At 44.8% G+C, this 62,771-nt stretch overlaps 3 protein-coding genes across 6 annotated transcripts; 1 reads left to right on the top strand and 2 right to left on the bottom strand.

The window, feature by feature from the left end:
• CD3G (CD3g molecule) lies at positions 3,962-15,498 on the bottom strand. 4 transcript variants are annotated; one of them, XM_005653705.3, is made up of 7 exons: positions 15,323-15,498; positions 10,792-10,815; positions 10,087-10,314; positions 8,423-8,554; positions 7,054-7,097; positions 6,570-6,653; positions 3,962-4,375 (listed from the first exon to the last, which is right to left on the bottom strand). In XM_005653705.3, exons 1-6 carry the CDS (start codon positions 15,375-15,377, stop codon positions 6,588-6,590), a joined length of 549 nt encoding a protein of 182 aa, XP_005653762.1. In that variant the 5' UTR covers positions 15,378-15,498; the 3' UTR covers positions 3,962-4,375; positions 6,570-6,587.
• On the top strand, positions 16,588-20,266 carry CD3D (CD3d molecule). The gene is given in 5 exon segments (NM_213775.2): positions 16,588-16,645; positions 18,628-18,846; positions 19,290-19,421; positions 19,696-19,739; positions 19,961-20,266. Coding segments are annotated over 5 exon segments (516 nt in total). The 5' UTR covers positions 16,588-16,590; the 3' UTR covers positions 20,027-20,266.
• CD3E (CD3e molecule) lies at positions 26,769-41,011 on the bottom strand. The gene is given in 9 exon segments (NM_214227.1): positions 26,769-27,385; positions 28,196-28,242; positions 28,999-29,166; positions 30,186-30,401; positions 31,078-31,095; positions 35,853-35,867; positions 37,864-37,884; positions 40,768-40,872; positions 40,987-41,011. Coding segments are annotated over 8 exon segments (591 nt in total). The 5' UTR covers positions 40,817-40,872; positions 40,987-41,011; the 3' UTR covers positions 26,769-27,328.

Raw genomic sequence — 62,771 nt, 5'->3', positions numbered from 1 at the left:
TTTTTTGAAGCAGCTTCTGTACTTTTTATAAATTATTATCTGTGAAGCAGTTAACAGTAGTAATAACAGTAACTGAAAGTTGTGAATTCTTTTTAGGTGCCAGGCAATGTGTTCTTGTAAAGTGGAGACGATATACATCCTCAAGGTTGCCTCGAGGTACACAAAGGCAAAGGAAGCGGCATATTTTTTAAGAGTGCAAATGAAAAGACAATTCAGGAGTTCCCGTCGTGGCGCAGTGGTTAACGAATCCGACTAGGAACCATGAGGTTGCGGCTTCGGTCCCTGCCCTTGCTCAGTGGGTTAAGGGTCCGGCGTTGCTGTGAGCTGTGGTGTAGGTCGCAGATACGGCGGATCCCGCGTTGCTGTGGCTCTGGTGTAGGCCGGCGGCTACAGCTCCGATTCGACCCCTAGCTTGGGAACCTCCATATGCCGTGAGAGCGGCCCAAGAAATAGCAAAAAAAGACAAAAAAAAAAAAAAAAAAAAGACAATTCATTGAGTGACAGAAATATTTGTAAATTACATATCTGATTAAGAAGTAACATCCAGATATATTTTAAAAAGTCTGTAACTCAACAACAACCAACACAAATGACTGGATTAAAGAATGGACAGTGGACTTGAATAAACATTTCTCTAAAGAAAACGTACAAAAAGGAGTTCCCCTCATGGCGCAGTGGAGACGAATCTGACTAGGAACCATGAGGCTGTGGGTTCGATCCCTGGCCTTGCTCACTGGGTTAAGGATCCTGCATTGCCATGAGCTGTGGGTGGTGTAGGTCACAGACATACTTAGAGCTCCAATCTCGTGTTGCTGTGGTGTTTCTATGGCTGTGGCTCCTATTGGACACCTAGCCTGGGAAACTGTATATGCCTGAGTGAGCCCTCCCCCCCCCCCAAAAAAAAAGAAAAAAGAAAATGTGCAAATGGCCAATAAGCACATGAAAAGATGCTCAATGTCAGTAGTCATTAGGGAAATGCAAATCAAAACCAGGACGAAATGTCACCTTACCCGTTAGGAAAGTGATTATGAAAAAAATGGAAAATAATTGTTGATGGGGCTGTAGAGAGATAGGAACCCTTCTGCATTGCTGATGGGAATATAAAATAGTGGGGCGCTTTGGGAAAACAGTCTGGTGACTCCTCAAAAAGTTAACAGAGGAGTTCTCTTCTGGTGTAGTGGGTTAAAGATCTGACATGTCACTGCAGCAGCTTGGCTTGATGCTTGGCACAGGTTCCATCCCTGGCCTGGGAATTTCAATGGGCCATGGGTGTGACCACCTCCCCCCCAAAAAAAGTTAAACAGATTACCACAACATGCAGCAGCAATTTCTTTTCTGGGTAAATACCCCAAAGAATTCAAAGCAGGGACTCAAACAAATACTTGTGCACCAATGTTCATAGCAACATTTGTAAGAAGCAAAAGGTAGAAACAACCCAAAATACCCATTGACAGATGGACAAAAAAAATGTGGTGTATACATACACATGATTATTATCAAGCCTTTAAAAGGAAGGAAATTCTGGTACATGCTACAACATGGATGAGCCTTGAAAACATTTTGATGAGTGAAATAAATGAGATACAAAAGGACAAAATACTGCATGAAGTGCACTTACATGTGGTATGTAGATAGGCAAATTTATAGAAACAAAACATAAAATAGAGGTTACCAGGGGTTGGGGAGTGGGAGGAATGTGAATTTATTGTTTAATGGGTGGAGAGTTTCTTCAGGATAAAGAAAAAGTTCTGGAAATGATAGTGCTGATGGCTGCACAACATTGTGAATGTACTTAATGCTACTGAACATTACAGTTGAAAATGGTTAAAATGGTAAGTTTTACTTTATGTATATTTTCACACCAACACACACCTATACATACACACATGTTGAGCAATCTTAGGGTGTCTCTTATATTCCAGCATTGTTCTAGTTCCTGAAGCTACAGTAGTGGGCATAAAATACAAGTCTTCCTGGATCTTATGGTCTGGTGAAAGTGGAGTGATAATAATGTGTACAAGATGGATTATTCAATAGATAGTTCTGGGAGTTCCTGCTGTGGTGCAGTGGGATCGACAGTGTCTCTGAAGTGGCAGGGACCCAGGTTTGATCCCTGGCCCTGTGCAGTGGGTTAAGGATCTGGCATTGCTGCAGCTGTGCCACAGGTTGCAGCTCCAGCTCAGGTTTGATCCCTGGCCCGGTGCAGTGGGTTAAGGATCTGGCATTGCTGCAACTGTGCCACAGGTTGCAGCTCCAGCTCAGATTTGATCCCTGGCCCAGGAACTCCATATGCCACAGGGTGGCCAAAAAAAGTTCTGAAATAAGTGGGTAGCTGTGTGGTTTTGATAGAGTTAGAGTAGGATAGTTACATAGGTAGTTGTAGAAGTCCCAATAGGGGACCATAGAGGGGTAAACCTAGTGAATTTTTGGAGACCACTGTAAGTTAATAATGGCTCAAGAAAGCCATCAGAATGAAGCAGGTTTACTTAACTATAAAACCACACATAAAAACTTGAGATGTTCCTCAGTTCATGAAGTGAAAGATAAAATGAGGCCTGCATTCAAGTTCAGAAAGATAATGATTTAGGACCAAGGACAGGAGTTTAAGGGAAAGATTCCAAAGCAGGAGATCATCATTATACAGAAACATGAGATGATTCAACATATTTTAGCATATGTTACCACCCTTCCGCTGATTTGAATAAACACCATGACAGTCCTAGTTTAATCTCATAGGGTCAAATATTCTCTTACCCAATATGAAGGAGCTAGTGATGTAAGCCTGAAATCTGCTCAAAGAATAAGGAAGAAGGTGGCTTTTCCCTCCTCCTCCACTTTCCTTGAAACATAAGAATTTTAGCACATCTAAATCACAGTGCCTCACCTGCCCACTTGCATCCCTCACAAGCATCTTATCAATAAATCTATTTCTTGCCTATCACTTTGTCTCGCTGAATTCTTTCTGTGCTAAGACACAAAGAACCTGAGCCTCAGTAAGTTCAGACACCAGGTGAATATTTCTAACTTTAAAAGCCATGGGTTCAAGTCTCAGTCTGGGTTTTGGCTGGGTTCATGTCAGATATGTCTTGGTTTCAGTTTAAAGTTAGTCAAGGAGTTCCCGCTATGGTGCAGTGGGCTAGGAATTCAACTGCAGTGGCCTAGGTTGCTGTGGAGGTGCAGTTCGATCCCTGGCCTTGGTGCAGTGTGTTAAAGGATCTGGCATTGCCAGATCTTTTTAGGATTATATACATTGGTTCAACCTCTATGAAGTGCAATTTGGCAATATTTAATAAAGTTACAAATGCAAATATATTTCTGCAAATACATGCAAATGCAATTCCATATATTTGTATTTGTTGCAAAGAATCTTAATGTTCAAAATGACATTGTTAGAACTAAAACTTTAAAAAACAAGGCATACATGAAATCTTTGTGACCTTGGGTTTGGCAAGGATTTCTCAGACATGACAGCAAAAGCACAATCCATAAAAGAAAAAAATGGGTCAAACAGATGAACAAAATTAAAAACTTTTGCACTTCAAAAGACAGTATTAAGAAAATGGAGGAGTTCCCGTCGTGGCTCAGTGGTTAACGTATCCGACTAAGAACCACGAGGTTGCAGGTTCGATCCCTGGCCTTGCTCAGTGGGTTAAGGATCCAGCATTGCTGAGAGCTGTGGTGTAGGTTGCAGGCATGGCTCGGATCCCATGTTGCTGTGGTTCTGGTGTGGGCCGGCGGCTACAGCTCTGATTGGACCCCTAGCCTGGGAACCTCCATATGCTGTGGAAGCGGCCCAAGAAATGGCAAAAAGACAAAAAAAAAAAAAAAAAAAAAAAAAAAAGGGAAATGGGAAGACAAGCCACAGACTGGTGGATACGCTTGCAAATCATGTATCTGATAAAGGACTTGTATTCAAAATAAATGAGAAGTCTTGCAATGCAAGAGTAAGAAGAAAACGCAATTTAAAAAAGTTTTGAATACACGCTTTACTAAATATATGATAAGAATGGCTAATAAGCACTTGAAAAGATGTTCAACATCATTAGTCATTAGGGAATGCAAATTAAAGCCACAATAAAATACTATTTTATATCCACTTTAATGACTATACTAAAAAAGATAACAAATATTTGTGAGGATGCAGTGCAGCAAGAACCCTCATTCATCTATCACTCGTGGAAATGTAAAAAGAACAGTTTGGAAAACACTCTGGCAGTTTCTTAAAATATTATGCATAAATTTACCATACAATTCAGCAATTCTTCACTCCTAGATATCAACCCAGGTAAATGAAAACATATGTCCACTCAAAGACTTGAATGAGAATGTCTGCAGCGGCGTATTGCATGACTCCATTTGTCCAAAAAAGGCAACTCTAAAGAGATAGAAAAGAGATTAGCGACTGCCTGGCTGTGAGGGTAGGAACAAGGAAGGAGTGACTGCGAATAGGAATAGCATAGCACGAGAGATGTCAAGAGACCAATGGAAATGTTCTAAATCTGGATTATGGTGATGGTTGTGCAACTGGGTGAATTTGTTAAAAATTACCAAGAACAGATTAAATCACTTAAAATGAGTGAATTTTAGAGCATGTCAATTATATCTCAATACAATTTAAAAAAATGGCACTTAGGCAACATTAGTCATCATGACATTGTAAGACCAAAAGATTGAATGTCCATCAGTAGGGGACTAGTGAAATAAATTACAGGGAATCTGTACAAAGTGGCTGCAATGGACTAGGAAAGGAGCTCCTTTATATATTGGTATGAAATAATATTAAGGTTTTATTAGGTGAGAAGTGCAATATGTGTAGGATGATAACATTTGAAAAATGGAGGGAGAATAATGTGTGCTTAAGAATTTGCTTATAGTATGCCTATAACACCTATGATATATAATGCTTGTAAGGATATATAAGAAACTAGTGTAGGAGTTCCCGTCGTGGCGCAGTGGTTAACGAATCCGACTAGGAACCATAAGGTTGCGGGTTCGGTCCCTGCGCTTGCTCAGTGGGTTAAGGATCTGGCATTGCTGTGAGCTGTGGTGTAGGTTGCAGACGTGGCTCGGATCCCGAGTTGCTGTGGCTCTGGTGTGGGCTGGCGGCTACAGCTCCGATTGGACCCCTAGCCGGGGAAACTCCATATGCCGCGGGAGCGGCCCAAGAAAGCAAAAAGACAAAAAAAAAAAAAAGAAAAAAAAGAAACTAGTGTAATTGGAGTTCCCATTGTGGCACAGCAGTAATGAACCTGACTAGAATCCATGAGGATGTAGGTTCAACTCCTGGCCTTGCTCAGTGGGTTAAGGATCTGGCATTGCCATGAGCTGTGGTGTAGGTTGAAGACTTGGCTCGGATCCCGTGTTGCTGTGGCTGTGGTGTAGGCTGGCAGCTGCAGCTCTGATTTGACCCCTAGCCTAGGAGCTTCCAAATGCCGCAGGTGTGGCCCTAAAAACCAAAAACAAACAAATGACAACAACAACAACAACAATATATATTCAAATAGAGGAAGTTATTTGACCTTTTCATTTATTTTTATTTTTTTATTTTTTTGTCTTTTTCTAAGGCCGCATCCATGACATATTGAGGTTCCCCGGCTAGGGGTCTAATTGGAGCTGAAGCCACCGGCCTACGCCAGAGCCACAGCAACACAGGATCCGAGCCGCATCTGCAACGTACGCCACAGCTCACGGCAATGCTGGATCCTTAACCCACTGAGCAAGGCCAGGGATCAAACCGCAACCTCATGGTACCTAGTCTGATTCGTTAACCACTGAGCCAGAAGGGGAACTCCTCATTTTTCTTTTACAGAAAAATTACTTCCAATAGGTGGCGCTCCTGAAACACCATACACTTTTTACTTTTATTTTGAGAAAAACCCAAATTTGTTCTGATGGCTTTTTTCTCCATTTGTTGTCTTTGAGAAGCTCGAGTCTAGATTTGGGGCTGAAAATCTCTCTGTTAGGGTTGTTCCAAAATGTATTGCTTTCTTTCTGAGAACTGGATAGAAGGGAAAACACCTGGATTGAAAGAAGAAAAATTGCACTTGGTTCAGAAAACCAAATAATGCTTGGGCTCTATTTTCCTGATTGAAATTTCTGGTTGATTAAATCAGAATTTCTTTTTTGGCTGCCCTGCAGCATATGGAGTTCCTGGGTCAGGAATCTGATTTGAGCAGCAGTTGTGACCCACACTGCTATGGCAACACCAGGTCCTTAACCCACTGCGTCCTGGTGCTAAAGAGATGCCGTGGATCCCTTTATGCCACAGCTCAGAACATCTGATTGATTGACTGGAAGATGAATATAGGTCAGTGATTCTTAACTAAGGGTGATTTTGCCCCTGAGGGGACATTTGCAACATCTGGAGATATTTTTATTGTCACGCCTGGAGGGTACTACTGGCATCTGGTGGATAGAGGCCAGGGATGCTGCAAAAAATCCTATAATGCACAGGATTATATCACTCACCCCCACACCCCATCCTTAGAGCTGCTTGTGGAAAGGAGATAGACATGGCAGCAGTTTGGAGGGCAAAGGTACTGTCTTAGAATTAGTGCAGAAAGACACACCTACTCTGAGTCTTGGGCTCAATTCTTCCTTGAATTGTTTCCTTGAAGGTGGCTATATTGGTCATCTTCCCGATCCTTAAGGGGCTAAAAAAATAGGACAGTCATAATTATTTTTTGTCCTTCTCTGTGAATCAATCTGATGTGTGTTTATTGCGTGCTAATTATGTTTAAGGCTTTGGAGGGCTTGCTTCATGGTCCTAGGGGTGGAAGAGGACAAGGAGATGTAGGTTCTGTACCTAGTTTCTTTCTGTGGCTCTCTCAGCATGTTCTTCACCTTTTTCTCACTAGACTCTGACCTCAGTCTCTCTCAACTGTTCTCTTTATTTCATCCATTCTACCCAAAGGGATAATGCTGCCATCATCTGGTATGTCCTAAACAGTTTTGTGTCATTATAATAACTACCAAATAACTGGCCCACCTCTCCCATTCTGAAATTTTACCACTATTATCGAGCAATGTCTCTTTCATTCCACATTCCCTTACCTGATAAAGTTGGTCATTGGATAACAGTGTCTGCTTGTCTGAAGCTGCACAGGAAAAAAAACAACAACAACAATGTACATATATACAAGGTAGAATGAATAATAATTTGGGTTATATTCACACAATGGTGTACTGAATAGCAATAAGAATTAGTAAAATACATCTACATACAACAGTATGGATAGATCTCACAAGCATATTGTTGGGTAAAAGAAGCCACACACAGGAGTACTTACTGTATGGGTCTATTTACATAATGAACAAAACCAGGTAAAATGAATAAATGTTGTTAGAAGTCAGAATAGCAGTCACTTTTGAGACTAGGTGGAAGCTGGAAGTGACCACAAGGGTTAATTCCCCTTCTTAAACTGGGTGATATATATATATATATATATATATATATATATATATTTTTTTTTTTTTTTTTTTGGCTGCATCTGTGGCATGTGGAAGTTCCTGGGCCAGGAACTGAACTGATGCCACAGCTGTGGCCTATGGCAATTCTGGATCCTTAACCTTCTGAGCCACAAGTGAATCTCATGGGTGCTGGATTCATGGGTCTGTTTGCTTTGTTAATTTTTTTTTTTTGAACTGTATGTATGCGATTCATGCACTTTTCTGTATGTAAGTTTTACTTAAGTAAAGAGTTGTGGGAAGTTCCCATTGTGGCTCAGTGGAAACGAATCTGACTAGCATCCATGGAGATGCAGGTTTGACCCCTGGCCTTGCTCAGTGGGTTAAGGATCTGGTGTTGCCATGAGCTGTGGTGTAGATGACAGACATGGCTCTGATCTTGCATTGCTGTTAGTGTGGTGTTGGCCAGCAGCTACAGCTCTGATTCGATCCCTAGCCTGGGAACCTCCATATGCCACAGTTACGGCCCTAAAAAGACAAAAAACAAAAACAAAAATGAAACAAAACAAAACAAAAAAAAGAGTTGTGTTTTTTTGCCACACCCATGGCTTGGGCCAAGGATAGTATCCTGATGGATACTCGTTGAGTTTGTTACTGCTGAGCTACAATAGGAAATCCCTTGGGCCAAGGATTGAACCGGCGCCACAGCCGTGACCCAAGCCACGGATAGTGGTGACAATGCTGGATCCTTAATCTGATGAGTCACCAGGGAACTCCAAAAAAGACTTTTTTAAAAAGAACAGAGGACAAATCGGGGAGAGTTGGACCTTGTGACAGGCAAATATGCTGTGAAAACACTATCTCTCCTTTTCTCCTGCTTACAGAGCCAGAGCCTTGCCTAACTGTGCTCACAGGAACACAAGCCAACCCAGTCTCTTCTCTTGGGTCTATTTTAGTAGGAAGGAGGCTGAGGGTCCCAGGTAGTCTTATTTCTCATTTAAGAACATTCTTTTACCTCTTGACTGGCGAACTCCATCCTGTCCGGCAATGAAGTAGACCCCAACAGCAAGGAAAAAAAGGCTGATGATTTCAGTGAAGATAAAACCAGACACAGTGGCTGAATTCAGCTCAATGCAGTTCTGACACACTGTGGGTGAGGGAGGGACAAGCCTTCTTTAGGATGTGAAAGTTGTTCTATATTTTTTTCTCCTGCCTATCGTTGATAACGCCTCTGTCTAGGGGATCAGGCTCTCTCTGGGGGTGTTATGGCAAAGGAAATTGCCTGAGAAGATGCTTGGACTAAGAATTCAATGCTTTTTTTTTTTTTTTTTTTTTTTTGTCTTTTTTGCTATTTCTTGGGCCGCTCCCGCGGCATTTGGAGGTTCCCAGGCTGGGGGTCTAATTGGAGCTGTAGCCACCGGCCTACGCCAGAGCCACAGCAACGTGGGATCCGAGCCACGTCTGCAACCTACACCACAGCTCACGGCAACGCCGGATCGTTAACCCACTGAGCAAGGGCAGGGACCGAACTTGTAACCTCATGGTTCCTAGTCGGATTCGTTAACCACTGCGCCACGATGGGAACTCCAAGAATTCAATGCTTTAAAAAGATTATTTTTTTAAAAAAATTAAAGCATAGTTGGGAGTTTCCATTGTGGCTCGGTGGAAATGAACCCAACTAATATACATGAGGATGCAGGTTCGATCCCTTCCTTCCCTCTGTGGGTCAGGGATCCGATGTTGCCATGAGCTGTGGTAGAGGTCGCAGATGTGACTCAGATGCCACGTTGCTGTAGCTGTGGTGTAGGCTGGCAGCCATAGCTCCCATTTGACCCCAGCCAGGGAACCTCCATATGCTTCTGGTGTGGCCCTAAAAAACAAAACAAAACAAAGCATAGTAGATTTACAATGTTGTGTCAATTTCTGCTTTACATTTATACTCATATATGCGTTCTTTTTATTTAATTTTTTTGTGTGTGCTTTTTAGGCATTTGGGAGTTCCCAGGCTAGGGGTCAAAACAGAGCTGCAGCTGCTGGCCTACACCACAGCCACAGCAATGCAGGATTGCAGGATCCAAGCTGCACCTATGACCTACACCAGAGCTCAGGGCAACGCTGGATCCTTAACACACTGAGCGAGGCCAGGGATTGAACCAACATCCTCATGGATACCAGTTGGGTTTGTAACCCACTAAGCCTCAATGGGAACTCCCCGTTCTTTTTAATATTGTTTTCCTTCATGGACCATCCCAGGACATTTGATACAAAGAAGTCAATACTTTTTGATGCTCCTCTGTCCCCTAGGAGTCCTGGGGAAGCCCATGTCATTGTCCTACTAGCAACTATCAAAAGGAATTGCCTTCTACATTTCACTGTTGCTCATCTTGTAACCCCCCTGTCTCCCTTACCTAACCTAACTCAGTTTACATAAACTGCTGACTGATCCAATCTGTGGAGCCTACCCATTAGGTGAGCCAGGCTTTATGGGACTGGCTATGCTTTTTCAAGAAGTTGGGGGAATCTGGTTTGTTAAATTAAAAAAAAAGTAAGCTGAGATTAAGAAAACTGGCTCTTACATCACTGTTTATCATCTAATTCCACATTCTCCAAAGACAAGAAGCTCACTAGAACAGCAAGCACTTCTTACTTTCACACAAGCACACCGAAGGGGATACATACTTCTATAATATACTTGGAGTCGTTTTGAATTCTCCTTTGATCCTTCACACCAATAGATCCCTCGAGGGTCCTTGGAACTACTTCCCAGATTACAAGTACTTCTACTGTTATTTAGAGAACATATTTCCTTCCCATCTTTAAACCATCTGATATTTTGGTCAGGCAAACCACAAGTCAGAAGTACTGAACCATCTTCTCGGTTGTCATCCAAGAGCACTGAATGTTTTCCTGAAAAAGGAAATGCCTGTTAAGGATCTTGCCTCTGAAATTCTCCCTGTCCCAGGCATCAGGAGAAGACCAAGACAGCAGTGCTTCTTGAACTTTAACGTGCACGTGAATCACATGGGGATCTATTTAGAATTTCAGATTCTATTCAACTGTTCTGGGGAAGGACCAAGATTCTGCATTTCTAACCTGCTCCCAGGTGATGCCAATGCTGTTGATTTATAGGCCGTGTTTTGGGTGGTGTCTAGGGTCCTGTTTCTCCTTCGAGAACCAGGCAAGTAATTGTTTAGCTATAGGAAAGCTGCTAGGAAGCTCAAGACTGGCCAATGATTTGGCTGACAATGGAGAGGTTTGCTGTCTATCACTCACCATCCCATCCTTTCTAATCGCTTCACTTTCTCCTAGAGGACTACTGCTGTAGGAAACCATATTTCTTTGAATTTTCCCAGTTTGAGGCTAGAAAGAAGCCAGTTCCCTTACCTTCTTTCAACTGGGCCATGGTACCTGTAGAGAGACAGAAGAGAGAGGATCAGCTGGGCATGGAGTCATTCAGGTTCCTTGATCAGGCCCCTTGATTTCCATGGTCATTTGAGGTGAAAACGGAGAGAGAGCCTAACCTCTGTGAGTGACAGTGTCTATACTTATTTCCCTGGATTGTAGCTTAAGGAAAACTGAATTTAGGATGTTGTATAATAATTTATCTGGTCTTTGTCCTGGTTGCTGGGAGGGAATTTCTAAACCCCTGGAATTTCATGAATGATAGGATTGCTACCCTGATTCTTGCTGGGCCCTTGGATCACATATGAGTTTATGCTAATGAGATGGCTCAGGATGGGACTGGTCAAGACCGACCATGTGATTAGAGAATTGGGGCTTTGGGCGCTAAAGAGGAGGACTGGAAACTGAGTTCAATCACATGACCAATGATTCCATCAATCATGCCTATGTAATGACACTCCAATAAAAACTCAGTAATACTTTGTACTTGGTGAACATACGTACCAGGAGGGTGACGTATTTTAATTCCAGAAAGAGCATGGAAGCTCTGTGTTTAGGGACCTCCCAGACCTTATCCTGTGTGTCTCTTTCTTTGGCTAGATTGGATTTCATTCTTCTTCTTCTTTTTTTTTTTTTTTTTTTTTTGGTCTTTTTTGTCATTTCTTGGTCCACTCCTGCAGCATATGGAGGTTCCCAGGCTGGGGGTCTAATTGGAGCTGTAGCTGCCAGCCTACGCCAGAGCCACAGCAACAGCAACGCCGGATCCGAGCCGCGTCTGCGACCTACACCACAGCTCACGGCAATGCCAGATCCTTAACCCACTGAGCAAGGGCAGGGATCGAACCCGCAACCTCATGGTTCCTAGTCAGATTCGTTAACCACTGAGCCACGACGGGAACTCCGGATTTCATTCTTTATAATAAAATTGTAGTAGTAAGCATAGGGCTCTCCTGAGTTCTGTGAGCTGTTCTAGCAAATTATCAAACCTGAGGAGGGTTGTGGAATCCTCCAGATTTGTAGGCAGTTCATCAGAAGTGCGGGTGGTCTGGGACCCCTGAATTTATGCCTAACACTTACAGTGAGGGTAGTCTTATTGGGTACTGTGCCCTTAACCTGTGGGGTCTGACGGGGTGCTTAGCCTCAGAATTGCATTGTGGTACCACAATAAGGGTGTTGCCTGTACAGTGCTCTCTCCTCCTTTAGCCGCTAAAGCCCTGGCAAAGATCGGTGTGCATTAGCTAAAGTCTTTTAGAGCTGAGTTACTTCTAAAACCTTCAGACTTGGTGATCCTTTTTTTTTGTGGAAACCCTGAATGTCCTGAAGAAGTTACCTATTATATAGCCCCCAACTCTCTCAAAACTCAGAGTAGTAGATTTGCATGGTAGACGTAGCACAGAGAACTAGCAATGGAGTTAAAATTCAGTTGGATTTAATTCAAACACTTATCAAGCACTATTAGAAGCCTGACATGTATAAGCAGTGTGAAAGAAAAGGGCGACACAAAGAGCTAGTTGCTGCTTCTGAAGAGTTTACAGTGAAGTGGAAAAAAAAATAAAGACAAATGTAATAAATGTAATAGAACTTATACACTATCATTTAGTACTTTATAAATGCATAGGAAAGGGGGTAGAAGCTACTGATTTTGCTCAAGCGTGAGGGGCAGGGAAAGCTTGACAGAGAAGATGGCATCTGACCCTGTTTTAAAGAATAAGTAGGAATTCACCAGAGAAAGTCATTACAGAAAGAAAGAACAGCTGAACAAAGATGCAGATTTGGAAAAGGACAAGAGAGGTGGTGTGGCTAGAGGTGAGTATGATGGGGCCTAGATCAAAGTATGGTGGAAATAGTTGGAAGGAGTCATAAGTCTTAGGAGTTTCACGCAGTATTGAACTGCTTGTGAAGAGCACCCAGCAAAGTGCCTGGAACAGAGTAGGAGCTGTATATATTTTGAATGACTGTATGAATGAATAAGTGTGTAAATGGAAAAAAAAAAAAGGCAAGGCAAAGAGTCAAGCAGATTTTTAACTAGCCCTTCTCCCCAGCCACCTGTTCACCATGGGAGAAACAAAGAGTCCCCTCATTCTAAACTCAGATTCCATAAGAGAGAGGGTCTAACTGATTACTGACATCTTTGGATTATTTTGAGTTTTATTTCCTTTTAGGACTTGAGAACTCATGTAGCCAAATTCCCCAGGTTGACTGATGAGAGTACTTAGCCTGGAGGGAAGAGGCATTGCCCAAGTTCACACAGGTAGTTCCCGTTGTGGCGCAGGAGAAATGAATCCGACTAGGAACCATGAGGTTGCAGGTTCGATCCCTGGCCTCCCTCAGTGGGTTAAGGATTTGGCGTTGCCGTGAGCTCTGGTGTAGGTCACAGACATGGCTCAGATCCCGTGTGTTGTTGTAGCTATGGTGTAGGCTGGCAGCTGTAGCTCCCTAGCCTGGGAACCTCCATATGCCACGGGTATGGCCCTAAAAAAAAAAAAAAAAGCAAGTTCACACGGCTCATTGGTGGCTGAGCCAGACCCAGAGCTCAAGTTTCCTTTGCTCAGTCCAAGGCTCTTTCTGCTATACAGAAAGAGCTACTGCACAGGCTTTCACTACTACCTCTCAAACTATATTGTCTTTAGCTAGCTTTTCCTCTACCTCCCTCAGAAATAATTCTAAACTCTCATTGTTTCTTCAAATCCCTCACTCGATCATCACTCAGCTCAATTGCAGCAGGTGTCATTGCCGCCATATAGTTCATTGAGAACATGGCTGCTGGAATGGCCCTTTTTCTTCAGCTTCCTTTCTAGTCACTAGCCTATCTATGGCTGAAGCCATCCACACTTCCTTTCTCCTAGTCTCAGAGGATAAGGTTGCTTGCCCCCATGCCCATGATCCCACTCTTTTTTTTTTTTTTTTCCTTTTCCTTCCTTTCCTTCCTTTCCTTTTAGGGCCATAACTGTAGTACATGGAAATTCCCAGTCTAGGGGTCGAATTGGATCTACAGCTGCCAGCCTAAGCCACAGCCACAGCAACGTGGTTACACCACAGCTCAAGGCAACTCTGAGGTCAGGGATTGAACCTGCATCCTCAAGGGTACCAGTCAGGATCGTATCTGCTGAGCCACGACAGAACTCCCCTTGATCCCACTCTTGAAGCCACCCTTTCAACATCAACTTCAGGATCTTGTTCTACTCACCATCTTCTCCTTTAGCCCAGAGATATGCTCAATTTTCTCTTACACAAAAAATGTCTTCTTAGATTCTACTAGATTTCTATATACCACTCAAGTCTCCTCCATTCTCATCTAAACGTCTTTATTGTTTTATTTTTCAATTAAAGTATAGTTGATTTACAGTGTTGTACCTGTCCATTCCACTCCCTCTCCCCTCCCCCTTGGCAACCCCAAGTCTGTTCTCTGTCTGTGAGTCTGTTTCTGTTTTGTATATAGGTTCATTTATGCCATATTTTAGATTCCACATGTAGGTGATATCATATGGTATTTGTCTTTATCTAAATGTCTTTAAAGAATATCCTACACCCGCTGCTTTTCCCCTACCCCCTCATCTGCTCTCCACTTTCTACTCATTTCCATTTGTCTTCTGCTGAAATTGTTCTAAATCAGTCATGATCTTTATTTTGCCAAATCCCAAACTTAAACTTTAAAATATTTTTATCAGTGGACATCTCTTTGGCCTTTCACACTCCTGGTGATACTCTCCTTCTGGAAGTTCTCATTCCCTTGGTGTCTATGGAATTGTATTCTTCTGATTATTTCAGCCCATTGATCATTCCCTTATCTCTTTCCTGATGTGTTTTTTCCTCTAACTTCCCTTTAAACATGGTGTCCTCATAGTTGCATCCTCAGCCCCCTCTTGCTCACATCTTACACAGTATTTGTGTGATTTCAACAATTTCCATGTGTAGAGAGCAATCTCTAGTCCAGATTCCATGCATTGACCCAGGTCACCCACTTTCTGTTGTATTTCCAACTGAATATTCACATAGAAATCCTACATAATGCCTTATACTCAGTCTGGCAACATTGAAACATCTCTCAATGTTGAGCTCATTGTTCTGAGCTCATTCAGGCAGAAGGTTTTTATTCACCTTCATGTCCTGCTAGCCTAATGTGTAGTAGGATCTCGCCCATATTTGTTGACCAGTTGACCAACCAAATGAGTGGATGCTTCATAGTCGACCACTAACCGCAGCTCTGAGTTAAGGAACGCATATATTTTCTTTTCAGGTTCCTACATTCAAACCTAAAATGGCGGCATCCGGGTCCTCTTTCAAGCCGATAAAGTCTTCTGTTTTGATTTCTTAAGAGACAAAGACTCCATCTCTCCAGTGGAACACTGCAGCTCTCTAGCAGAGAGCAGCAAGAAGCTTTGCTTTTGCCCTTCCTTCTCTGAACTTTGGGTGTCAGACTGAGGTTAGGGATCCCAATATTCTTGTCCCCCTGGTGCTGGCTCCTTTTCTTAAGCCCTTCTCCAGGCCGTCAGACCCCATAGTGGGCCCTTACCTTGAAGAAGAGTAATAGCCAGGATGAGGCCAGCCAGATGCTTTCCCTGCTCCATCTTACGCTCTGTTCTTCCCCAGTAGAAGCACTGAACAGTCCCCAGCCGCCAGCCAGCCTGTGCTAGCAGCTAGCCTAGCCCCACCCAGCATCGTTCGAGCTGGGGCCCTTGTGAGAAGGCAAGAACCCAGAGCCTCCACCCTCTGCCTCAAGGGTGGGCAGCGGGTGGGGGCGTGGCTCAGAAGGGCTGCAGGTGCAGAAGTCTCTGGCTTTTCCGTTAAGGAGAGGAGTGTGGGAGGTGGAGGGGAGAGAGCTGGAGAAAGTGCTTGTTTCCCATTTCAGAGACTTGGCTGGCACCGAGAGCCACCGTGGGTGCTGGGCCGGAGGTGACCCAGGCCCCCTTCCTTCAGGAGGAAGATAAATGTCTCCACCACGATTTGTTTCTAGTATCTCAACCAGTTGTTACCCATGCTAGTTGTTGTCTGAACTCTGAATTTAGGTGGGAACTCTTAGGTGTTTGGGGCTGGAGCTCTGAACAGAAAGCCATCACAGTCCAGGGATTTTTAACTACTCTTTTAAGATGAAATCCTCACAGAGGGGTCAGCCTGGGAAAGAATAGGTGGGACAATTCCAATAAGACAGGTCATGCATTTCCAGGGACTAGGGCCTTTGCTGAGTTCCCAGGATCTTAGGCCCTTCAGCCAGTCGGAATCAACAAAAATGCACAGCACTCTTAATCTGGTGCCCGGCACAAGCCAGATGTTGAGGATACCGAAGTGAGCAAGACCAGGAATGGGAGGCACCTAGCTGGTATGGCTTATGGGATGAGGTTCACAGTTTCTCTCAAGGGTTTTTGAGAAATGACTGTTTTCAAGTGGTGAGTAAATGTAGTGATATTGCTGACAGGAAATCTGCATTTCTTTTTTTCCATCAGTGACTGAAGAAAGGGCACCTTAAATATCCCTTTATTTCCTAGAGGTACAGGTCCCTTTTTCCATATTCTCAGCTTCCACATTCCACCCCACCCCCACACTCCATGCTCTGAGAAAGAGCCATTTGTACTCGCTTCCTTCCTACCCCTACCCCGCAGCATACCCCTTCCCCAATCATCTCCCATCACCAGCAGCAGAGAGCAGAGACACAGGCACCTTCCAGTTCCTCCCCCACCCTTTACTTTTTCCGGGTGCCTGTGAGTCGGTTGTGGGAGGGCGGCTTTCACCCAGGCTGCAAGTTCTGTGACCTGGGTCTGTCTACTGGATGAACTCTGCTGGAAGATGGAACATAGCAGGTTTCTGTCTGGCCTGATACTGGCTGCGTTTCTCTCCCGAGGTAAGGTTTCTCCAGGTGGGTGGGGGCATCTTGGAGAAGGGACCTGAGAGGGCCATCACCACCTGGAGTGAGATCCACTTGAAAGTCCTCGGTGCTAGCTTCAACTTCACCAGGCAGGGTTGTTGAGGAGAGCAGTGCTGGGATGTAGCACAGGGCTTGGGAAACAGGTTCTTAGCTTTGACTGACTCCCGCTAGGGTATGTCTTAGCCTTGAATGTCCTTCAGAAGACCTTAGGTCTGAGCTCTGTAGAAAGTGTTGGGGTGTGTGTCACCTGAGGCTAGGGCCCGTAATGGGAGCACTGTTCCTTCTGGGGAAGATGTCTCTGGGATCCAGGAGTCTTGGTCATTTGGCCACCATTTGGCCACCCAGCACTCAGCAGAATGCTTTCTGAGAAAACTTAAGTTGAGGTTGAACAGGAGGGGGAGGAGATTTGGGGTTGAAGAATGATGAACTCATCCCGGTTTGTCTGGCTTTAAAACTGATAGGAGTTTCCTGGTGGTCTAGTGATTAAGGATCTGGTGCTATCACTGCTGTGGCCTGAGTCACTGTTGTAACAGGGATTTTATCCCTGGCCCTGGAACCTCTGCATATTGTGAGTGTAGCCAGAACCTCCCCACCAATCCAAAAAACTGATGGTCCTATGTCCTAGGAGCTCCCTCAATTCTAGGCAAACTGGGATGAATGGTTAACCTAGTAGTCAGCTTCTCTGGCATATCCAGGATTTCCATTCGCAGTGGATCCCCAAGGAAGACATGGTGGTCTGTTGCGTAGCATCTGAAGTACATGTGTCTCCCTGAGAAAACATGCATGGTCTCCTGATGGAGACATGAGAAATGGCTCTTGGGGAGGGGGGTGGCAGTTCTAGAGGATGTTCTTCTACCCAAATTGGTAACTGACTATGAAGCTCAGGGAAAATGCAGATTCCACTTTTCCCTGGAATAGGAGATATAGATTGCAGTGCCTCTTGGCTGTAGAGATGCTCTTAGTCAAAGTAATTTAGTGAATTTAGAAGGTGCTGTGCACAACTCTGCCCTTACACTCTGCGCAAGACTTGTGGGGAGCCCCAAGAATGGATTATGGATTCAATGAAACTTACTTTTTTTTTTTTTGTTTTTACTTTTAGGGCTGCACCAGTGGCATATGAAGGTTCTCAGGCTAGGGGTCAAATCGGAGTTGTAGTAGTTGGCCTATGCCACAGCTCATGGTAATGCCAGATCCTTAACCCACTGAGCAAGGCCAGGGATTTACCCGCATCCTCATGGATCCTAGTGGGGTTTGCTAACTGCTGATCCACAAAGGGAACTCCCAATAGAACATTTTTTTTTCTGGCCCTCTCCCCTTAAGCACAGGATAGGAAAACTAAAAATCTTGACCACTGGATTTGCCCTAGGTCCTCTTCTGGACCACTGGGCTCACTTGTAATTTATACCAGCTTCTTCCTTCCCCCAACCATCACTGGCCCTGGGAAAGGGTTTAGTAGTGAGAGTTCTACAGAGCGGTTGGGACAAGAGCAGAAGGGGAGGGAAGAGGCTGAGAAGTTGAAATGGAAGTGTGGCAGGTGGCTGGGAAGTAGAATTAGAAGTTTTCTTGGAGAAGATGTGGATGTCTCCAACTGAGGACCATTCCTCTGCTTTTCCATACCTCTTGGATGCTTCAGCAACCTGGGCTCCCCTCCTATTTCTAATCAGTGGTCTAAACACACTTCCAGGAAGGTTCTTGGATCAACCATCTCCATGATTTCATCTTTGTTCTATGGTCATCACGGCCTGTCTCTGTTTGGTTTGCATCATCCTGCATTCTTGGCTCCTGTAATTCATGGAGAGCCTACTGAATCCTTTGTCTGTGACTTCTGTCTCTCTCATTATGAACGATAGACTGTTCTAGATTTGGAAAGCAGTCCTTCTTAAGTATGAGGTTCAGCGGAACAAGGAGTTTGGTGTGGATCAGAGAGTTTGTTCCAATCATGGTATTTTTTTCCTTAGTGAGCCCCTATGAGGTAGAAATGGAGGAACTTGAGGACAAAGTGTTTGTGAGTTGCAATACCAGCATCATATGGCTACAAGGAACAGAAGGAGAACTACTTTCAGATAAAAAAATAGACCTGGGAAAACGCATCCTGGATCCAAGAGGATTATATAAGTGCAATGCGCCAAAAGAACAAGACAGCAACAGCAAAATATTTCTGCAAGTATATTATCGAAGTATGTGCCTCCCAGACCTTTTGGGTTAGAATCGATGGGGCCTCTGGACATGAGAACTTTCTAGCTGGTGGGGGCTGTGGTTCTCTCAACAAGCTAGGTTGCTTTTTAATGGTATGAGCCAGATTTTGGAGCCCTCAGAGTGGGAAAGAACTTGATGGTAAAAGAGCAGTAGGGCCTGATGACCCAAGCACTAGAGGCTTGGTTGGCAGTATGGTTTGGCCCACTGCCTCGTTTAAGTTCCTACAAAACTGAGACTACGCCTAGGCTCTTGTCAGGGGTTTCTCAGGGTGAAGGATGGAGATGGATGTAGCGAGGCTCTCAGCAGTCCTTTCTTCAACTTTGGGTCTTGGCATGAGAGAGGTCTTGGGCTTCCCTAAGAGGCAGAGATGGTTCCCTGATCTTGAAGACTCTCCACCTGTCCTCTGGCCTCCCTTCCCCAACAGTGTGCCAGAACTGCGTGGAGCTGGACTCAGCTACCCTGGCAGGCATCATTGTCACCGACATCATCGCCACTCTGCTCCTCGCTTTGGGAGTCTACTGCTTTGCTGGACACGAGATGGGAAGGTTCTCTAGGGGTAAGTGGAAGGGACAGAGTGCGTATGTTTTGGGTGTGAGTGTGTGTCTGCTAAGGAGTGGGTCTGGAGGTGGATCATGTCTCATTTGGGAGTCACTCTTGCAATCGCCTAAGGATTCCTCCAACTGGTCATTGATGGAACTTGGGTGCCCATACAGCTCATGCTGGCATTCAAGGCTGTGCCCAGCTGCCATCCCCCTCCCTGCAGCATTCATGGGGTCTCACTGTCCCATCCTTCTAAGCCCTTGTTGACTTTCTTTCCCTGGTTCTCTTAGCTGCTGACACTCAAGATTTGTTGAGGAATGACCAGCTCTATCAGGTGAGCCTGGAGGGGGAAAAGATGAGAACGGGGGGAGGAGTGAGTGGGAATTTAGAGCCTGACACTAGGTGTCATGGAGGTGTGAAGGTCTTAATGGGGAATTCGTCACTAGTGGGGGAGTTGGGGAAGGCCAGTCATGAGCTCTCATCTCTGGGGCTGGCTGGGGTTCTCCCTTGGAGCATCCTGACCCTGCCTCGCTGTTCTCCCTTCTCATGTCTTAGCCCCTTCGAGATCGGAATGATGGTCAGTACAGTCGTCTTGGTGAGAACTGGGCTCGGAACAAGTAAACCTGTGACTGGTGGCTTCTAGGTGCATCTGTTACCGACTCAACTTCTCTCCTTGCTCAGCTGAGAAAGATGTCCTCCTTCAGTTGGCAGGTGCCTGGATTTTGAAGGATCCTGGGTGAGGCATGGGAGTGGTCCTGACTTGGCTGAGCCTTTGCCCTCCCTGCCCACCTGTGTCCTTCTTTCTTCGCTTCCCTTTCTCTGCCCCACATGGACGGTATGATGGGCAGTGTCTCACCATATCCTGTCCCACTGGTGTTTTTTGGCCTGGCGGACTCTCTGGGTGCAGGATTGCTGCTCCCCACCCCCACTGGCTCTAGTCCCCGATACCAACACTGCTGCTGCTTTGACTTCCGCACCACAGCTGAGGGCGGGCGGGCTGCTGTGTTTAGAGACCTGGCCACACAGAAGTTTCCATGACATCATGAGCGGAGGTGGCAGAGACATCAAGGGCCCCAAGAATCACTTCTTATCAAGGCTCTGAGAGAGTGTATGACAAAGTCTCACTTCTGCTAAGGGGCTGGCCTTGGCTTTATGACTCTGTTAGAGTGGTAGCCACTACCTATGAGGACGTCTCAGCCAAGGCCCCTTCATTACCATAGAAGGGTATTTTCTTTCTATTTTCTTTCTCCAGAACCTGTCTCTGTCCTGCCCCCACCTTCTGCGTAATAAACTGGCATCAGAAACCTTTCATCAGTTAAAATATATTATCCTTCTCCACCCACTTGGAAAACTGGAGTCTGACATTGGGTGGGAGCTTGGGATACTTTCAACAGATGTCATCTTCAGCCAGTGGGTTAGTCTTGTTTCTGAAACTTTGGGATTTGTTAAAAATAGCCTCCAGGTAACCACTCTTTGGCTTTCTGTCATAGATTAGTTTTCATTTTTCTCAAGTTTTATATAAATGAAATAATATAATACGAATCCTTTTTTGGTCTGGCTTCTTACGCTCAGCATAATTATTTTGAGATTCATCCATCTTGTTGCATCTATTAATAGTTCATTCTGGGAGATCCTGTTTTGGCTCAGCAGTTAATAAACCCAACTAGAATCCATGAGGGTTCCATTCCTGGCATTGCTCAGTGGGTTAAGGATCTGGTGTTGCCATGGCTGTGGCATAGGCCAGCAGCTACAACTCCAATTGGACCCTAGCCTGGGAACCTCCATATGCTGTTGGTGTGGCCCTAAAAAGAAAAAAAAAAATTCATTCCTTTTTTGGAGTTCCCGTTGTGGTTCAGCGAGCTATGAACCTGACTAGTATCTGTGGGGATTCGAGTTCAATCCCTGGCTGTGCACAGTGGGTTAAGGATCTGGCATTGCTGTGAGCTTTGGTGTAGGTAACAGACATGGCTCAGATCTGGTATGGCTGTGGCTATGGTGTAAGCCTGTAGTTGCAGCTCCGATTCTACCCCTGGCCTGGGAAATTCCATATGCCACAGGTGTGACCCTAAAAAAGCAAAAAAAAAAAAATCCTTTTTAATATTCAGTAATATCCTATTGTATGAATATACCACAAGTTATTTATCCAGTCAGATTTTTTAAATTTTAAAAATTTTAAATTATTATTATTATTATTTTTAGTGCTGCAGCCTGAGCATGTGGAAGCTCCCAGGCTAATGGTTGAATCAGAGCTACAGCTGCTGGCCTATGCCACAGCCATAGCAACGTGGGACCCGAGCTGCGTCTGTGACCTATACCACAGCTCACTGCAATGCTGGATCCCTGACCCACTGAGCAAGGCCAGGAATTGAACCCGCATCCTCATGGATACTAGACAGATTTGTTTCTGCTGCACAATGGGAACTTATTATCCATTCATTTCTTGATTTTCTTTTGAGTGTTTCCTGGTTTTGGCTATTACAAATTAGGCATCTATGAACATTCATATATAAGTCATCATATAAGTCATACATACAAGGACATATGCTTTTCTCTCTTTTTTTTAGGGCTGCACCCATGGCATAGGGAAGTTCCCAGGCTAGGGGTCAAATCAGAGCTGCAGCTGCTGGCCTACACCACAGCCATGGCAACACCAGATCCAGCTGCATCTGCGACCTATGCCACAGCTTTTGTCAATGCCAGATCCTTAACCTACTGAGCGAGGCCAGGGATCAAACTTGAGTCTTCATGGATACTAGCTGGGTGCATTATGGCTGAGCCACAACAGGAACTCCCCACAAGCTTTTATTTCTATTGGATAAATACTCAGAAGTGGAATGGCTGGGACATACCCTTTAAAAGAAAGCAGTTTGGAGTTCCCATTGTGGCTCAGTGGTTAACAAATCCCACTAGGAACCATGAGGTTGAGGGTTCGATCCCTAGCCTCTCTCAGTGGGTTAAGGGTCCAGTGTTGCCATGAGCTGTGGTGTAGGTCACAGATGCGGCTTGGATCTGGCATTGCTGTGGCTCTGGCATAGGCTGGCAGCTACAGCTCTGATTAGATCCCTAGCCTGGGAACCTCCATATGCCCTGGGAGCGGCCCTAGAAAAGGCAAAAAGACAAAAAAAAAAAGAAAGTTCGGCTATTCTATGTTCTTTGCAGTCTCATAAGAGTTGGCGTCTCAGTTACTACAAAATGCCTGCTGAGATTTTGGTCAGGATTGCATTGAATTATAGATCAATCTGGGGAGAACCAACACCCTAATGATACTGGTTTTTCAATCCATGAACATATCTTTTGCCAGAATCATCCCTAAGTGTCTTACCATATCTTTTGATAATATTGTATATGCTATTTTAAAAATCTCAATTTCCAATTGTTCATTGAAAGTGTGAGGAAATACAATTAACTTTGTAAATTGATCTTCTACCTTGAAAACTTCCTAAACTCATTTATTGATTCTTGTAGGGTTTTTTTTTTTTTTGGTAAATCTCTATAAAAAATAAAATCTCTACAAAAAATAAAAAATATTCTATTTTTTATTAAAAATTTATTTTTTATTATTATTTTTTTGGGCTGCACCTGTGACATGTGGAGGTTCCCAGGCTAGGGGTCAAATCGGAGCTGAAGCTGTTGGCCTATACCACAGCCACAGCAACATGGGATTCAAGCTGTGTCTGTGACCTACACCACAGCTCATGGCAATGGCGGATCCTTAACCCACTGAGCTAGGCCAGGGATCGAACCTGAATCCTCATGGATGCTAGTCAGATTTGTTTCTGCTGAGCCACGACCGGAACTCTTCTTCAGATATTCTATGTAGATGATCATGTTATTTGTGAATAAAGGCAGTTTTTAAATTTCCAACTTTTCCATTTCCAGTCTGGAAGTGTTTCACGGTTCATTGCACATTTAGAACCTCCAGGACAATGTTGAGTAGAAGTGGAGAGAGGATATCCTTGCCTTATTTGTGATCTTAGGGGGAAAGCATTGTTTTTCATCATTGTGATGTTGGCTGTAGGTTTTTCTTAGATGCCCTCTCACAGGTTGAGGTTGTTCCCTTCTCTTTTTAGTTTTCTGAGAAGTTTTTGCAAAAATAGTTGTTGAGGATTGTCAAGTGCTTCTTCTGCACCCATTGAGATGATTATATCATTTTACATTTTTTTGTCTGTTAATATGGTAAATTACGTTGGTGGCATGAACTATTAAAACAAAATAAACCAAAATAAACTGTACTTGGTCATTATGTATGTGTCTTTTTTTTTTTTTTGTCTTTTGTCTTTTTAGGGCCACACCCACAGCACATGGAGGTTCCCAGGCTAGGGGTCTAATCAGAGCTACAGCTGCCAGCCTACACCACAGCCACAGCAATGCCAGATTCACATCTGTGACCTACACCACAGCTCACAGCAACGCCGGATCCTTAACCCACTGAGTGAGGCCAGGGATTGAACCTGCAACCTCATGGTTCCTCGTCAGATTCATTTCTGCTGCGCCACGACGGGAACTCCATGTATGATTCTTTTTCTATATTAGTAGATTAAATTTGCTAAAATTTTGTGAAGACCATTTGCAACTATTAGTAAGGGATATCAGTCTGCAGTTTTCTTTTCTTTATCTGGTTTTGACATTAGGGTGTATTACTCAGGGGTGTCCAGAGCAAAAGAACCAATAAGATGTGTATGTATACACACATACACACACACACACACACACAGAGTGAATGGATGTATACACATACACACATAGGGAGAGAGATTTATTTTACCTGCACCATATGGAAGTTCCTGGGCCAGGGGTCAAACTGGAGTGGCAGCTTCAGGCCGACACCACAGCCATGGCAAAACAGAATCCAAGCTGCAAGTGCAAACTACACTGGAGCCTGCAGCAACACCGATCCTTAACCCACTGAGTGAGGCCAGGGACTGAACCTGCATCCTCATGGATACTATGTCAGGTTCTTAACCCACTGTGCCACAATGGGAACCCCAAGAGGGAGATTTATTTTGAGGAACTGGCTCATGTAATTGTGAAGGGTGGCAAGTTTAAGATTTGCAAGGTTGCCTGGCAGGCTGGAGACCCAAGGAAGAGCTGATGTTGCAGGTTAAGCCCAAAGGCAGTCTAGAGACAGAGAGAAAAGTCCCTCTTCCTCAGAGGACCTCATTCTCTTTTTCCTTAAGGCTTTCACAGATTGCATGGGGTTCACCCACACTGTGGAGAGTAAATCTGCTTATTCAGAGTCTATTAATTTAAATACTAATCTCAAGTAAAAAAAATTCCCTCACAGCACTAACCAGATGTGTTTGACCAAATAGCTGTGGCTCAGCCAAGCTGACATATAAAACAAACCATTCCACAGGATAAGTCTGGTGTCCATAGAATGAGTTGGAAGCATTCTCTTCGATTTCTGAAAGGATTTCCATAGAACTGCTATTATTTCTTCTTTCAATGTTTGGTAGATTTCACCAAGGAAGCCATCTTGGTGTGCAGTTTTCTTTGTGGAAAGGTTTTGAACTCTAAATTCAATTTATTTAACAGCTAAAGGGCTATCTTGGTTATGTATTCTAACTGCAGTGAGTGGAGTGCCTTCTTCTTTGTTTTCAAATTCTATCCATCCTCCCCCTCAAGGCCCAGATCAAGCCTCTCCTTCTCCGTGGAGCTTACCCCAGTCACCTCAGCTGGCCCAGTTCCTCCAGGGAACCCTGACATCACTGCCTGTAGCACTCCTATGCTTAATCACACTTGTTCTGTGGCTGTTTAACTTTCTGTATACTTGGTCACTCATAGAATTGTAAGCTTCTTGAAGACAGGAACTGTTTGTATCCTCTTAGTACTTAGCACAGTACTTAGTATCCTTTTCGAATACTTTGTATCCTCTTAGTACTTAGCACTGTCCTGTGAATGATTAGAAAAGCATTCATGGAAGGAATACCTAAGCAATTAAGTACAGAGTTTTTAAGTCAGGAAAACGGAGGGCATTTTTTAATGACCACAGTCGGAACTGGGAAGCTGTTCAGAGCTTTGGAGGGGGACAACCCTGGCTGCTAATTCCAACTCTGTCCCTCCCTAACACACAATTTGGGGGAATGACTTAACCACTCTGAAGCCCCATATCCTCATCTGTAAAAAAAGGACAACACCAACCTTGTCAGTTGTCATAGGATGAGATGAGATAACACTTGTAAAGTGCGAAGCACAATTTCTAAAGCAGAGTAAATACTTCCTAAATGTTAGCCTGTATCACTTTCCTTACATTGAGCCACACCTCCCTTGCCTGAGCACCATCAAATATACCTGGGACAGAACTGCCGCCCTTGGGCCAGCCTGCTGATTAGCAGCTAGTGATGGTCACTGTCATGGAAATTCTTTTTGAGCGTTAGTGTTGAGTACTTGGAAAGAAGCAGCTTGAATGGGGACCAACAAATAGAAACGGTAGCCGCAGACCAAAACTGCGTATGTACAGTGTGTGTGCGGCCGCTAACCATAAAGGGCTTCCTGAGTCATGGTCACACTCTTAAACAGGCCTGTGGTCAGCAGGGGGGTTTCTGAGTGCAGAGAGGGAGGGACGAAAGCCCGGTGGTTGGAGCTGGGCTGAAAGATCCCCAAGGCTCTGGCGTCTGCTCACTGCAAGCTGAGCGTGAGCCCTGGGAGGCTGAGAAAGGAGCCCTCCCACACCAGCCTCTGCTGCTGTCGCGCCCCTCATCCTCACTCCCAGCGCAGCCCACATCCCGCCGCTAAACCGCAGACCGCTTCTGGGGGCCGAGCTGCTGCCCGTCGCAGAGCAGGGCGTGGTGTCTGCTCCGCGGCACCTCCTCCCGCGACCTCCCCGTCCAGGGATCTGCTGAAGCAGCGCGAAAATGTGTTCCCTTCCCGCCCCCACGCCGCCCGCCTCGTCACCCCTTCTGTTCAACTGCCTTCACCTGGCCTTTAAAGCCTCTGTTTCTGTCTCCCCCATTTTCTGAACTGACTGCTCCATCAGGGACCCATCAGGCAACACTCCACACCCTTAATGCCGCGATGTTTTTCTCCAGAAGACGTTAGTCAAAAGATTATTTCCTTCCTTCCTTCCTTCCCTCCTTCCTTCCTTCTTCCTTCTCTCTCTCTCCCTTCCTTCTTTCTCTCTTTTCCTTCTTTCTTCCTTCTGTCTTTCTTTTCCGTCTTTCCTCCCTTCTTCCCCCACCCTCTGACTTATTCCCGGATGCCCTCTCCAAAGAGAGTTTTGGATAATGCCGGCTTCAGCCGTGAAAACGACTAGTACTTTCATTTGGGGTCATAGCTGGGAATAGAGTCAAAGCAGGGAGAACCTGCGTGGTCTCAGGAAAGGGGCAGCCTCCGAGGGCCTCCCAGAAAAAAGGAACAACGACTCTTTCAGCCAAATACACTTTATTTCTTTTCTCTCTCAGCTGACAAGGAGCCTAGCACATTTATGGAGATGCAAATGTCCAGGGGCCAGGGGTGGAGGGAGGGAGGGAGGGAGCACAGGGCTAGCTCTGGGCCAGGGTTGGTGAGCAGGGCAGGACCTCTGCCAGCATTTACCCAGTCCCTTACCACTGAGGGTCGCCAAAGAGAGAGCTAGAAACAGAAATGTTGATGGAATAGTCAGGGATGGGACAACTTTTACACAGGAAAAGGAGGGAACCAAAGGGAGGAACTAAGAGGTGTGTGAAGAACAGAAATAAATATCCTGACAAGAGGCAGGGCAGGTGTGAGGGGTGAGTAGCCATGCGATGATGTTTCAAAAGATAATGAGGCAGCAATATCCTTGGGCTGGGTGCCAACAGAGAAGGCAGGAAAGAGGTGGTGGAGGACAAAGCTCTAGGGTATGAGTTCCCCACAAGGCAGAGGACATTCTCCAGGGGGGTCCAAGATTTGCCCAGGGAGCAGGGATAGCAGGCCTGGAGAGGAGCCAGTGTCTTCAGGAAGCTGTCACCTGCCTCTCTGATTCAGGCCAGCATACAGGTCCCGCTGGCCTTTCCGGATGGGCTGGGGGTGAAATAGAGAGGGGGTGGTCAGCAGGGTAGGAAGAAGTCATTCCTTAAGATCTAGCTTTAGTGAATGGAAAGAACTGGGGACTAAGGGTCAGGAGGAAGACTTGACTGCTAGGGGATTTAACCTGGTTGCCTCCTGTGAGCCTCAGCTTTCCCAGCTCAAAAAAATGGGAAACTGAAGACCCACCTCTCAGGGCTTTTGTCAGAGTCAAAGTCACTTGTGCGGAAAGTGAATACCACATGCTCGGCTGGTGCTCCATAAATATTCGCTGATTTTGTCCAGGTGTCATATTGAAAATATTTTAACAATTGGTGGTGCACACACACCAACCAATCGGAAGAGTCCTGGTGGATCTCTGCTATGCCGGGCAGTAACTCTTTGCCAAGAGTCAGTCCAGTGGGGAAGACCTTGTGTTGTCTGGCAGCGTGTGTGCTGGGGAAGGGGGGAGCTTGGGGCTACCTACCAGTAAACTATTTTATATTTCAACAACTGGTAGGTGCATGCTGGTGGAACATCAGTTGTGAGTTGGTTGTGTTAAGAGTTTGCGTGTATGGGATTCCCCGGGCTGTCTCGCAGCTGATGAGTAAGCCAGAGAAAGAGGATTGGTGTCCCCACCCCTACTGGTCTGTGGTGGTGGAAGCCCTCCAGCCTTTGAGATGAGCTCCTTCTGCCATGATGGAGGCAGAGGCAGGCATGTGTGGGTTGCCCTGAGGCCCCGAGGGAAGGGCTTTGAAGTGTCTGGGAGGCCAGATGGACACTGCCCTTTTCTCCCCTAGAGAGTCCCCTCCCCCCCATCCCTGTTACCTCATAGTCTGGATTGGGGACAGGTGGTGGCCTCTCCCTGTTTTGTCCTGCAGAGGAGGGAAGAGGAGAGGATTCACTGCCATGAGGAAACACCAATCTTGTAAGAATGAGACCCAGATAAGCGATGGCAAGCTCCTCATGGCTTTTCCCCTTTTCCGTTTTAGCTGCTCTTTCTCTTTGCTTTCTTTCATCCCGTCTAATGACCCCATTACTGTTCTTATCATTTTGTGAACCCAACTCAAGTTTCTTCCATTGCTTCCTTACCCTGCGAGGAAAGGGTCCTAAAGTCTCTCTCCCTGGAGACTGGGGGGTGGAGTCTGATTACTCCAGGACACTGACAGGCCTTTGAGGAAGCCCATCCTGGTAATAAACTTTTTTGCACTCTTCTTTTTCTTTTTGTCTTTTTAGGGCTGCACCTGTGGCATATGGAGGTTCCCAGGCTAGAGGTTGAATTGGAGCTGTAGTCCCTGGCCTACGCCAGCCCACAGCAACGCCAGATCTGAGCCACGTCTGCGATCTACACCACAGCTCATGGCAACGCCAGATCCTTAACCCACTGAGTGAGGCCAGGGATCGACCCTGTGTCCTGATGGATACTGGTCAGATTTGTTTATGCTGAGCCACAATGTGAACTCCTTTTTTGGCACTTTTCTAGGGTGGAAAGGATGGGAGTGGTCTGAGATGGGGCCACACTGTTGAATGTTCTATAGATGCTATCTTGACCTGGCTTGGACTTGCTGCCCATCCTGGCCCGGGCTGGACATCCCCCCCCCACCAGGCTGGAATCTCCTCCGCAGTCTTACCCCTGGGCCTGCCTCCAGCACCCGCTCCTCTCGTCACAGGCATGGCCTTGGCCTTTCTACTCTTGCTGTAGTAATACACCACCATCAGCAAACCCAGAGTGATGCAGATGTCAACTACAATGATTGTGACCACTGCCATCAGATCCACCTCCACGCAGTTCTCACACACTGTGGGGGCAGGGGGTATGGAGAGAAGGAGAAAAATCACCAGAAAGGAAGATACAAGACACTGGAAGTGAGGAAGGAACACATGAAGGCGATAACTTCCTTCAATACTCACATCGCATGTCTGCCATGGCCAGTCACCCCCTGACCACCACCACCACCACCACCACTCTTTCCCATCAATCTGTTTATAACAAGCCAAGTGTGGTGTTTGCAGTAGAGACTTTGGAGTCAGACAGTCCTGGGTTCCAGTCCCAGCTCCAATATTCACTGGCTCTGAGGACTGTGAAATATATGCTCAACTCCCAAAGCCTTATCTATAAGATGGGAATAAAATAGTACTTAACTCATGTGGTTGTCAAGAGGATTGTATGAAGGAAAAAAAAAAAAAAGCCCAGGCAAGTGTTGGGTATAGTGCCTGAAACTTAACAAGCACTCAATGAATGTTAGCTATCATTACTATTTGTTATTGTGCCTTAGTTTATGAGATATTAATATAGTGGATTTGAGTCCTTTTCGCAAATTCTTCTGAAGAATTCACCTCTGGATAAAGCACCAGATAAACTCATATTGATGTGCCATAATTCTGGATGAGATGTACTGCACATGACCCAATCCTGTCTCTTGGGAAGTTGTTTTAGATCTAGTGCTAAGTTTACCCGGATGCCCTCATATTGCTGTTTAATCTGTTTTTTTTGTTTGTTTGTTTGTTTTGTTTTTCTTTTTTTCCTTTTTGGCCGCACTCATGGGATGTGGAAGTTCCCTGGCCAGGGATCAAACCCTTGCCACAGCAGCTACCTGAGCTGCTGCAGTGACAAGGCTGGATCCTTAACTGGCTGCACCACAAGGGAACACCTAATTTGTATTTTAGAAAACACTGACACTGTGTAGCCTTAGACATCCTGGGATTGAGTGTAGGAGAAGCATAAATATGCCAGGGTTAGGGGGAATATTGAGAATGCCCTTTTGAAATGGTCCCCCCTAAAGAGTTTATTAGTGCATGCTCTGAAGACCTATATTACCTCTGGCTTTCAGGTAGAGCCTATGGCTCGTCTTCTCTCCGACTGTGCAGGTATAATAACCACTGTTCTCCACTTCTGAAAAACTCTCTAACAACATGTAGTTGTCATAAGACTCATATATTTGCATATCATTTCGTTTCCAAGTCATTTTTTCAGATTCAGGATCTTCAGGGCATGTCAGCTCTACTTTGTCTCCAGAGATGGAGACTTTAAATGCTGGGGGATGGGAGCAAAGAGAAGGGAAATTAAAGAGAGAAACCAGTAAGATTTAAAGCAAATTAGTAGCAAAAAGAATCACCCAAATGCAGAGTCGTCTGTCGTTCTAGATCTTAGATTTTCTTGTTAAAAAAAGGCTAGAGGGTATGAAAGAGGAGATAGGAGAAGGCCCTAGAGGATCTTTTGAAGGTGACTTTAGAGTTTAGGCTTGGATGTGGGGGACTTGGAAGAAAAACTACACTAGTCCCCCCCACTTTTTTAAGGGGCATAGGTATGGCATATAGAAGTTCCCAGACAAGGGGATCCACATGCTGTCCCTGCAGCTGGAGCCACAGCAGCCAGCCTACACCACAGCCACAGCAACACCAGAGCCAAGCCACGTCTGCAACCAACACCGAAGTTCACGGCAATGCTGGATCCTTAACCCACTGAGCAAAGCCAGGGATCGAACCCTTGTCCTCATGGATATTAGTCAGGATGAGAACTGACTAAGCGCATGCTGAGCTATGATGGGAACTCCACGAGTCCCTACTTGGAATGTTTCCAAAAGGGCAATGGAAAGGTGATGTTGGGAGGACCTCAGTTCTTGAGGTTAATCTCCCTCCATCCATTCCTTCTTCTCAACCACTGACCTGCATCATCAGATGGGGCAGACGTAAAAGACTGAGAAACTTACTTTTCTGTGTATCTTCATCTGACAATGAAAAAAAAAAAAAGGAAACATTGGTAAGAAAACAACCTTCATTTAAATTTAAATTGTAGGTAACAATTGCCAAGTGGGTCTAGACACTATCTCTGAGCATTCCCAAAGAGGATCCATCTTCAGGGGGCCTGAAGCCTTTAAGGTGAGGTATGAACTTGGCCTATGAGATTTACTTGTAGGTACAAGTCTGACACATCAAACTGAGACTATACCAGCATGTGCTTATAGACCTAGATCCCCTAAAGCTCAGAAAGCTGTAAAATCCTGAAGCTGAAAAATTCTAGAAGGCTTCAAGCTTATTCGCTTACATTAGCAAGAACCATGTTCCAGATAGCTGTGAAAGGGGTCTTCTCAGAAATAATGACCTTCACATTTTTGAATCACTGATTCTTGGCCTTACCTGTTCTTCTTTTTTCTTTTTGTCTTTTTTGCCATTTCTTGGGCTGCTCCCGCGGCATATGGAGGTTCCCAGGCTAGGGGTCGAATCGGAGCTGTAGCCACCAGCCTACGCCACAGCCACAGCAACGCGGGATCTGAGCTGCGTCTGCAGCCTACACCACAGCTCACGGCAACGCCGGATCCTTAACCCACTGAGTAAGGCCAGGAATCGAATCTGAAACCTCATGGTTCCTAGTCGGATTTGGTAACTACTGCACCACGACAGGAACTCTGGCCTTACCTGTTTTTCATTATTCGCATGTTTCTTTCTTTCCCTCTTCCTCCCTTCCTCCCTCCCTCCCTTCCTTCTTTCTTTCCTTCCTTCCTTTCTCTCTCTCTCTCCCTTTCTTTCTTTCCCTCTCTCCCTCTCTCCCTTTCTTTCTTTCCCTCTCTCCCTTCCTTCCTTCCTTCCTTCCTTTCTTTCTTTCTTTCTTTCTTTCTTTCTTTCTTTCTTTCTTTCTTTCTTTCTTTCTTTCTTTCTTTCTTTCTTTCTTTCCCTCTCTCCCTTTCTTTCTTTCTTTCTTCTTTCCTTTCTTTCTTTCCTTCTTTCATTTTGCTTTTTAGGGCTGCACCCACGGTATATAGAGGTTCCAAGCTAGGGGTCCAATCGGAGCTACATCTGTGGCCTACACCACAGCCACAGCAACTCAGGATCTGAGCCGCGTCTGCAACCTACACCACAGCTCATGGCAGTGCCGGATCCTTAACCCATTGAGCGAGGCCAGGGATTGAACCCACAACCTCATGGTTCCTAGTCAGATTCATTTCCACTGTGCCACCATGGGAGCTCCCACAAGTTCTTTCTTATAACTAACAGAAATCCTCGTAATAGAGATCAAATATCTTTGGTCTTATTCCATAGTACTTCTCTGCTATTGCCCATAAATTATGTAAAGCACTATATTCATTTTTTTTTTGGCCATGACCTAAGCATAGGAAAGTTCCTAGGCCAGGGATCAAACCCATACCACTGTAGAAACCAGAGCCACAGCAGCGACATTTGGCTCCTTAATCAGCTGAGCCACAAGGGAACTCTATTGCTATATATATTTTAAAGAAATGGTTCTTCCAGTAAAATGTGGCTTTATTTTAAATCTTACTGGAGTATAATTAACTCATAATTATTTTTTTTAGAACTGTTGGTGTGGACAACTGAGCTCCACTAGTATAATTCAGGGATCCAGCCAGATTCCCCACAGCAGGTGATTTTGCCTTGGGAAATGGGGCTGGGCTACATCCTTGCTTCCTCTAAGACTTGTGGCTGGGACACTAGGAGGCACTGGCTGTGCTCAGACCTGGATATGACAGCTGGAAGAGAAGAGAGTGCTACCCAGAGACAGCCTTCTTTCTTGGGGGTGTTTTGCTACAGTGTGCTACTGGGGACAGAGCACTGGACTTAGTCAGAAGCCCTGTATTTGAATCCCAGATCTGCTTCAGCCTGTGTGACCAAGGGAAAATCATTTAACTTCTCTGAGCTTCAGTTTCTTCACCTGGGAAATGGCAATAAAACACCCACTTCATAGGATATTTGTGAGAATTAAATGGCTATGAAGGTGAAAATGGATGGCACATAGCAGATGCTCAAGAAAAATGTTAATTTCTTTCTTTCTTTCTTTCTGGGGGTCCTGCCAGAACAGAACAGAGTTCTGATCCAGCTGCTCAGGCAGCCCTTCTGTTGAGATCATACAGCATGTAAACAAGTCATTCTCCAGGTTTATCTGCCTGCTAATAATAATTGGGATTGAGTATAATGACGATAGATAGTCTATGATATTTTGACTTAAAAATAATTTTCACCACTGCTATGTCTTAGAAATGTTTAACTAGAAATTATAAATTAAATAATTTGGAAGTAAATAGATGTTCCACTCTACTTTGTGTATTTGAAAAAAAAATTGTAAAGGAGGAGTTCCCTTGCGGCAGTGGTTTAAGGATTTGGCATTGTCACTGCCGCATCTTTGGTCACTGCTGTGGCTCAGGTTCACTCCCTGGCCCAGGAATTTCCACATGCTGCAGGCACAGCCAAAAAAAAAAAAAAAAAAAAAAAAAAAAGTAAAGGAAATCACTCACATTTCTGATTGGCACAAATTCAGTAGTAGAGCTCAGACCAGACCAACACATTCTCATGCAGGGGATAGATGTCTATGCTTAGAAATAGGGCATATGCTCATAAAAATTTTATACACATCCATAATGGTTAAATAATGAGCTTCAGCATCAGCTAAATCTGAATTTATATTTATCCCTGCAAATGGACTATTTTCTACGCCTTGGCTTTTTTATCTGTAGATTAGAGATGTTAAGACAATTAGAAGAGGAAACTCAGGTAAAATATTAAGGGCAATGTCTAGAACATAAAGTAAATAAACTTTAATACTTAATAAACTTTAATGCTCAATAAACTTTAATACTTATTATCTAGTCTGCATAATTCCCATTTCATGATAGCTAAAATTACCTACTGCTTTCATTATCTGTATGCCAGATAATGTTCTAAGTGAATTAGTCGTTCAGTCCTCATAACAACTTTATAAGCTAGGTATCATTATTATTTCTTTTCTTCTTCTTTTTAAAAATTTTGCTATTTAGGGCTGTGCTCTTGTCACATGGAGGTTCCCAGGTTAGGGGTCAAATTGGAACTACAGCTGCCGGCCTACACCACAGCCACTGCAACGCAAGATCTGAGCCATGTCTGTGACTTACACCACAGCTCACGGCAATGCTGGATCCTTAACCCACTGAGCGAGGCCTGTATCCTCATGGATCCTAGTCTGGTTTGTTACCGCTGAGCCATGACGGGAACTCCAGTTATTTCTATTTCACGTGTGGTGATGCCATAGCACAGAGGAGTGAAGTAAATTATTCAAAGATGCTCAACAAGTAAGAAGTAGAGCCAAGATTCAAATATGACTGTCTAGCTTCAGAGTTGGACTCTTAACCTCACACTACAAGGATTCTCCTCTGTTAAGATATTCTCACCTAAAATATAAGCTCATCCTTTATTGTTGTTCTTTATTTTTTTTGTCTGTGCCCACACTCTATGGAAGTTCCTGGACCAGAGATTGAACCTGTGCCATGGCAGTGACTGAAGCCACAGCAGTGACAACACCAGATACTTAGCCCACTGAGCCACACGGGAATTCCATAAACTCACCCTATAAAACTGAGCTCGAGAATCACCTTCTCGGAGTTCCCATCATGGCACAGCAGAAACGAATCCGACTAGGAACCGTGAAGTTGCGGGTTTGATCCCTGGCCTCGCTCAGTGGGTTAAGGATCTGGTGTTGCTGTGGCTGTGATGTAGGTCGCAGGCTCGGCATGGATCTGGCCATGCTATTGTGTCATAGGCCAGCAGATATAGCTCCCATTCGACCCCCAGCCTGGGAACCTCCATATGCTGCATGTGCGGCCCTATAAAAAGCAACAACAACAACAACAACAAAAAAAAAAAAAAAAAAAGGAAAAGAAAAAAAAAAAGACTCACCTTCTCTGGGGAGCCTTCTCCATCTATCCTCTGTAGAGTTGAATACTCCTCACTTTATATTTTATTTTTCTCTGTATCTACACCTATCATAGCAGGCAACATACTATATTATCAATTATTTGTCTCACAGATATGACCATCAATGTCTTGAGGAAAGGGAACTAGTGATGCAATCATGCCTATGATCATTTATTCATTCAATAGTTTTTTTTTTTTTTAATCTTTTTGTTATTTCTTGGGCCGCTCCTGCGGCATATGGAGGTTCCCAGGCTAGGGGTCCAATCGGAGCTGTAGCCATCGGCTTATGCCAGAGCTATAGCAACGTGGGATCCGAGCCGCGTCTGCAGCCTACACCGCAGCTCACGGCAACGCCGGATCATTAACCCACTGAGCAAGGGCAGGGACCAAACCCGCAACCTCATGGTTCCTAGTCGGATTCGTTAACCACTGCGCCATGACGGGAACTCCTCATTCAATAGATATTCATTGAGCACCTACTATGTGCCAGGCACTAGGCCAGGTAAATAAAATGCCATCTCTGCCTTCAGTGACTCATGATTTACACAAAATTTGTGGTGCTTCCAACCCACACCCATGTGTGTATCCTTTGCTGAATGGATGCTCAGGGATACTTATCACACTCAGCTATAATCAGACATGACAGTTAACAACAAAACACAGGTATATCGCATACAGATCCTATTGAAAGATAATTGTATTTTCCCTCTAATAGATCTAGTTTTGGTATTTATTACTGTGATTGTCCCCTATGACCATTTTGTTCCCTGTCTGAAAGGAAGTCAAAGAGAGTGAAAAATCTTCTTACCTGGTCTTTCAATGTCTGAAAAGGAAATGATAAGAAACTATTAGCCGTACTCCTATCAGATGCTAAGATCAGGCCCCCGCTACCTGGGTTAGAACTCTTCCCTCCTCCTTTAGAAAACAAGGGATATGGGAACTCTTCATGGCTGTACATGAAAAGCTGTTTAAAATCCTACACCCAACATTAAAAAAACTGATGGCTAATTATTTATAAAAAAGGGTTCTAGGCAATCAATTTGAATAAAATATACGTACATGTACACATTCTTTTTTCTCACATCATCGTGCTCCATCATAAGTGACTAGACATAATTTCCTGTGCTACACAGCAGGATCTCATTGCTAATCCATTCCAAAGGCAATAGTTTGTATCTATTAACCCCAAATCATTACATTATATACCTTGAACTTATACTATAAATACAGTTTATTGTTAACCATATCTCAATAAAGCTGGAAAAAAAAGATCTATACTGGGCATAAATTAAATGATAATTGGAGTTCCCGTCATGGCTCAAGGGTTAACGAATCCAACTAGGAACCACAAGGTTGTGGGTTCGATCCCTGCCCTTGCTCAGTGGGTTAACGATCCGGTGTTGCTGTGAGCTGTGGTGTAGGTTGCAGACGTGGCTCGGATCCTGCGTTGCTGTGGCTCTGGTGTAGGCCGGTGGCTACAGCTCCGATTCAACCCCTAGCCTGGGAACCTCCATATGCCGTGGGAGCGGCCCAAGAAATAGCAACAACAACAACAACAGACAAAAGACAAAAAAAAAACAAAAATAACTTTAATGCATTCTACATGATGAGAAAAAAAAAAAGGATCCAAAGGACCATACACATTAGGCAGTATGGTACAAAGGAATGGAGACTGGCCCAATGGCTGCCTTTAAACACAAAATTGGTTCACTCAGTTTAGAGGAGCTGATTGAATAGAAAAGTTTCCAATGTTGGGACATTCCTGACTCTCTGCTATGATTGAGAAGGTAAGTCCAGGCCAGGAACACTCATATGCATGTGTACACGTGAACACACACGCACAACACACTTTCAGACTGTTTGGACATATGTTGAATGTGCACTTAAATGCTGCCCCAGAGGCTTATTAGGGCATCTCTATGCATGCACTGAATTCCAAAACCCTCTACAAAAATCTCACATCAAATATGAAATGCAGGAGTTCCCATTGTGGTGCAGTGGAGACGAATCCGAAGAGGATTTAGTATCCATGAGGATTTGGGTTCGATGCCTGGCCTCACTCAGGGGGTCCAGGATCCAGTGTTGCTGTGAGCTATGGTGTAGGTCACAGATCTGAGACGAGGCTCAGATCTGGTGTTGCTGTGGCTGTGGCGTAGGCTGGCAGCTATAGCTCCAGTTTGACCCCTAGCCTGGGAACTGCCATAGGCTATGGGTCTGTCCCTAAAAAGCAAAAAAACAAAACCCAAAACCAAAAAACAAATGCAAACAAGAGACAGTTGTTGCCACTTTCACCATCATTTAATTGTCTCAATTTTTTCTTTTGAACAGTTAAGTCTCATTATTTCTTCTTCTTCTTTTTTTTTTTTTTTGTCTTTTTGCTATTTCTTGGGCCGCTCCCATGGCATATGGAGGTTCCCAAGCTAGGGGTCCAATCGGAGCTGCAGCCACCGGCCTACGCCAGAGCCACAGCAACGTGGGATCCGAGCCGCGTCTGCAACCTACACCACAGCTCATGGCAATGCCAGATCGTTAACCCACTGAGCAAGGGCAGGGATCAAACCCGCAACCTCATGGTTCCTAGTTGGATTCGTTAACCACTACGCCACGACGGGAACTCCTCATTATTTCTATGATCTCTGTTGTTTCCTTCTTTCTGGTTAGAACTTTCTAGCCTTAGGAGGAAAAGGCAAAGGAGAAGATGATAGAAACCCTTGTACTGGTCTCTGTGGGAGCTTGGTGGGAGGTCTAGTGAAAGCTCTACTCATAAATACAAAGCACGAAGGGCTAATTTCACAACAAGAAAAGAAAGCATATCTTACCTTCTTGTCCCCAAGCGCCAACTAGAAAATAAACAATAAGAAAAGAAAAGAGTTGGTAAATGTTGTGAGCGCCTGAAATTCCAAGCGGAAGAAGTTCTGTGGGCCTGTGTGACCAATTCTGAGCATTTAGGGTCCTTCCCAAGCACCGCTGGATCACTCATCACTGCTGGATCCGTCATTCCCATACCCCGGATAAATGACATGCACTGCTGGGTACCAACCAGGGGTTTCTGGTCAATTTGGGATGAAACAGAGCAAGGAAGCATCTAGCATTAAAGATGAACACACAATATTTGAAAAACAGAAGTAAGAAAAAATTGGGAGTGCTTTTTGGGAGCCTAGAGAAATTGCAAAAGAATTTTGTAGCCAAGCCTCCATTTTTTTTGGCTCTGCCTGTGGCACACGGAAGTTCCCAGGCCAGGGATTGAACCTGAGCCACAGGTGGAACTAGAGCCCTGGCAGTGACAAGGCTGGATCTTTAACCCACCAGACCATGAGGGAATTCCCAAGCCTCCGTTTTGAAAAGAAGTCTCAGAGTTCCCGTCATGGCTCAGCAGAAACCAATCTGACTAGGAACCAGGAGGTTGTGGGTTTGATCCCTGGCCTTGCTCAGTGGGTTAGGGATCCGGTGTTGCTGTCAGCTGTGGTGTAGCTCTCAGATGCAGCTTGGATTCTGTGTTGCTGTAGCTGTGGCATAGGCTGGTGGCTATAGCTCTGATTTGACCCCTAGCCTGGGAACCTCCATATGCTATGGGTGCAGCCCTAAAAAGAACCCCCCCCCCAAAAAAAAGAAAAGAAAAAGAAAAAAAAATCTCTGACTTTGGAAGAAAAACAAGCTTTTGGTTAGGTACAGAGATTGAGATGCTTGTTCCATTTCTGGCTCCTGAATGTCTGATGGTTTGATTTTTTCCATCTGTTTTCTGCTTGAGACAGAGATAGAGATATTTGACATTTTGATTGTTCATTCACTAGAGCCTGTGCATTGATGAGCCTAATCACATTTCCACTGGGGCCTCCAGAGTCCCCTCACCCGCAAAAACTTGGATTCTTTACAATGACTAGTTTAGTTTCCCTGACATTGCCTCAAAGTTTTTGTATGCCTTTTTTTTGTTGTTGTTGTTGTTTTTTTGTTTGTTTGTCTCTTTGCCATTTCTTGGGCCGCTCCCGCGGCATATGGAGGTTCCCAGGCTAGGGGTCTAATCGGAGCTGTAGCTGCCAGCCTACACCAGAGCCACAGCAACACGGGATCCGTTTTTTTTTTTTTTTTTTTTTTTGGGTGTACCCACAGAAGTTCCTGGGCCAGGGATCAAACCTGTGCTAAAGCAGTGACAATGCTGGATCCTTAACCTGCTGAGCCACCAGGGAATTCCTATGTGTGCCTCTTTTATCAACAGTCTCTACACTGGGTGAAACACCCACTCTGAAGTCTGCCCTCTGCCCGTGCCCCTATCACCAGAACAGAATAGCCACATTATTTTTATTTTTTGCTCTTTTTAGGGCCTTACCTGGGGCATATGGAAGTTCCCAGGCTAGGGATTGAATTGGAGCTGCAGCTGCTGGGCTATACCACAGCCACAGCAATGCTGGATCCGAGCTGCATCTGCAATCTACACTGCAGCTCTCAGCAACACCTGATCCTTTAACCCACTGAATGAGGCCAGGGATCAAACCCGCATCCTCAGGGATACTCTTCGTGTTCTTAACCCCCTGAGCCAAAATGGGAACTCCTGGGCATATCCATATGATGCCAAATCTCTAGGGGTGCTTGGGTCTTTAATGTCTTCTCTCTTTGTCTCTCTGCAGAGCAGCGTTTATACTATAGGCGTCCAAGCCAATGTCTGGCTACTCCTTGAAGGAGTCACGCTCTGCTTCTAGACACTCCAAATGCGTTCCTTGGACCAGTAACAGACTGATAAGTCTGAGAGCTCATCAGAAACGCAGACTCACAGGTCCCATTCCAGACCCACTGAAGCAGAAGCTGCACTTGAATAAGATCTCCTGGTGGTTCATGTGCAAGTTTAAGCCTGAGAAACCCAAGATGAAGCAGGAAGTAGAGACGCCATGGCTGTGGCTCCGAGATGGGAGCCCCAGCTGTGAGCGTATTTTCTCTGAAACAAAACCATCATGAGCATTTGGCCTCGCGTCCTGCAGTCATGAAGCGCACAGGACAGCAGGCCGTCCTGTGTTCCCAGATCAGCTTTAGCGCTTACTAACTGTGTGGTTTTAAACAAGTATTTAACTCCTTTGAGTATCAGTTTCTTCATCTGTAAAATAGACAATACATATCATGTTTACCTTCCAAGGCAGAGGTAAGGATGAAATTAGTTAACACATGTAAAGACTTTTAAATATGGTGTCTCGTACTCAATACATGGCAACCTGTAAAAAATCATGTTTATCTGAGATATGGAAATGCCCTTGGTAAGCTATCAATTTATATTCCACCTTGTTTCAAAAAGGACTCAACTAACTGAAGCTCTTGGTCAGCTGAAAAGACTGGAAATTATGAGGTGTTTTATTGTCTCAGACGCTTGCTGTATACCCAGTGCAGAGTTTAGGCGTAAGTATCTAGTCTAACCCTCACAACAAAGAGTGAAGGTTAACTCTTCCAGCTCTTTTGTGTTAGTTTTCCAGGCTGGGTTGTTCACTGACAGAACGAGCTTGTCCTCAGAGACACAAAGTCCTCCTTGCTTTCAAAAGATCTGATCATCCCAACTCTTCTCTGAAAGGTCTCCTGGGTGCAAATTAGCCTCCAGCCCCGGTTCCCGATGCTAACGTGGCACACGTTTCCTTACTTTTTCTCCTAAATGAGGCTCCTTGGTACTGCAGGGCAGCACCAGGTCATGCTGTGAACCTTCTGCAGTCTTGAAAAACACCACCCTTTTTAAATTCCATCCTACTCACCTGATAAGAGGCAGAGTCCCAGAACTTTCCAGAGGTTCCCCGACGGCATCTTTCTTGCAGACACTATGCTACTTAAGATGGCGGAGGCCAGTTGGCTTATAACTTCTGAAAAAGAAACCAGATGACTCTTTTCAAAACCTCTGCTGGAGATGAGAACCTTGGGGCCATTGACCCCAATGCTGGGATGAAAAAAGGGGGCTTTGTAAGAGGGACACTCACCATTTTCCGAAGCAGGCACCTAAGGCTGGGAGGGGAGGCGGGTTTCTGAGCCCCACACAGGAAGTGTGGAGGGGCCTCTGGGTCTGCAGGGTTCTACGTCACTGGGAAACGTTGGTTCAGGGCAGGAGCAGCCACCTGGGTTGGCTGGGGAGAATTGAGCTCCGTGTCCTCCCACTGGGCGAGCGAGACCTGAAGGTGCTGTGGAAAATACTTGCAATTTAGCTCCCTGGGCCTTGCACGATGCACCCCCTGAGAAGGGGCTCCCTTCTCAGACACCCCCACCCCCAAACAACCTGTGACAGGAAGAGAGAGGAGCACCAAAGAGCTGCTTTCTTTACAGTGTACGTGACTTGGGGCAGTAGGTGCAGCCATTTTATTAGCAAAAGCTATTGACTCGAAAATACACGTTGCCTTAAACCATGAGATGCCATTCTTTTTTGGCCTGTAATATTTGCAGCAGTATTCAGTGTTGGCAAATGTCAAGAGGGACAGTCTCAGAATCTGCTGATGTGAGTGTAAACAGATCAAGGCTTTCTTAGTTTTTGAGCATGTGTCAATCAATTGCTTACTCTCTGCTGGCACCGAACTAAGGGCTTTACCAACAGACCTCATTTAATCCTCAAAACAACCCTCTGAGGTAGGTATTAGTGTCTTCCCCATTTCATACTTGAGCAAACTGAGGCTCAGATAGGTTATCTAAAGTTGTCACAGATGATAGAACTGGGACCTTTGAAAACCTTTTGGCCAAATGCAATGATTTAGTAAATGTTTGATGTCTACTATGCTGTAGTATGTGCTGGGGGCTAGTAATACAGCCGTCACAAGATAAGATAGGGCTTACGGAGTATGAAAGGAAACGTGGACATTAAACTGATTATTTCAGGAGATCGATGCTGAGAAAGTGTAAATACAAGGGCTGTTGGAATGACAGCAGAGAGGCCTAATATAGTTGGGGCTTGGGGTGGGGTAGAGAAGGTCTCCCTGAGAAGGTGACATCTAAGCTGAAACCTTATGGATGGATGGGAGTGAGCCGGGTGGCGGGAGGACAAGTAAAATACTCCGAACAGAGGAAGCAGCATGTTTGGAGCCTGGAGATGAGGAAGAGAGGCCCCGTTCAAGAAACTGGAAGTCTGGAAAGGCAGGTAGCAGGGTGAGTGAGAGGGAGTGGTAAGAAATGGGACAGGAAACTCAGCAGGGGCCAGATGGGGAAGGATTTAAAATCCTTATTAAAGATTCTTAGGATTATTCTAAAGATAAATGGGAAGCGACTGAAGGGTTTAAAACAGGAGGACGACAGTATCAAATTCTTTTTTTTTTTTTTTTCCTCTTTTGTCTTTTGAGGGCCGCACTCTCAGCATATGGAGGTTCCCAGGCTAAGGGTCAAATCAGAGCTACAGCTGCTGGCCTACGCCACAGCCACAGCAATGCCAGATCTGAGCCGTGTCTGCCACCTACACCACAGCTCATGGCAACACCAGATACTTTAACCCACTGAGCAAAGTCAGGGATTGAACCCGCAACCTCATGGTTACTAGTTGGGTTCATTCACCACTGAGCCATAACGGGAACTCCCTCAAATTCTTAAAAAAAATGTTTTTTGGCAGCACCCATGGCATGTAGAAGTTCCCAGGCCAGGGACTGAACCTGAGCCACAGAAGCAACCTGAGCCACAGCAGTGATAGCACCAGTTCCTTAACCTACTTTGCTGCCAGGGAACTTCTCAAATTCTTTAACAGTTTTTATTTTATCTTTTTAGGGCTGCACCCTCAGCATATGGAGGTTCCCAGCCTAGGGGTCGAATCAGAGCTGTAGCTGCTGGCTACACCACAGCCATGGCAATGCCAGATCCTTAACGCACCGAGCAAGTTCAGGGATCGAACCTGCGTCTTCATGGATTCTAGTCAGATTCATTTCCTCTGAGCCATGACAGGCACTCCCAGTTTTTAATTTTTTTATGGTCATACCCAAGGCATATGAAATCCTCAGGCCAGGGATTGAATCTGAGTCACAGTTGTGACGTGCACTGCAGCTGTGGCAACACTGGATCCTTTAATCCAGCGTCTCGGGCTGGGAATTGAACTCATGCCTCTGCAACGACCTGAGCCACTGCAGTGAGATTCTTTTTTTTTTTTTTTTTTTGGGTCTTTTTGTCTTTTCTAGGGCTGCTCCTGTGGCTCATGGAGGTTCCCAGGCTAGGGGTCTAATCGGAGCTGTAGCTGCTGGCCTACTCCAGAGCCACAGCAACTCGGGATCTGAGCCGCATCTGCAACCTACACTACAGCTCATGGCAACGCCGGATCCTTAACCCACTGAGCGAGGCCAGGGATCAAATCCGCAACCCCATGGTTCCTAGTCGGATTTGTTAACCACTGAGCCATGACGGGAACTCCTGCAGTCAGATTCTTAACCCACTGTACCACAGTGGGAACTCCTTTAAAATTTTTTAAATTATTAAATGAAAAATATGAATTATGGAGGTAATACATGCACATGTTATAAACAGTGAAGAGCACGGAAGGGTACATACAACGTCTCCTGCCTCACCTGGCCTCAGGCCCATTTCTCTCCCTAGAGAAAACCACTTTCAACCTTGTAAACTGTTTCTTTTTTTTTTTTTTTTTTCTGGTGGTTACCTTCTTATCTCTAAATGTGCATTGTCATCATTCCGGTTCTCTGGGAAACCAAACTTTGGACGAAGATTAGTGAGCAGGTGGCTTATGGGGGGAAGTGTAGGAATAGCATCTATAAGGGAAGGAAGTAGGTTTGGCAGCAGGAGAAGGTGAACCACGGGGAGACCTCAGCCAATCCCATGGGGACTTCCCAGGCTAGGACTGGAAGAGCGAAGAAACTTTCTATTCTATTACAAGTTCATCACTAAAGGGATGTTACCTATAACCTTAAATTATACATAATGGCCCATCATTGGGAACCCTGCCTCCCAGGTGGTAAGTGTTAAGCTCAGGTAAGGTCATATCCTGAGCCTGTGAATGGCCACAGGAAAGAAGAAATGAACACATGGAGTGTGGCTGGAACCAGGACTTTACCCCCTCCCCCTTTAGTGTAAAAGAAGCCTGCATTCTATCTCTGGGAAGATGGTTCTTTGGGACACTAGTCTACCATCTTCCCATTCTGCTGGCTTTTCAGATAAAGTCACTATGCCTTGCCTGCCTGAACAACTGTCTTGGTTTATTGGCCTGTTGTGCAGCAAGCAGTAGAAGCTTGAACTCGTACACTGTCAGGGAGTTGCTGAGTTGAGGCCACAGGCATACCATCTAGTTTTGCATGTGAGCCGTACTGGAGAGGTGTGAACTGGGGTGTTGCAGTTGCTTCTGTTGAGGGCAATGCCTATGAAGGGGCTCAGCTATGAGCCCTCAGAGGACACAATCCCAGCAGTCAGGAGAGTGAGCTGTCCTCAAGGGGGATCCTGGGCAACACGGTGCAACATCCATGCAATTCCGCTGTGCACTGCTCAGATCCACTCGCTCCGTAATAATTTCACCCCATCCTTTAAACAGCCTTTTCAGGACTGCAGTTGATCTCTTTTCGAGAAACGTATAACAGGAAAATTACAGTCCCACTGCACAGCTCTTCTGGGGGTCCCATCTGATAGTCGTCACCCTCTCCTTTGTTATCCATTCTAGATTGCTCCCAGCCTCAGCTAGCACTTCTGCTGACCCAAGGAAAGACATAGCTTGAAGAGCCTGAGCCCCTGGTGGGCATAACCTTCTCGGGTGTGAACCCTTGGGTTTTATATGTATTCTCTCTGCTGCCTGCAGTCCTGACTCCTCCTGATGATAGGGAAGGACCCATTCTGCTGGGACAGTCAATCATTGTTTTGCCTACTGGTCTCTTGTCAGCGGTAGGCAGCCGCTATAGCTTAGTTTAACAGGACTCTTGCTGTGTTCTATGGTGGGAGCATTCTGCCTCTGGAAACTCAGAGTCTAGAATTATGGTGACAAGAAAAACAAATTCCCTAAATGCTTCACTGGTAGTAATGGTAAGCATGGATAATCCCACTTCCAACCCTTAGTTCCCAGATGCATATATTCTACCTCCTGGGGACAACGTACCATATTAGAGTCACTGTTTTAAGATGTATGCTAAGGCGTTCCCATTGTAGCTCAGGAGTTATCGAACCTGACTAGCATCCATGAGGACTCAGTTAAAGATTTGGCATTGCCGTGAGCTGAGCTGTGGTGTGAGTTGCAGACTAGGCTCAGATCCTGTATTGCTGTGGCTGTGGCGTAAGCTGGTGGCTACAGCTCGGATTGGACCCCTAGCCTGGGAACCCCTGTATGCTGTGGGTGTGGCCTTAAAAAGACAAAAAGACCAAAAAAAAAAAAAATGTTGTGTGCCAAGTCCTTCAGGATAGCGCCTCAAGCTGCAGGGGGTTATCTCTAGGTTGTTACCTTAGCTGTGTCTTTAAAAGACTATTCCGGGGAGTTCCCATCCTGGCAGTGGTTACTGAATCCAACTAGGAACCATGAGGTTGCAGGTTCGATCCCTTGCCTTGCTCAGTGGGTTAAGGATCCGGCGTTGCCGTGAGCTGTGGTGTAGGTCGCAGACATAGCTCAGACCCAGCATTGCTGTGGCTCTGGCGTAGGCTGGTGGCTATAGCTCCGATTCCACCCCTGGCCTGGGAACCTCCATATGCTGCAGGAGCAGCCTTGAAAAGACAAAAAGACAAAAAGACAAAAAAAAAAAAAAAAAAGCTATTCTAGGAGTTTCCCTTGTGGCTCAGTGGGTTAAGAACCTGACTAATATCATAAGGATGCAGTTTTGATTCTTGGCCTTGATCACTGGGTTAAGGATCTGGCTTTGCTGCGAGCTGCAGTGTAGGTTGCAGAGGAGGCTTGGATCTGGTGTTGCTGTGGCTGTGACATAGGTCGGCAGCTGTAGCTCTGATTCAGCCCCTATCTGAGGAATTTCCATATGCTGTGGGTGCAGCCCTAAAAAGAAAAGAAAAAAAAAAAAAAAGCGAAAAGTCTATTCCATTGATCCATTGGCTGGCAGCTTCAGAATGGTGTGATATATGATAGGACCAGTGGATCCCATGATCATATGTCTATAGATCTTTGTTATAAAGTGGGTTCCATCGTCTATTGTGATGTGCAAGATCCAATGCCAATGGATCAGACAGTATATGAACTCAATAGCAGACCTCGATGAGGCGTTGTAGGCAAGAAAGTCAAACCTGTACCCAGAATATCTATCAATTCCTATCAAATGAATTGAGCCCTTTCCAGGTTTGGTTTGGAAGGAGTCAAATGTAATCAATTTGTTACTGAACCAAACTTGAGTCTGCTCATTTGCACGCAGTAAAGCCAATCTACTGATGCTGGATTGTGGTGAAGTAAAGTACAGCATTTGTTGCAGGGCATCAAGCAAGGAGTCCAGGCAGCTAGTGCTCAGAAGACGTGAGCTCCCTGATGACTTTTTAAAGCCAGGGTGTGGAAAGGGGATTGTGGGATATGTGATGAACTTAGCTGGTGAACTTCTGATTGGTTGGTGGTGAGGTAATGGGAGTCAACGTCATTAACCTTCACTGTAGTTTTGTTTTACATTTCCCTGATAATTAGTGATGTTGAACTACTTTTCATGTGCTTGTTGATCATTTTATACTTTATTTCCCATTCTTTTTGGAAGAAATATCTATTCAAGTCCTTTGCTCATTTTTTTTTGTCTTTTTGTTGTTGTTGTTGTTGTTGTTGTTGCTATTTCTTGGGCCGCTCCCGCGGCATATGGAGGTTCCCAGGCTAGGGGTTGAATCGGAGCTGTAGCCACCAGCCTACGCCAGAGCCACAGCAACTCGGGATCCGAGCCGCGTCTGCGACCTACACCACAGCTCACTGCAACGCCGGATTGTTAACCCACTGAGCAAGGGCAGGGACCGAACCCACAACCTCATGGTTCCTAGTCGGATTCGTTAACCACTGCGCCACGACGGGAACTCCTTTTGCTCATTTTTAATTGTTTTTTTTTTAGCTGTAATTCTTTATATATTCCAGATGCTAACCCCTTATCAGATATATGACTTGCAAATATTTTCTCCCATTCTGTAGGTTGCCTTTTCACTCTGTTGATGGTGAAACTTGATGCACGGTTTTATTTTATTTTATTTAATTTATTTATTTTATTTTTTTTTTCCCTATGTATTTGTTATCATTTATGGAGCTACCTACACCACAGCTCACGGCAATTCCGGATCCTTAACCCACTGAGCAAGGCCAGGGACTGAACCCGCAACCTCATGGTTCCTAGTCAGATTTGTTAACCACTGAGCCACGATGGGAACTCCATGATGCACGGTTTTAAATTTTGACATCAAATTTATCTATTTTTTTATGTTCCTTGCCTCTGCTTTTGCTATCCAACAGGCCCATTTTATTGCTAGCCTAGAGAACTCCTCAGCCTGGGGAAGAGGAGCAAGAGGATTGGATTAATCCTGTGAGTTTCTCTTAGCTGTTGCAATGGGGATGTTTTTGCCTCCATGCTTGGCCCTGCCAGTCCATTCTCCATAGGACAGTGAGAGTGAACTTAACACATACCAAAAATGGTGATTTTGCCACACTACTAATTGGCATTTGAAACACTCCCCCATCATTCTCAGGGTAATTATAAAGCCCGGAGTTGGTGGTGGGGGTGGGGAAGGAGTCTTGTCCCCGATTCTCTTTCCACTTCTTGCTCCTCTTCTCTCATGCTTTCTCTGTACTAAATTATGAGGAGATGCCCAACCACTCCATGCTTTTTCTTTTTCTTACTTCCAAGCCTCTACGTACACTTGGTTTTTCTGCCTAGAAAATACACCTTCATCTAGTTCAACTCATACTCAGGCTTCAGGTTTCAACTAGATACATCATCTCTGCGAAATCTGCCCTAACCCCCAAATAAGAGGCTGGGTTAGGCAACACTCCTCAGCACAGCACTGATAGAATTGCCATTTACTTGTCCTCTCCCTCCTAGACCACTGTCTCCTAAAAAAGATCATTTTGCTGAAGGAATGGGAAGGTGGCTGTGTGTAACAAAGATCTTAGTCAAACTGGAGGCTGGAGGCGGCTTTTTCTCACCATTGGACCTACTCTGAGGCAGAGATTTTATCTGACTCATGACAAAGTACCACAAGTAGGGGGCTTGGCTTGTCACCCAGTTCTGGCACCAAAGTAAGTTTATGCCTAAACTGAGGACCTTGAGACTCAGTTCTTTTTTTTTTTTCTTTTTTTTTGTCTTTTGTCTTTTTAGGGCCTCACCTACAGCACATGGAGGTTCCCAAGCTAGGGGTCTAAGCAGAGCTATAGCTGCCGGCCTACGCCAGAGCCACAACCAAGCCAGATGTGAGCCGCATCTGCCACCTACACCACAGCTCACGGCAACGCTGGATCGTCAACCCACTGAGCAAGGGCAGGAGTTGAACCCACAACCTCATGGTTCCTAGTCGGATTCATTAACTACTGCGCCACGATGGGAACTTCTCTGAGACTCAGTTCTATAGTTTTCCTTAGGTCTCTTATCCTGCCTCGTGCTCTTATCCCATAATTGCTCTATCTTCTGCCCCACCCCATTGTTCCTCTCTCAGCCGTTTCCTTTGTGCCATTTGGAATTCCACGGGAAACAGATTACCCCAAATCCTCAACCTTTTCACACAGGAAACCTGACTCCTCTCTTCCTCCTCAAGACACTGCCTTTTTTTTTTTTTTTCCTTTCTCTTTTTCCAAATGCCTCATATCCCCTTATAGGACAAGAATCAAGAGAAAACATTTTGGGAGTTCCCGTTGTGGCACAGCGGAAACGAATCCAACTAGAAACCATGAGGTTGTGGGTTTGATCCCTGGCCTCACTCAGCGGGTTAAGGATCCCGTGTTGCCATGAGCTGTCGTGTAGGTTGCAGATGGGCTCGGATCTGGCTTGGCTGTTGATGTGGTGTAGGCCAGCAGCAACAGCTCTGATTTGACCCCTAGCCTGGGAATCTCCATATGCCAGAGGTGTGGCCCTAAAAAGACAAAAGACAAAAAAAAAAAAAAAAGAGAGACAGAAAACATTTTGGACATTCTTCTTATTCCTCACTGTCCCTTCCAGCCCACAGGTTTCAACTCTCCTGCACAGACCTTTGTGGAGATGCTGCTCGTGTCTTCTGCCACATTCCTTTAGTCCGTCTACAACCAGCTGCACACTGAGGCCATCCCACATCAAAAGCCTGCTGTTGTCACGCCTGCAGCCCTTCCTGCCTCAGTCTGCAGATGGGCACAATTCAGAATGGGCAGAAGAGGGAGGGACTGAATGCTCCCAGGGGCAGCCTTCTATGAATGGGAGAGGAGTTAGTGGATCATGAGCCAGCCTTCTGTCAGAGGATTCATTTCTTTCTCCCTCCCGCCCTTCCTTCCTTTTCCCTTTTTCCTTTTATGGCCCCCACCTGTAGCCTATGCGAGTTCCCAGGCTAGGGGTTGAATTGGAGCTGCCGCTGACAGCCTACACCACAGCCACGGCAACTCAGGATCCGAGCCAAGTCTGCGGAGCTATGCACCAGATCCTTAACTCACTGAGTGAGGCCAAGGATGGGAACCTGCATCCTCGTGGATACTAGTTGGTTTCTTAACCTGCTGAGCCACAACAGGAACTCCAGCTCTTTTTTTTTTTTTAATTGAAGTGTAGTTGATTTACAGTGTTGTTCTGCCGTACAGTGAAGTGATTCAGGCATATACACTGAGAATAAAAATTATATATATATATATATATATATATATATATATATATATATATATAAAATTTTCCCCCCTATGGCCTTACCTGTGGTATATGGGAGTTCCCAGGGCAGGGAATGAATCTGAGCCACAGCTGTGACCTGTGCTGCAGCTTTGGCAATGCTGGATCCTTTGTCACACTGAGCTGGACTGGGGATTGAACATGCACCTCCATGGTGACCCAAGCCATTGCAACCCACTGTGCTACTACGGAACTCCTACATACATGTGTATATGTATTCTTTTCCTTTAGGGTTTATCATAGGACACTGAATATAGTTCTCTGGGCTACACAGTAGAACCTTATTGTTGATCCCTCCATGTAATTTCTGAAATGCATTCTACATGGTTCCTCAGAGGGTCTCCAAAGACAGTGACCCCAAGTGCCAGAGAAGGAACTCATTCTTCATTGGTTCTCTTCTTCCCCCTCCGGTTCTCCCAGTTCCCTCCTTTTGGCTTGATAATGATAGGGATAGAGTAGGTCCAGGTGGTTGTAGACGTCCCAACAGGGGGTCATAGATAAAGAGGGAAACCTGGGGGATGTTGGGAGACTATTGTGAGTTCAGGAAAGACTTAAGAACAAGGCAGCCTTGCTTAACTAGTGGAAGATGGAGAATTGCCTCAGGTGGTTGGGTGGGGGATGGGATGAGGGCTGTATTCAGATTCAGATCAAGGGCAAGAGTTTGAAGATCGCCCTTCAGCTAATTTAAACACACATCTTACCGGATACTAAGGAAGAGCTACTACTCCCCCAAAGGAAGAGGCGGGCCTTTCTGACCCCACTCTCCTTGGATGATAAAACTGTGGCCCACTGGATCCTTGGGCAGTGCTTCCTTTCCTGTCTGCTTCCATCTTTTACAAGCGTCCTATCCTAATAAATCTGTTTCTTGCCTATCACCTTGTCTCTTGCTGAATTCCTTCTGCGTGGAGGCATAAAGAACCTGAACCTCAGTGAGTCCAGACACAGGGTGAGTAATTCTAGTTTAAAACCGTGGGTTTGGCCTTCCTGACGTGGCTCAGTGGGTAACGAATCTGTGTAGGAAACATGAGGTTGTGGATTTGATCCCTGGCCTTGCTCAGTGGGTTAAGGATCTGGCCTTGCCATGAGCTGTGGTGTAGGTTGCAGACATGGCTCGGATCCCGCAGTGCTGTGGCTATGGCATAGGCCGGCGGCTGCAGTTCCAATTAGACCCCTAGCCTGGGAACCTTCATATGCCACGGGAGCAGCCCTAGAAAAGGCAAAAGGACAAAAAATAAAATAAAATAAATAATAAAACTGTGGGTTTAAGTCCTAATCTGGCTTTAGATGGGTTTGAGTCCTGGCACATGGGTTCAAGACCCAATCTGGGTTTTGGCTCAGAGCTTGAGCCCCCAGTGGGCATAACCTTCTCAGGTGTGAACGCTTGGATAGTGCTGTCAGTTTCAGTAGGATCAATTCCCCTACCAGTTCTTATCTTCTGGCTTTCTTCCCCTCTTTTGAGTTTCTGCCATCCTACCGCTCCAGCCTCCTCACATTCAGCACCTGGTTTGCACTTTTTCTTTCTACCCTCAAGGTTTGAATAACTCCATATAGGCCATACTTCCCACTCCTGGACTTCACAAGTTCTTGACTTCCTCAACTTCAATGGCCTTTATCTCCACTGCACCTCAAGTATTCCGCAAGACATAATTTTGACTGTCATTACCTGGTATTTCTCCACATATGAAATGATAAACTTTTTAGTCTTTTTATTTCTTGTATTGTCTGCAAGATAGTCTATTGAATGGAGGCACCATTATGTATTTGATCAATTCTCTACTGTGGTCATTTTTTTTTTTGGGGTCTCAGTGTGGCATATGGAAGTTCCCAGACTAGCTGCAGCTGCCGGCCTACACCACAGCCATGGCAACTTGGGGATCTGAGCTGCATCTGTGACCTATGCCACAGCTGAGGTCAACACCAGATCCTTAACCCACTGAGTGAGGCCAGGGATTGAATTTGAATCCTCATGAATACTAGTTGGGTTCTAACCCACTGAGCCACAATGGGAACACCTGTTTTAACATATTTTTGTTAACGTTGGTAATTTTTCTCCCTTAAAAATTTTATTCAGGATTTCCAGCCATGCTGCAGCAGAAATGAACATGATTAGGGAGTTCCCATCGTGGCGCAGTGGTTGACGAATCCAACTAGGAACCATGAGGTTGCGGGTTCGGTCCCTGCCCTTGCTCAGTGGGCTAACGATCCGGCATTGCCGTGAGCTGTGGTGTAGGTGGCAGACACGGCTCGGATCCCGCGTTGCTGTGGCTCTGGCGTAGGCCGGTGGCTACAGCTCCCATTCGACGCCTAGCCTGGGAACCTCCATATGCCGCGGGAGCGGCCCAAGAAATAGCAACAACAACAACAACAACAAAAAGACAAAAAGATAAAAAAAAAAAAAAAAAAGAAATGAACATGATTAGGATCTATGAAGATGTGGGGTTAAGGATCTGGCACTGCCAGATGGTGTGTTGTAATCACAGACACAGCTCAGACCTGGCATTGCTGTGGCTGTGGCGTAGGCTGGCAGCTACAGCTCCAATTTGACCCCTAGCCTGAGAATCTCCATATGCTGTGGGTGTAGCCCTAAAAAAGCAAAAAAAAAAAAAAAAAAAATTTTATTTATATTTTTAGAATTAATTTATATTTTCAGCAAAAGAGCACAGTTGTCAAACAGGCTTAAGGCTTATAATGAGAGCTAATAATTTCTTTCCTGCGTTTTCCATTCCTAAGCCATCTGGAGTTGATTTTTGTATATGATGTAAATAAGAGATCATTTCATTTTTTAAATTAATTCTAAGCTCTATTTTTTCTTTTTAGGGCCGCATCCATGGCATATGGAAGTTCCCAGGCTAGGGGTCGAATCAGAGCTACAGCTGCTGGCCTACACCACAGCCACAGCAACCTCAGGTCTGAGCCGGGACTGCGATCTACACCATGGCTCAAGGCAATGCTAGATCCTTAACCCACTGAGCAAGGCCAGGGACCGAACCCGCAACCTCATGGTTCCTGGTTGGATTTGTTTCTGCTGAACCACAATGGGAACTCCCTAAACTCCGTATTTTTAATAGTCTTTCTTTTCCCCAGTTTTCTGTCATGCCACCTGTATTATATACCAAAGTGTAAAGGTCTAATGAGCTATTATTGTTTTATTTGTTAACTTTTCCATCCCTACATCAATACCATATTATCTTAATTTTTTCTCTTTTAAAATTGTGGTATGGTTGATTTACAGTAGTGTGTAAATTTCAGGTGTGCAACATTTGTAAAAGTTACTCTCCATTTATAGTTGTTATAAAATATTGACTATACTGCCTATGTTGTATAATTTATCCTTGTGGCTGATTTATTTTACACATAGTATTTTGTACCTCTTTATCCCTTACCCCATCGGGCCTCTCCCCTTTTCCCCTTCCTCACTGGTAGCTGCTATTTTGTTTTCTATTTCTGTGAGTCTAGATTCCACATAGAAGTGGCAACATATAATATTTGTCTTTCTCTGTTTGACTTATTTCACTAAGCATAATACCCTCCAAGTCCATCCACGTTGTCGCAAATGGCAAAATTTCATTCTCTTTTATAGCTGAATAATATTCCATTACATATATTTACCACATTTTCTTTTTGGCTACACATGCAGCATGTGCAATTTCCTGGGCCAGGGATTGAACCTGTGCTATCGTTGCTGCCTCTGCCACAACTGTGGCAATGCTGGATCCTTAACCTGCTGCACCACAAGGGAACTTCCTTAGGTTGCTTCTTTAGTTTGGCTGTTGTAAATAGCTGCAGGAGTTCCTGTCATGGCTCAGTGGAAACAAATCTGACTAGTATCCATGAGGACGCAGGTTTGATCTCTGGCCTTGCTCAGTGGGTTAAGGATCCGGCATTGCCGTGAACTGTGGTGTAGGTCACAGACTTGGCTCGGAATCAGTGTTGCTGTGGCTGTGGTATAGGCCAGTGGCTACAGCTCCGATTAGACCCCTAGCCTGAGAACCTCCAAATGCCATGGGTGCGGCCCTAAAAAGATATTTAAAAAAAAAAATAATGCCACAATGAACATTGAGGTACTCGTATATTTTCTAATTTTTGTTTTGTTCAGGTATATATCCAGTAGTGGAATCGTTTGGTAGTTCTAATGGATTGTGTTGTGGTTCTGTCTCCATAGTGGTTGCACTAATTTACATTACCTCCAACAGTGTACAAGAGTTCCCCTTTCTCTACAGCCTCTCTAGCACTTGTTATTTGTGTGTGTGCGCGCATGGGGGTTTATAATAGCTTTTCTAACAGATGTGAAGTGATATTGTGGTTTTGATTTGCATTTCTCTGACCATATCACCTTAATTACTATAGGTTTCAATAAATCTGGTATCTGGTTAAACTCTCTGCTCTGTTCTTTCTTTTTTGGAAATGTTCTATTTTTGACCTTTTACTTTTTCATGTAAATTCTAGAATTGTCTTAGTAGTTTCAGAAAAAACACTGCTGGGATTTTGATAGAAAATGAAATAAATTTGTAGATCACTTTGGGGAGAATTGATAACTTTATGATATTAAGTCTTTGAATACATGGACATAGCTCTTCATTTATTGAATTTTTTTTTTCCTTTTTGTCTTTTTAGGGCCGCACCTGAGGCATATGGAGGTTTCCAGGCTAGGGGTCGAATTGGAGCTGTAGCTGCCGGCCTATGCCACAGCCACGGCAACATAGGATCCGAGCTGTCTCTGTGACCTACACCACAGCTCACTCATGTCAACACCAGATCCTTAACCTGATAAGCAAGGTCAGGGATCGAACCCGTGTCCTTATGATTGCTAGTTAGGTTCGTTAACCACTGAGCCACGATGGGAACTCCTATTTAAGTGTTTTTATTTATTTAGGTCTTTTTAGGACTGCACCTGTGGCATATGCAAATTCCTGGGCTAGGGGGTGAATCTAAGCTGTAGCTGCCGGCCTGTACCTCAGCCACAGCAACTCGGTATCCAAGCTGCCATCTGCAGCCTAATGCCTTAATTCACTGATTGAGGCCAGGGATTGAACCCCCAATCCTCATGGATACTAGTCAGGTTCTTAACCCACTGGGCCACAATGGGAACTCTATGTCTTAAAAATGTTTTATAATTTCCTTTAAGTCATGTTTTTGTTGTATTTTTGTTGAATATACTCTGATACTATGGTAGGTGGTATCTTTTTTTTAAATATAGTTGATTTGCAATAATATATTAGTTTCAAGTATACAACAAGGTAACTCAATATTTTTATAAATTATACTCTATTTAAAGTCTTAAAGTTTGTTTTTAGTTAATTGTTGGGGTAAAGAGATGTCCATTAATGTTATGAATATAATCTTTTGTTTCATTGCCAAGTTCTCCTGTTATTCCTAATCATTTGTTTATATTCTTTTGTTTTGATAATTTGAAAAATTGTATCATCTGAAAACACAGTTTTAGTTCCTCTTTTTCATTTTTTTTCTTTTTCTTTTTTTTTAAGGCTGCACCTGCAGCATATGGAAGTTCTCAGGCTAAGGGTCGATTCCCAGGCTAAGAGTCGAATCAGAGCTGCAGCTGCCAGCCTAGGCCACAGCCACAGCAATTCTGGATCCGAGCTGCATCTGTGACCTACACCGCAGCTTGCGTAGCAATGCTGGATCCTTAAACCACGGAGCAAGGCCAGGGATTGAACCTGCATCCTTATGGATACTAGGCAGGTTCTTACTAGTCTCTGTCTGATATAACAGGATAGAAGTGGGGATTTTGGGGAGTTCACCTGTGTTGCAGTTGGTTAAGGTTCTGGTGTTGTCACTGCAGGGGGTTGGGTGGCCAGTGTTCAGTCCCTGGCTGGGAACATCTACGTGCCTCCGGAGTGACAAAAAAAAAAAAAAAAAAAAAAAAGGAGTGGGGACATTGGGCATTCTTCTTAATTTTTAATTTAGAGATGAATCTGCTAGTCCCCCATTTAGGATAACATTTGTTGAAAGATTTTAATAGTTACTATTTATCAGGATAAGGAATTTCTTTCTTGTTCCAATTTACAAAGAATTTTTATCTGGAATGGGCATGAGGTTTTATTCAATGTTTTTTTTCTGCTTCTATTGAGATATTCATGTTTTTTCTCTTAATCTGTTTATGTAATAAATTACATTTGTAGATTTTTCTAACATGAAACTGTAGTTGTATAATTGGTGTTGGGCTGCACCCTGCAGGCCTGCAAGCCTTAGAGTTGCCCAGCCTTGAGACAGAAGAAAGAACCCAGAGACAGTGACAGAGACATGAGGGGTTTATTGGACAGGGGAATCTTACACAAAGGGTCCTGGAGACACAGCGTGTGGCACTGTTTGTGCGGCAGAGGGCGGGAAGGACATGGCAGCAGTTTTGGGGGGAGAAGGAGGCTACCATTTATTTGTAGGGGGAGTTGATGTTAGGTGGGCGCAGGGACTAATTAAGCCCTATAATTAAGAGGATTGGATAGTCGCGTGAGTGAAGCAGGGCCTGGTCAGGCAGGGGTGTACAGAGAGCAAGAGAACACTGTCTTGAATGGTCTGGTCATACAGCTGGATAAATCCTATTTGGTAGTCCGTCCTTCTTTCCATCCTTCGTTCCTTCCTTTGTTCCTTCCTTCCGTTTTTTTGGTTGGGGAGTTCCTATTGCGGCACATTAGAAATGAATCTGACTGGTATCTAAGAGGATGCAGGTCAGGGAGCTGGCATTGCGGTGGCTGTGATATAGGCCAGCAGCTGTAGTGCCGATTTTACCCCTGGCCTGGGCACTTCCATATGCTGCAGGTGTGGACCTAAAATAGAAAAAAAAAAAAAAAAGAAAGAAAGAAACTTAATTATCAATTTGCTAATATTTTGTTTAGGATTTTTCCTCTATTTTTATTAGTGAAATAGGCTTGAAATTTCTTTATTATAGTGTCTTTATTTGACTTTTGTATTGGGGTTATCCTGGCCTCAACAAATGAGTTAAGGAGTATTTTAGTCGATATTCTGAAAGAGTTTAGCTTTTTCTGGCAGGATAAATCATTTGCCATGCTTAACCCCAAATCTAGTATCTCCATGTCCTTTCCCACTGTAAATTTGGACTGAGAACTGATTGTAAGAAGAGTAGATTCAGATCTGAGCTTGTATATTTAATTTTAAATTATTCAGTTTAACGGAAGGACCAAGAAGCCTTTGTAACATTCAACAGTACATAATTTTAAAAAAATTTACCAATCTAGTAGCAAGGGAGCACCCCCAATGCCCAGATTGTAGACCTCAAATATTGTTTTCCACTAAAAGCAATCAAGAATACTTGAAGAACTGTAGATGATTTCAGGCCTGGGGCAAGAAGTATACAAGATAAGGCTGGAATATCTTGTCATGTATGTCAAAATGATTGTCAGGTGAGAAATGACCTTGATGGCCTCCTGATATACTACATAATAACAAACCCAGAGATCACAGAGCAGAATGACTCACAGACAAAATGAATACCCTTGATTCATTTGGTTTCTTAAATCAATTAAAAACATTTGGTGAGAAGCAATGGCCAAGAGATGTGGAAGGTTAATCTCCGCCCCATGTGAATCCTATGTGCGTGATGTTCATCAGTCTTGCCTTTCTCTCTCCTGCAAGGACCAGGGTTGTGGACGAGCAGGGAGCTCAGCAGATGGATGGTGGCTGGATCCCAAACAGTCTTGCTCTTGATGGAGCTCAGGACAGGCTACCCCAAAAGATGGCATCTTGGGGTATTGAATATTTTCAGTGGAAGGAATTTGAAAACTGCAGAAGCAGGAAGCTCCCTCTGATCGTCCCCTCTTGCCCTTCTCTCCTGAAACAGGTTATACATTCTCATGTGACAGATGCCCTCCCTCTGCCTGGGGGAAAGGAGCATCCTTTTCTCCAAAGACAGGGAATCTTTGAGAAGAGCCTGTCCTTGCTAAATTTCCCCCAGGTTAGAACAATTACCTTGAGCTAGTGCTAAGCTATTGTTCCTCCCCAACCTCCACACTCATCAAACCTACCATAAAATAACGGCTTTTTTGAGTCCTTTCCTTAAGAGTCTCCCATGCCATGCAAAAGGTATATTAAATAAATGTGTAGGTTTTTCTCCTGTTAATCTGTCTTTGTCAGTCTTAATTTTCAGACCCAGACAGGGACCCTAAAAGGGTCCAGGAGAACTTTTTGCTGGGTTTCCCTGGTGGCTCAGTGGGTTGAGGATCTGGTGTTGTCATGGCTGTGGTTCAGGTTGCTGCTGTGTTGAGGGTTTGATCCCTGGTCTCAGGAACTTCTGCATGCCAGCAGCTAAGCAAAAAAAAAAAAAAAAAAAGTAACTCTCCTGTCCTATAGTCTGTTGTGGGAGTACAAGGGCAAGAATTACAGGGTACAGCTGTAGTTTGACAATTACCATGATAGACAGCTATGGGTTTGACCTGCGTATCTCAGGCAGAGTACAGAGAGTACCAGAATAGGTGGCACAAAAGAATGCTGACTTAAGATCCTGTGAATATGGAGTGCCTCAGAAATACTGGTGTTTCATGTGCCTTGTGAATATTTATTATTCACCTCTTCAGCCTGACCATCGATTCCTGCATCACCAGATACCTGCTTAATTCATTAAGGACTAACATGTCTCACTTCTGCACTCAATTTCTTCTATCCCCCTTATTTGTTTCCTTCTCTCATTTTTCCATAGCAGACCTGAGTGTTCTTAAATAGTACAGCAAACACACCTTACAGGGATTTACGAGCCAACACGAAGAGGCTCCCACCAGCTAATGGTGGGATAATTTGAGAATCAATAAGTATAGTTCTGGGGAGTTTCCCTCGTGGCACAGCAGAAACGAATCCGACTAGGAACCATGAGGTTGTGGGTTTGATCCGTGGCCTTGCTCGGTGGGTTAAGGATCCGGCATTGCCATGAGCTGTGGTGTAGGTCGCAGATGTGGCTTGGATTTGGTGTTGCCATGGCTGTGGTGTAGGCCGGCAGCTGTAGCTCTGATTCAACCCCTGGCCTTGGGAACCTCCATATGCTGTGGGTGCAGCTTGTAAAAGCCAAAAAAAAATTCTGTAATGTTTGAAAGTTACCAAATGTATTTATTGCCATGAGTTTATAATGACACTAAAAGAAAACACAGGAGTTCCCATCGTGATGCAGTGGTTAATGAATCTGACTAGGAACCATGAAGTTGCAGGTTCGATCCCTGGCCTTGCTCAGTGGGTCAAGGATCTGGCGTTGCCGTGAGCTGTGGTGTAGGTCGCAGAGGCGGCTCGATCCCACGTTGCTGTAGCTGTGGCGTAGGCCAGCGGCTACAGCTCCGATTTGACCCCTAGCCTGGGAACCTCCATATGCCACGAGAGTGGCCCTAGAAAAAGCAAAAAGACACACACACACACACACACACACACACACACAGTCTCTAAATGATAACCATTAGATGATGCTAGTGAACCAGCTTATGTTCAAAACTAGTCTTTCCTGTATGAACTCTCCCCCTGGGTAAATATTTAGTAGATGGGGAAGTTTCTCTTCCTAGAAGTAGCCTTGCTAATAAATGAAGCAGGAATGATAAAATTAGAACATCATCATTTTACAACACCTAATGAATGAATGGTTCTGGCCACTGAGACTTCAGGATTGCTAATATCACCAAAAAAAGACAACCACTTATTATGTACCTCTTGAAGGAAGAACATGATACCACCTGAGTTTGCTTGTTTACAAAAATTCAACCTTGAATCTGATTGACCTCAGTCAAATCTATAGCATGATGCTCAGGTGTGGTCAGCATCTAACGGCATCACTTGTTAGAAATGCACAATTTTAGGACTAGCCCCAGATCTGAAACAGAAACCCTGAAGGTGGGGCTTTGTGAGAACCCAAGGGAAGAACTTTGGATTTAAACACAGAATCCCCTGAAAGGGCTGTAGTCGTATTTTATTTATTTTTTAATTATCTTTTTTGGGGACTCATCTGTGGCATATGGGAATTCCCAGGCTAGGGGTTGATCAGAGCTACAGCTGCTGGCCTATGCCGCAGCCACAGCCACAGCCACAGCAGGTCCGAGCTGCATCTGTGACTACACCACAGCTCATGGCAACACCACATCCTTTAACCCACAGAGCAAGGCCAGGGATTGAACCTGCATCCTCATGGATACTAGTCAGGTTTTGTTTGTTTGTTTTGTCTTTTTGCCTTTTTTCTAGAGCAACACCTGCGGCCTATGGAGGTTCCCAGGCTAGGGGTCCAATCGGAGCTGCAGCCGCTGGCCTACGCCACAGCTACAGCAACGTGGGATCGAGCCGCCTCTGCGACCTACACCGCAGCTCACGGCAATGCTGGATCCTTAACCCACTGAGCAAGGCCAGGGAATCGAACCTGCAACCTCATGGTTCCTAGTCGGATTCGTTAACCTCTGCGCCACGATGGGAACTCCGTGGATACTAGTCAGGTTCTTAACCAGCTGAGTCACAATGCAAACTCCTCTACCATTTACTTTGTAGTGGGAGAGAGCAGAGCAGGATGGTTAGGCAAAGCACTTTGTATCATTTTCTCCATCTGTGAAAAAGAATAGAATTGAATAATACAATATGTTCAAATGATTTTCTTTTCTTTCTTTTTTTTTAAAGCCTTTACTTTTGTTTATTTATTTTTGCTTTTTTTTTTTTTTTTTTTTGTCTTTTTAGGGCTGCACTTGCAGCATATGGAGGTTCCCAGGTTAGGAGTCAAATCAGAGCTGTAGCAGCCGGCCTACACTGCAGCCACAGCAACACAGGATCTAAACCGTGTCTGTGACCTACACCACAGCTCATGACAACACCAGATCCTTAACCCACTGAGAGAGGCAAGGGACTGAACCTGCGTCTTCATGGATACTAGTCTGGTTCATTAACCACTGAGCCACGACAGGAGCTCCTCAAATGATTTTCAGAGAGCTTTGCAGATGCAAGTTTCTAGTATCAATTGTCTATGAAGTCCTTGAAGCCAGATATGAAATCCTCTAGTATGTCTTTAACACAAGGTGGGGCATATATCAAATGCTCTTTAAGTTTTTAGCCTCAGTTTTTGTATTCAATAAAATCATTATTTATTAAAATGAATGAATGAGTACATTCCAAATTCTAAGTTTCAGGCCCCTGGGTTGATTCATTCATTCAATAATTAAGACCTATAGTGAGTAAAAGTAGGAGACACATTCTGACAATTATTATTTAATATATTACACATATTCAGATAGAATCTATTACATATATTATAGATATATTTGCTCCCATCCTTTCATGAGGCTCCGAGGCTGAAAATAGTGGAAGGCGGAAGTGTAGATTTTTCAGTCATGGAGATGATCTTCACTTCGGTACAAAAGACGCCAAGTTAAAGCTGGGGCTCAGTTTTAGGTCTTCACCATCAGTGCTTCTTTGGGTTCCACCAGAGGGCGCTCCACACCGCATAGCTTCCCTGAGGTGTGGGACACATAGGAGCCTATCTGGTAGACATGCAGTCCCTCACTTAGCAAAAGCACATTGACCCTCTGCAATGTCACCAACAGTTATAGGTGCTGAGGATACAGAGACAAAAAGACCTGGACTCTGCCCTCAAGGGACTCAGAGTGGAGACAGACATGTACACAGGTAATGATGGCACAGAGCAACAAGGGCTATAATAAAGGTGTTACCAGGTGTAAGGAGCTATTAACATTGGCTCCAGGGGTCAGGGAAGCCTTCATAAAACGCAAGCTTAATTTTGAAAGGCAAATAAGAATTCATCAAGTGGACAAAGTAGACAAAATAGCAGAGATATATGCGAAGGTCAGAACACGCGTGTGATTCATTTGGCCTGGCTAAGAACAAGCTTCAAGGAGCCTGGAAAATGAGGAAGTACGGCTGCATCGTTGGTGGGGCCAGATTATGAAAGGCCTTATTCTGTGATGAGAGAAGAGCCCCTTAGTGTGTAATCCAGCTCAGGACTGTAAACTCTAGGAGGAGTTTTATACCCTGTCGTAGCTGTGCACAAAACAGTTCTTTAGTTTTCTGTCTTTGTGTTTTTTTGGCCACGCCCAAGGCATGTGGGAGTTCCCAGCCTAGGGTCAAACCTGCACCGCAGGCACAACCCCAGCTGCTGCAGTGACAATGCCAGATATTATTAACCCGCTGCATCACAAGGGAACACCTAGCTTTTTGTCTTCGAAAGGAACCTCAGGGAGCCTATACACACTTGACAAGATCATCACTGACCTGATTTTATACTCAATGTCATCTGGTGACTCATTTTCTCACATTTTTCAGATTTGATCCATGTGACTTTGTGTCTGAAAATCAAACTAGCTCTCAAAAGCATGAAGATCTGCCATCATGAGGAATCTCAAAAACATTGTGGTTCAGACTGTTAAGGCAGTTCCAGAAGAGTCATTTTAGAAACGTTTGAGATAACGCCAGCGTCGTTAGAATAAGCGCTTGCACTCAGGGAGGCAGCTCTCAACGATCATTTGTATCCTGTCTTTCTTTGAAAGCCTCATTTCCTCTGGTTAAAAGTAGTGTAGCTCAGCAAGACTGAAGACACTGGGACAGACTGGAAGAAAACCACAAGGTCGCTGAGAGTTTTTCCCTGTCTTCCGCTTTGCAAAGCTGGGGACGGACCTCCCCCCCAGGGGGCTGGGCGGGAGGGCTTTCCCTCTTCGGCTCTGAATCATCAGAGAAGACTCACATCCTGTTTGCCTGGACAAGCAGCGGGCTGCCTTTTCCACCCAGCAATGCTTCTGAGCCGACAAGTCCAACCTGCTCGCTGTTCCCTTGCAGGCATCAAGCCTGGATGGGGAGTGGAAGGGAGGGCGGAGAGGCTGCTGTGCCTTAGCTAACTCAGCACCTTCGCTTCTCAGTGTTCAGTGGCTCTATCATGAGAAAAAGTGGTCCTCAGCCCTTGCAGCAGCCGAGATATTCTGAGTAGGACTGAGTTTTGAGGATGAACCACTTTAAATCAGAACAGCAGGAGTTCCCGTCTTGGTGCAGTGGTTAACGAATCCGACTAGGAACCATGAGGTTGCTGGTTCGATCCCTGCCCT

Source organism: Sus scrofa, chromosome 9 (assembly GCF_000003025.6).
Source record: "Sus scrofa isolate TJ Tabasco breed Duroc chromosome 9, Sscrofa11.1, whole genome shotgun sequence".
Classification (NCBI taxonomy): domain Eukaryota; kingdom Metazoa; phylum Chordata; class Mammalia; order Artiodactyla; family Suidae; genus Sus; species Sus scrofa.
This window is presented reverse-complemented; position numbering and strand designations above follow the sequence as displayed.

What these genes read in the sequence shown, in the direction of transcription:
- CD3G (XM_005653705.3), bottom strand. Translation starts at nt 15,377, where the DNA reads ATGGAGCAGGGAAAGCATCTGGCTGGCCTCATCCTGGCTATTACTCTT. An exon ending in CATGGCCCAGTTGAAAGAAG is followed by an intron (nt 10,315 to 10,791) that starts GTAAGGGAACTG and finishes TTCCTTTTTCAG; the next exon opens with GAAAACATTCAGTGCTCTTG. An exon ending in ACTCCAAGTATATTATAGAA is followed by an intron (nt 8,555 to 10,086) that starts GTATGTATCCCC and finishes CCTCACCCACAG; the next exon opens with TGTGTCAGAACTGCATTGAG.